We start from the raw sequence: 55,240 nt of genomic DNA on the forward strand, positions 1-55,240 counted from the left end.
CAGTCTAATTTCTATTTATGTAATCCATCATGTTTGAATTCAGTATTAAGGCCACACAAAATTTATGCTTCGTTTTACGGATTTACCGCACCATTCTTTGGTCTGAAATGATGTTTAAAAGTCAGTTTTCACCAAATACTGCCCCAAAACAACAATTCCGTACATATACCTGGTCACCAACAGCGATCAGTACAGAAAGGATCAGACTCTTTCATCATAATAGAATAAAACAACTCCGTTACCATGACTGAATACTGACATCAAGTTCAATTTAGGTAAGCACATGCCATTGGCTTCACAGGGATAGTAATAAATAAATAAATAAATAAGTGCAAATGTATATAATCTTAATCGTTTTGATAATTCCTTTGTAAAACATGCGCTAAAAACTGGCTTGTTCTTAAAAGAAGTGAACATATTTAAATAAATGTATAAGGCATAACTAGTTATCAATTTCCAAAATGTCCAACATCACGCAAACTGTTGCAAATGATGTTAATAAGATTAAGGTAGGAAAGATGTTCCAAACCTTTTCCTTGTATAATAAGAATAATATTTCGTATAAATATAAAACATCTAAGCATCTGTTATTATCACTCTAGAAAATTGGCTTAACCTTTTTTGTGCTTACTTAAAATAATTGAGTAAATATTAAGTATTGGAACATTTGTTCAATGCAGATTTCAGATCAAAACTGTGAGTCAACTGTTTCAGAGGCAATATGTTAGAAACTCTTTTTCACTCTATACTGATTTTGTTTTTATGAAAAATGCTAAAAGTAAAATAAATTCTCGCATTGGTTTAGCCTTATAACATGTTTAAATACATCATTACGAAATGGATGTCTAACATTAGATATTATCAGCTCTGTGCGTCATATGTTATATTTAATTATTACTAACTCTGTATGTAACCGCAAAACACTCATTCAACCGAAGCCTATTCCAACGCAGTGACCTCCCTTGTCGTTACAGGGTGCTTATCGATCATTACTAATTTTATGGACAAATTACCCCCGTTCAGAAGTTCCTACCCGTTGTTACCCATCTTTTCTTTTATTTAACACATGACAGTCACACTTAATCTGCTTGTTTTTTTTTTTACATTTCCACCGGATATGGTCATTTTACCGAACACAGAATGGTAACGTTCAACCAAATTTATTTTTCTAATGAGAAACGTAACTTTATGTTAATGTTTAGTATACACGTGGAGCATTCTCCCTACATTTGGTGTAAGGGTCATGAAGGACAAGAAATCAGTGTTAAATTGCGTGCAACGTGGTCATTTGACTATAAAATATATAAGAAGTTTATTTATTGGTGTCAATGTCAGTACGGTAGATGTAACACTGTAAGATAGTCGCATAAATTATTTATGACTAAGTACACGTATATAAAACACCATAACGAAACGAACCTGCATAATTATCATCTATGCGAATGACAAACACTATAAACAATGTAAATATTCGGAACATCTTTCTCAATTGTTTAGATCACGAAATCATAATTTGCATTCTTTGCTTCAAAATCTGATTATAACGGAGTTTCGTACCTTTAACCCCTTCGCTTGCGTTCTCATATTCACTGTTAAAATCAAGGTCTCTGAGAATGTTACATCCCGCACTTTTTATTCTGCATAAAAATTGAAATATTTTTTTGTCAAAATATGAATTGTGTTTAATTGATATTTCCTCTATATAATGTTTTCACAAATCAATAAAATATATAAACGAAATATAAACAAAAAGTACAAAAAAATGTAACATGAACACGAAATAAATAAAAGAAACTAAGTACGTTAAAATATTACTGTACATGTAAAATGTTCAAGTAAATAAGAAACCAAAGAGAGACAAATGGTGCATTCGGTAAATAAAAACATGCCTAACCGAGTAAGACCCTTTACGTTCGGAATCTACTGTGTCAAGCCTATCCCAGAATTGTGAGCAAGAAATTGTTATTACAAAATTTACATGCACAATTTATTTCTAATCTGTGACGTTCAGGATTCAAAGCTAAATACGCCTATGTTTCTCCTGGCTTCTGTGCTTTAGCGCCCATTTCTTGCTGTGTCGTGTCTTGAACCTTCTCGCTTTTTCTTTTGATACCAGAGCTCCCCTCCTCCCTATTTAGGTTTCCCTTATCAGGACATTTCTGCAGTTGTTCCTCTACTGTCTCGTCACTAAGAGGTTTTGAATCGGGGAGTTCATCCTGTGTGCTGCACTCCTCAATATCGCCAACGGATGTATCTTTATAGTCTTCAGGGTGGCTGAGTTTCAGGAGTTTTTGTGCAATTGTCTTAAGTCGTTCCTTGTATTCTAGTCGCTGGTAATTTCGCTCTGGAACATTTTCGAATCCGAACATCGCCCCGTAGCAGGCGCCGGCTATAACACCGGTACTGTCACTGTCACCGCCATGAAACATAGCACGACTACATAGCTCATTCCACGTGCCATTGCAACTGAGAAGAGCGTCATAGGCGATCATCGGCGCGTCGTGCCCGCTCGCTCCTCCCCAGCCACTGAAGCTGAGCGACTTGTAGAATGCATCTCGCTCTCTTATTCCGTACTTCTCTGGAAATGTTGGTTCAGATGTTCCATCCTCAATATTTCTTGTTTTTAGATACTCAACCCAACGATCTGTAAAATAGTCCCAGTGTTCTTTATTTTGTTCAACATTGACACCTGTTTTCTCTACATACTTCCAAGCATTCGGTAGAGTATCAAGGAGACCTTTTCCCCATTCTTTAATTGGCTTTGATTGAACACTATAAGCAGTGAAGAGAGCAGAAGCCAGAGCACCTAGGTATCCTGTGGGATGGTTATGTGTCATCCGACCGGACTCGACGCTCACCTCAATCAGTTTGTGTATGTCTTCAGGCCGAGGGTAGAGAAGCCCTATACACATGGCTCTCATTGCTGCACCGCATCCCCCGCCTCGAGGGTTGAAGGGAATTCTATATCCCTTACCTCTCTGTGGTATTAAACATCTTACACCGTCTCCACACGTGAACCCTGGTGCCCGTCCGGTCATGTGATCGAAACATTCGATGTACTGGGCAGCAATCTCAAGAAACAATTGATCGCCTGATTTACCTGTCACCAGCCCGTCAGCTGTGGCGAGGTGCATCACCGTATCATCGCTTACCATCCAGTTTTTGGGGTTCACCGATATATTATCAAGACCCCCGAGTTTCTCCAGTTCCTGGTGGATTTCCTCCCCGGAATGACAGAACTCCCAGTTGCCGTTTTTGTAGCCTAGAGCATCTCCTGTACCACTGAGAACCATGGACGCCACGTATCTGTAGTGGACAATATGTAACCTTGTTGAATATTTAAGAGTTTAGCAAATGAACTTGAAATAAATGTATGAGTGATATTGCATTTGGCCTTCCCTTCGTTGGCTGCCTCGTCTTCATGATTGGACAGTATTTCTTGGATATGTGTACCAATCAGTGCAAGGCTAGGCTACAATACCGTTTGTTCATGTAACGTGTACTGTATATATTTTGGTAGATGTAAGCGAGTGTTCTCACTTCCCCTTCCCTTTCCACCAATCGCCGGATAACCACAACTAACCCGTTCTATTACTCTCCATTCACTATTGGTTGGTATTTGATGCTGTTTTAAACCACAATAGTAAATGTCGAAATTCAATTAAACCGCCAAAATCAAAATGCATACCCCCTGTACCAAATGGACTATCCTACAAAGGGAAGCTACTGCAGCAATAAACATATTCTTCAGCTATATACAGTATTAAAAACGAAACAAGAATGACACTTAATTTGCCTACCTTTCTTCTATAGTAACCATCCTGTCAACCGAAATGTGTGTTTTCCCTAACATCTGTAATAGAAACAAAGTGTGTTATTTCGTGGTGTCCCTTAAAAATAATGACTATTAGGAAGTTATGATACAAATTCAAACCAATACAGTATCACGGTACAGTATAGAGTCTAAATGAACGAACTACCAAATAGAATATCCGATATGATTCCTTTTAAACGAAGAAAATTGTCACAACTGTTCTTACAGCTTTAAAACCTTGCTCAAACTGTCTAAATATAAACATGATATAATGATATTTAAGGTCAATACTGGATAAGAGGAAAGCGCATTCGATTGACGAACATGGAGTCTGCTTTGGGTAAATTCATTTGCAACTTTATTATATTTCACCACGAAAGGAATATCCTTTGACATAATTGTTATATTTAATTGCATTATTTTATATCATAATTATTGTATTATAATTTATTATAATGTATCGTGTTATAAAGTATTGTATTGTATTTGTACAAAAGTATGTGAATTGTTTTTTTAAACTGATATAACAATGGCATAATATTGGTGATATTTATAACACACATGCTCATGCTCTTTATTCTCAAACACGACATTTAATCATTCCTGTTTCCAGTCGATGTTTAGGAATATTAGGAATCACTTTTATGATAGCTCTAGTTTTTACTATTTTATATTTATATTTATGTTTATAAGAGTGGTATTTTTCTAAAGCGACCCCACCTACATGTAGGCTAGACCTTCACAAAAGCTACCGTAACACCAAGTTTAATCACTATCCATCAAGGCTAACTTAAGTTACTGGGCGGAAACCATTTTTCTATTTTTAGTAACAGTGACCTTGACCAATCAAAAGCAACCCCATGCTAGCTTTTCGCATAAGCTACAAACACACCAAGCTTCAAAACAATCCATCAATCCTAACTTATGTTATTGGGCGGAAATCGTTTTTCTTCTTTTATTATCAGTAAACTTGACCCTACCCCCTCAATAGCAACCTATGAGATTGATGAATAGCAGGTAATCATAAGCTTTGTTTAAACAATATCAATTAGCAAAAATATATTTGTAAGGATTTCCTAACATAGTTTGCCCCGAATCCATACCTTTTACTAGCTAGGATTGCCTGATATATCTACCAAGTGGCTGTCATAAGCCTATTCATTCGCTAGGAATGCCTGATATATCTACCACGTGGTTGTCATAAGCCTATTTATTCGCTAGGATTGCCTGCTATATCTACCAAGTGGCTGTCATAAGCCTAATTATTCGCTAGGACTGCCTGATTTATCTACCAAGTGGCTGTCATAAGCCTAATTATTCGCTAGGACTGCCTGATTTATCTACCATTTGGCTGTCATAAGCCTATTCATTCGCTAGAATTGCCTAGTTTATCTACCACTTGTCTGTCATGAGCCTATAATTTAGCCCAGAGTACCTGATAAATATCTTCATGCTGGAAGGCCATGTTTAGAAATTAGACATGTTCACAAACAAAATGCGCTTAAGCAATAAAGAATGAAACATAATTACAGATACTACACCACAGAAAAAATGTAAATTAGGATTTATTAGAATGACTCATGTAGAATAAACGTTCATATTGAACAAAAACGGATTAAAACGTTTAACTTTCCGCATGATTTCAGTTAATTGCATTACTTTTTCGTAAAATCGAGATGTTTTAAACTGTCTGTACATGTTTTTCAAGCCTTACCCTGCCTGGCGTTGACCGATATCCATGAAAATCGTTCACTGCATTTCTTCGCGGGCAGTGTGTACATTGAATACCGGCGTTTCGATTTCAATCAAAGAAAATCAATATGTCCGATTCTTTTTCTTCGCTGCAGCTCAAATGCATGTCAGTCATGTATGAGAACAGTAACTTAAAAATGTCTTCGTATATTTCTGCGTTGATGTTTTTTTTTACTTATTAATACAACAAATCTAAGGTATTTTCCTTTTTTTCTTTTTCATTTCCATATGTTAATAACATAACAACCTGTTAATAATCAATAAACTTAACCTAAAAAACATATACATACTATCTGTGGGTGATATTTTATGCACTATGATTTTGTTTGTGTCCGAAATTGAGCTGTCCGATGTTCGGCACCTTGCTGACGTGCGCTTTTTCCGCAATCAAACTTACATTTATATTAACTCTAACGCTCAAACATTTCAGTTTTAAATTAAAGTGACCCAAGAAGTTTTAGAAATATGATAGAACATTTTGCAATTTTGCGGGACATTTCTGACCCTCATTATACCAGTTACTTAAATATAATATATTTTTCACCTGTATATGATATGATGAAGCCTCCATTGAGACTCTTTTCTATAAACAGCTGGTTATGTCAACCTGTCTTCATAGATTCTCATGAACAGTTTCTATATATAACAGGCAAATACATGGAACAACTTAAGAATTAACTTTCTTTCTAAATTTTAGTTATTGTCATAATCCCTTTATTACATTTTATGTAAAAAAGAAAGATCAGCAAACGTGTTACGGTTTTTCTTTCACTGATATAATTTAGCTACGATTTCCTTATTTCAACTTTATACAACATTCAAATAAAAGGGCTTTTCAAACTCCTTTACATGAGTTATATACATGTAAATAAGCAAGCCTATTCAATATTTTGAGCGATCGAAAGAAAGACAATGACTTTAGAATGACTTGGCATTGAACAAGCTTCCTTTCGTACTCGAATCGAACGTTCAATCACTAGGCTAGTTCGTCTGTACAACAGTATCTGAACAACAGGTATATCACCAAGACGTGATATAATCAAAGCACTGAGAGTGCTGAATGCGGCAATGCGTGGTTATACTGATACTGCCGTCGATGATTTATTGAATAAAAAGGTAAAAAAGTATTGCCTTTAAACTAAAACCTCGAAACCCTTCGATCAAATGGCAACATGGGAATCTTAACTGACACTTAGACAAATAAACTAGACAACCGGGTCGGTATTCGTACTTCATCATTAGTTTTGTTTGGTTTATTATAAGATGCAATCCTCATGTTTTGCAATGTGCGTGGTTTGTTTGTGGTGTTTGTATTTGTGTATGTTATATAAGTATGTTTGTGTCTCTAGATCATTGTCGTTTGGGCCATTGCCTGTGCCATTTGTGAATTTTCGACTATTGGGCTTGCCCCTGTAGTTTTAATTGTATTATGGTTTAGAGATATGTATAAAAACGAATTTATCATTAGTAATTTTCGTTAGAGAAAAAAACATGTAAATATAATTCTGAACGAAATGTAAAACAATGTAACACGAAACATAACATGAAAACTAAAAGCAAAAGTCAATAACACTGTTAATGAAAATGTTCGAAAACGTACGAAACCCAACAGAGGCAAATGGTGAATTTAGATACATAGCTAACCGAGTAATATCTACAGAAAAGCAGTAGGGTAAAATTGCATAATCATTTTGAAAATCCTTTTCCGTTCTGAATCTTCTTTTTCAAACCAGTCACTCATCTGTCAGCAAAATACTGTTAATTCAAACTGTATATGTACAAACAAGTCAATCATAGAACACTTGTTAAACTAACTTTCATAGGCAAAAGTCAGAAGTAAAAAACGCTTATATGTTTCTCCTGGCATTCTCCGCCCTTACTAGCACTAGCTTCCCATGTTGTGTCTTGAACATCCTCACTTCTATAGTCCCTCCTTCGTCACTGGGTCGCCTTGAGGGTTTGCATTCCATCGCTACAATTCTTTCTTTACAGTCTCGTTATTAAGAGGGTCTGACCCGGGGATTTCGTCCTGAATGCCCTCGTTACTATCATCAGCAGGTATGTCCTTGAAGTCTTCGGAATGGCTGATTTTCAGAAGCTTTTTTGCAAGTCTCTCAAGTCGTTCCCTGTATTCTAGTTCCCTGTAATTTCCCTCTGGCACACCTTTGAATCCGAGCATCGCTCCGTACCAGGCCCCGGCAATAGCCCCGGTACTGTCACTGTCACCGCCATGGAACATAGAACGACTACAGAGGTCATTCCACGTGCCATTGTAACTAAGGAGAGCATCATAAGCGATCATCGGTGCGTCGTGCCCGCTCGCTCCTCCCCAGCCACTGAAGCTGAGCGACTTGTAGAATGCATCTCGCTCTCTTATTCCGTACTTCTCTGGAAATGTAGGTTCAGATGTTCCATCTGCAATATTTCGTGTTTGTAGGAATTCGACCCAACGATCTGTAAAATAACCCCAGCGTTCTTTATTTTGTATAACATCGACACCTGTGTCCTCAACATACTTCCAAGCAGCCGGAAGTGTATCAACCAGACCTTTCCCCCATTCCTTAATCGGCTTTGACTGAACACTATATGCAGTGAAGAGAGCAGAAGCCAGAGCACCTAGGTATCCTGTCGGATGGTTATGTGTCATCCGACCGGACTCGACGCTCACCTCGATAAGTTTGTGTATGTCTTCAGGCCGAGGGTAAAGAAGCCCTATACACATCGCCCTCATTGCTGCACCGCATCCCGCGCCTCGAGGGTTAAAGGGAATTCTATATCCCTTACCTCTCTGTGGCTTTAATTGTCTAACACCGTCTTCACACGTGTTTCCTGGTGCACGCTCTGCCATGTCATCGAAACAAGCGATGTACTGGGCAGCAATCTCAAGAAACAAGTGATTGCCTGATTTACCTGTCACCAGCCCGTCAGCTGTGGCGAGGTGCATAACCGTGTCATCGCTAACCTTCCAGTTCTTGGGGTTAACCGATATATTCTCAAGACCACCGAGTTCCTCCAAGTCCCGGTGGATTTTCTCCCCTGAGAGACAAAACTCCCAGTCGCCGTTTTTGTAGCCCAGAGCATCTCCCGTACCGCTGAGAACCATAGACGCCACGTATCTGTAGTGGACAATATGTATCCTTGTTGAATACTTAAGAAGAACTAACGTTAGACTGTATAAGGATTCTCGAAATAATTGTATGAGTGATATCGCATTTTGATTCCTTTAATGGGCCCCTTCGTGTAAATAATTCGACTTAATGTCTTGGATTCTACTAATTGTATAAAGTGTCATAAATGGTAAAAATCTTTTCGACGCATAATTAATATGTTTATTTTCATAGAAACTATAGATCTATGAAGATGGGTTTTCAACCAAATAATGTACGTCTGCGCTATTAATCGTAAACATATTTTCAAGGCATAATTGATTGTTTTATTTCATAAAAACTATATACATCTATGAAAAGGTTTGCCAACCAGGAAGTATAAGTCTGCGCTTCAGTTCCGCGTGTATTGCATATTTTTGTTAGATGTAATCCAATGTTCTCACTTCAACCAATTGCCGGATAACCACAGTTAACCATTCCGTGACTCTCTCTATTCATCATTTATTCGACCCTGCTTTCCACCACAGTAGTTAATGTCAGAATTCAAGTAAACCGCCAACATTAAAATGCATACCCCCTGTACAAAATGGACCGTCCTACAAAGGGAAACTACTGCATCAATACACAAATTCTTTAGCTATTTATAGAAAGCGAAACAAGAATGACAATTAATTGGCCTACCTTTCTTCCAGAGTAACACCCTTTACTGCCAAAATGGCGTTTCCAAATACCTGCAGTAAAAGCAGGATGTGTTTTTTCGCGTAGTACCTCATTTCAACGTCGATAAGAAAGTTATGACAAATTATGACAAAAATAAAAACAAATACGAACAGTACAAAGTCTGCATTTCAAAATAATATATTTAAAAATATTACAGAATATTACAAAAAATATCCTTTTGAACGTTTTAATCTTAAAACAAGAAAATTCTCACGACTGTAAACAGAATCAAACTCTTTTTAAAACTGAGTGAAAATAAACATGACATGGTGATGTATAATGTTTGCGGTAACTAGGTTATCTACCCTTGAATACTCGTCAAATCTAAACAGTGGCATACGTGCTCGTTAAAATGGAAAATTTATTTGCAATAATTTCTATCGTTTACATTTTATTTCGTCCAATATAAAATACACTTTGTGTATTTTTTTTAATGTCTAATGCAGTTAATATTCTTCTGTTAAATGAAGGCAGCACCTTAACAATACACATTCATCTTTCATTCTTCACTGCTTATGCGCATTTTGTTTGCCAATAGAATTAACTTCTAAATATGGCCGTCGCAAACACTAACGATATAAACTATGACACTGGCAGGCTTGACAACACTGACTATATAAACAATGACACTGACAGCCTGCTTCACAACCCTGATGATAAAAACTATGACACTGACAGTCTCGACAACACTGGCGATATAAACTATGACACTGGCAGTCTCGACAACACTTGCGATATAAACTATGACACTGACAGGCTCCACAACACCGGCGATATAAACTATGAAACTGACAGTATCGACAACACTGACGATATAAACTATGACACTGACAGTCTCGACATCACTGACGATATAAACTATGACATTGAAAGGCTCGAGTACACTGACGATATAAACTATGACACTGACAGGCTCCACAACACTCACGATACAAACTATGACACTGACAGGCTCGAGTACACTGACGATATAAACTATGACATTGACAGGCTCCACACTACTGACGATATAAACAATGACACTGACAGGCTCGAGTACACTGACGATATAAACTATGACACTGACAGGCTCGAGTACACTGACAATATAAACTATGACACTGGCAGGCTCCACAACACTGACGATATAAACTATGACATTGACAGGCTCGAGTACACTGACGATATAAACTATGACACTGACAGGCTCGAGTACACTGACAATATAAACTATGACACTGGCAGGCTCCACAACACTGACGATATAAACTATGACATTGACAGGCTCGAGTACACTGACGATATAAACTATGACACTGACATGCTCGACAACACTGGCGATATAAACTATGAAACTGACAGTCTCGACAACACTGACGATATAAACTATGACACTGGCAGTCTCGACAACACTGGCGATATAAGCTATGACATTGAAAGGCTCGAGTACACTGACGATATAAACTATGACACTGACAGGCTCGAGTACACTGGCGATATAAACTATGACATTGACAGGCTCGACAACACTGACGATATAAACTATGACACTGACAGGCTCGACAACAATGACGATATAAACTATGACACTGACAGGCTCAACAATAATGACGATATAAACTATGACACTGACAGGCTCGAGTACACTGACGATATAAACTATGACACTGACAGGCTCGACAACACTGACGATATAAACTATGACATTGAAAGGTTCGGGTACACTGACGATATAAACTATGACACTGGCAGGCTCGAGTACACTGATTATATAAACTATGACACTGACAGTCTCGACAACAATGACGATATAAACTATGACACTGACAGGCTCGACAACAATGACGATATAAACTATGACACTGAAAGGCTCGAGTACACTGACAATATAAACTATGATATTGACAGGCTCGAGTACACTGACGATATAAACTATGACACTGACAGGCTCGACAACACTGACGATATAAACTATGACACTGACAGGCTCGACAACACTGACGATATAAACTATGATACTGACAGGCTCGACAACACTGACGATATAAACTATGACACTGACAGGCTCGAGTACACTGACGATATAAACTATGACATTGACAGGCTCGACAACACTGACGATATAAACTATGACACTGACAGGCTCGACAACACTGACGATATAAACTATGATACTGACAGGCTCGACAACACTGACGATATAAACTATGACACTGGCACGCTCGACAACACTGGCGATATAAACTATGACATTGAAAGGCTCGACAACACTGACGATATAAACTATGACACTGGCAGGCTCGACAACAATGACGATATAAACTATGATACTGACAGTCTCGACAACACTGACGATATAAACTATGATACTGACAAACTCGACAACACTGACGATATAAACTATGATACTGACAGACTCGAGTACACTGGCGATATAAACTATGACACTGACAGGCTCGACAACACTGACGATATAAACTATGATACTGACAGGCTCGACAATAATGACGATATAAACTATGACACTGACAGGCTCGAGTACACTGACGATATAAACTATGATACTGACAGGCTCGACAACAATGACGATATAAACTATGACACTGACAGGCTCGAGTACACTGGCGATATAAACTATGACACTGACAGGCTCGACAACAATGCACGTACCCAGGCATACGCCAGTACGCCAATGCGTACACTTCGTCAGAAAAAAGCGAAAAAATAAAAGTTCCAAAAATGCAATAAAAAGTAAAGGCTGGGGGGGGGGGGGTATAAGAAATAATTACGTCAGAATTTTATCATTTGTTGGTTTTTATAGTGTAATACCTAAATTCCGCAAAAAAGGTGATCACGATATAGATCTCAACTTAAGTTATACACGCGTTATTTTCCCATAAACTGCCAAATCGGTGTGGATCCTGTTGACCTCCTGGTAAATGATCCGAATGATGTTTACAAGGCGGGACTTTTAAAAATGACTGAACAGACATTTAATCCGCCTTACGGTGATATTTTCGGGCAAAAACTAGACGGCAGTGAGAAGAAAGAGCTATTAACTGTAACTTGGAACAACGTTCACCAGTATAAGTTCCCTTCCAGGTCAGTACTATATAATGTTATGATATATCGTGCATGGTTTATTAAAACATCCTTATCGAAATTCTTCTCTTAGCTTATCCACAACCGTTTGTTTACTATCTCGGCTCGTTCGTAGACCATTTGCTTGTTGATCTAGACGCACGGCTGTTCAAAGGCAATGGACGGTACAAGGCACAGTATCTGCCGCCTCCAAAGGTAGTGTAATCAAGGAATAAAACGAATAGTTTGTGCTGCAATGCACCAATCATAAAACTACATTGGTAATACCATGTAGGTTTTAACCCGTTTACTGCCTTACCCCGAGCATCGTTATATATTCAAACAACTTAGATCCGAATGAGACGTCTCATTTGGATCCAAGTTGTTTGACATTTTCACAATGATATTACCAAAAGGTCGAGGGAGTGTGAGAAAACAAAATCGGAAGTTGAAAAAATATCGCGCATGTACACGACTTGCCTGCCAGTGAACGGGTTAATATCTGAATACATTAATACTGTATGTGAGCTGATTCATCACGTGCGTTTTTACCAAATAATCGTGTAGCATTTATGCAAACTTATTTACATGCGCATGCATTAAAGATATTAAAATTAAATAATTATTGATCGTTTCCACAATAATAAGAAAATCCTAATGAAACAAATGAAACCCTTTAATCTAATAAGCACCGGATCATTGGCCGCATATATTAAAATGGCATAAGTGAGAAAATACAATAAAGATTTATTTGCAGGTCGACGGTCTCACCCATGCCGTAACGATAGAAATATTCCAGGAGTTCAAGTTAGACCTGCCAGATGACGAGCCGACTTTCGAGCGAGAGTGTCAACGTTGGACAGCGAAGGGGACTGTAACTTCACCTGCTCCCTACTCAAACCAGGAAAAAGCATTGGACGTAGCTACTGAGGCATCGTATCCTAACATAGGATCTGCCTCATGGTTCTGTTGTGTATGCCAGTAGCAACGGCCACGGCTGAGCGCTCATTTTCGACAATGCGTCGAGTCAAAACGTATTTGAGGAGTACCATGACAACTGAGCGAATGTCAGGCCTGGGTTTGATGAACATTTACAGCGAACGCAATATCAACGCCGAACATTTCGTTGACATATTTGCAAGAAAAAAGGATCGTCGCCTGGCTCTTTTATTCAGAATTTAATAACCATTGTTATGCACAGTGCCATATTTAGGGAATAGATCCGCTAATGACAGGTTGACTGTATCTTATTCTTAGACGGTCATTAACAAACAGTATTGAAGATTATTAATGACAGCTGATGGCTTAATGCCAAAAGAAACTATTCTAGAACGCTCTTATAAAAGCGTTCTGCATTAATTGAACACCTTTTTCAAAGACCACACTGTCCTAGTTTTTGGTTTTGACTGGTCGCTTAAAACTGGTTTGACTGTATTTCTTCCTAATATCCTACCGATAACTATTATGTAACATGTTGTTGAAGTCTAGGTAATATATTGCATTCGCTTCTTCAGTTTAAGATTTTTTTTAACTTTTTTGCTTTTAAATTTAGTCCAATCAAAACACTCATACTTAACAATTAAGAAAAACATAATCTTAAGAAGCTACTGGAATATGAGCTTATCAGAAGAGTAAGAAATAACTGATCCGATTACGATAGTTGTATGCCTGAGTGATAAATTTCATGTAAACGCCAGAGCAAAGCACATTAACAGGTGCGTTTATTTATCATGTTTACAAATCGTCAGGTGTGCATGAATACAAGTTCGATGATATGCTGATTGTTATCATCATTTTAGTCCCATGAAAGAACAGATATTTTCCCATACATTTTAAAAGTAAAATAATTAAGTATAGATCTATTTGTGTTAAGTTACAATATTTTATTAACTTATCTAGATACTGTTAAGCATAGCATGGACACAGTTTCAGTCTCCGCATGTGGTTAAATATACCGGTGAGGTGCGCAAGCCTTTCTGGTCAACGCAATATCTCAATTATTCAGCGGATTGGATGTTAAATAGAGACGCCACCCATCACCCCAGATCTTTTTGTTTATTTAAATCAAAAACAAGTATTGATTTTTGGAAAAAATAATAAAAAAATATCGGGACTAACAATGTTAATTAAGGAAAATATTCATCTATTTGTATGCTTTTATACGTGCCAAAAGGCCCCTAGATAGCACCAAATGCGATGTTGGATTTCAAAATTTTCAGGGGGGGGGGGGGGGGCATGCTCCCGGACCCCCCTAGACTGAGCGTATCCTACATTTTGACCTAGGTACGCCCCTGTGACATTGAAGATATAAACTATGACACTGACAGGCTCGAGTACACTGACAATATAAACTATGATACTGACAGGCTCGACAACACTGACTATATAAACTTTGACACTGACAGGCTCCACAACACTGACGATATAAACTATGACATTGACAGGCTCGACAACACTGACTATATAAACTATGACACTGACAGGCTCGACAACACAGACGATATAAACTATGATACTGACAGGCTCGACAACACTGACGATACAAACTATGACACTGACAGGCTCGAGTACACTGACGATATAAACTATGATACTGACAGGCTCGACAACACTGACGATATAAACTATGACACTGGCAGGCTCGAGTACACTGACTATATAAACTATGATACTGACAGTCTCGACAACACTGACGATATAAACTATGACACTGGCAGGCTCGACAACAATGACGATATAAACTATGACACTGACAGGCTCGAGTACACTGACAATATAAACTATGATACTGACAGGCTCGACAACACTGACGATATAAACTATGACACTGACAGGCTCGACAACACTGACGATATGAACTATGACACTGACAGGCTCGACAACACTGACAATATAAACTATGACATTGACAGGCTCGACAACAATGACGATATAAACTATGACATTGACAGGCTCGACAACACTGACGATATAAACTATGATACTGACAGGCTCGACAACACTGACGATATAAACTATGACACTGACAGGCTCAACAATAATGACGATATAAACTATGTCACTGACAGATCTTAATCTTGACAATGCCGTTAGGTGATATTTGTTATCAATAATTTCAATACATGCGTATTAAAGTAATACTCTTATTTCCTCTGTGAATTGATAATCTCGAACCATGTTTGAACATACTGATTATGAAGTCAAGTTTCAAGTTACTTTTTCATTATGGCATATAATATGTATTTGATATCACAAAACAATGAAACATATATTAATTAACATGAAATAAAACAGTTAACAACCATCAAACACTTTTCCAAACAACATCAGTGAAAATAATAAGTAATAAGACACATCGGAATGGCATAGTAATTATCAACAGTTCTTGTACTTAATCGGAGTATAAAGAATGAGTCATCTGAATTTCAATAAGATAATTTTACAGAACAATGCAAACTTAAGTCACAATAATTAAGAATAGCATTTAAGGAACTTTGTAGGTAATGATTACTTTCAGCAAATAGTACCGTGTCATCTGCATACACCAATATAAAAAAATAAGGTAAACTTTAACATCATCATCACTAAGGCATTTAAAAGTGGCCTTAGACATAGTGGCCGATTCTTCAAACATTGTAGACATAAATTAGGATAAATCATTTATAGAGAACAAAATCGGAGACAAATTTTCACCTCGACGTACACCATTGTGACTACAAAAGAGTTGGCCCAAGCATTGACCTAACACATGATTTTGCCTTAGCATACAAATTACGTATAATTCTAATACATTTCCCATCAATATCATTTGCAAGAAGGTTTTGCCACAAATGTATGCGATTTACAGAATCGTGGGCCGTTTGTAGTCAACAATAGCAAAGTGTATTTTCTTTCCTCCACCTAGGTAAAAGTCAATAAGTGAGTCTGCGTATTAACACGACGAAATAGTCTGTTTCATTGATATAATTTAATCAAAGTCAAACAAAATTTAAAGTGTTTGCGCAGTTCTTTTTTACATTTCGTTTGATAGGAGCTGTCATATACATATATAAATAAAGAGTTCGTGGTATTCAAAACTTTATATCAAAACTTCAGTGCTCTCTGAACATTGAACAGGTGATGAGAAGCGACCCAGTTCAGAGTGTGCTCTCTATCTCTTTCACTCTCTCTTTGCATTAAAAGGATAATGTGTAGCGATTAAGTTCACCTAGAACAACTGCATTCAAGGTCTGCTGACAGAGAAAACACAACATATTTACAAAACTTGTAATGTAAGTTGTAACCCTCATTAAAACTATAGAAAGGCTTTTTCAATAAGCGTTTTACAGATTCATTGAATGTACCATTGTATTAAAGAAGTACACAAAACGGTCAACTGTTTTAATGTTATCATCATTCAGTGACCATACAATGTATACACTTGTTCTAACACTAACCATGTGTTCATGACAATACGCATTTTAAGTACTAGTTTTAAGTCAAACGGTATCCTGTGTCTCATATGTTGGTGGTTTTTAATATGAAATATCTTAATGATGAATATTTTAACACTTAAACAGTTAATTTGACTAAGTTTGGATTTGCTTATTTATTTACGTGTAAAATTGAAACATATTCACAGACTTGCAGAGCTGTTGTTAGATTTGTATATAATATCCATTCAAAACACTGGTATACAAATGTTGGAAATTCTGAAAAAAAAGCGACAGTGTTATTTAGTTTTAAATCAGAGTTTGCGATTGCCATTTATTTATTTTGTATTAATAGCAATACGTTACGGATATTATTTACTAGATTTAGATGTTCGGCACAAAACATCAATATTGAAGAAGAAAGATATAGAAATAAATACCAAGACGAAAGAAAATGCAAAAGTATGACACTGACAGGCTCAACAATAATGGTTGTCCGGTTAGCGCAGTGGTTAGCGCACTCGCTTCTCACCAAGGCGACCCGGGTTCGATTCCCGGCCTGGGCGCATGTGAGTTTGGTTAGTGGTCGCCAAGCCGGACAAGTGTGTTTTCTCCGGGGTCTCCGGTTTCCCCCACAACACAAGACCACATTCTCGCGCAACATCGTGCCAACGAGAGTGATTAATATAAGTTGTTATAGCTTGTTTCACAATCCTTGTAAAATTAAATAAAGTTTAAACTAAAGAAAATGCAATAAATGTCCTCGTTTTAGGGACTTATTTACAAAGTATATACCTACGTATTATACTCACTGACCTAATACGACCAAATTGAACAACTTGATGTCCTGTAATAAAGATAAAATATTGCTACTTAATTATCATTTGCTATTATAAGAAATGATTAGCTTTATCGTAATTTACTTGTTTAAACATATGCCACATAGTCTCCTTAAGATGGAATGATGTATTTCATTTTTGCTGTCATGATACCATCCAGTATGTAAACCGCGTATTGGCAATAGAACTTTGACTTCACTTGACTTAAAAACAAGACAATCAGTTGTACTACAATTGTCTCTAAATCCAAAACTAGCATCGTTAAATTTATTTTCAATCTCACACCACTTATTTTATCGATTACGCGTTTCCGAATTTCGTATGTTTAATACATTTAAACAATAGGCCTTCTGGTAAAAACTTATGTTGAGTGTATGGTCTTACCACACAATTACATTCTCTTATAAACCCTTAAACAAGTGTTCCATTTCTTGAAGAAGGCAAGTATTAACATTACATCATATTATTGAAATCCAGTCCATATCCCTTATCGCAGTCAGTTGCAGGACTTCATACTTCATCTTTTCAAACAGACAAACCAGAGCGTCTTGGCGTTCGTGACTGGCACGATTCATATTTAAGGACGTGACGTCATACTTAACCAAAGTAATGTTCATTCGGAACTCCTCGGCCATTTTCCATCGAAAACAACCTGTTAATCATTTGATCATTGAGGATATTTTGCTTCTTAATTTTGAATTAAAATTCATGTCAGTAAGACACTTACAATGAGGATGGTTACAAGACACGTTTATTGTCACACATTCAATTCGAAATTCATAAATTGCAAATACAATTTCGAGGTAACCATTGAATAAACATGAAAGTTTGTAAAGATCGGATCTTGGGTTGATCTTTCCTCGAGACGTAAGATTCTTCGTGTTGCTAAAATGTATTACCGAATTCATCTGAAATGACTGGGTATAAAAACACCAAACAATGTTAAAATCATTTTTAAACGTGTGAAATATTTTAGACTTCCTGGTAATTTAATGATACAATCCTTGGCCATAATTTAAACTTGATGGAAGTTTGGTCAAGGATTGCATCATTAAAATATAAGAAAATCTAAAATATTTCAAACTAGTAGAAGCAGAAAATAGTATTTTACGGGCTAGACATGTTTTCATATCCTTTCTATCAAATTAGTTATTTAGAAATTAATGTAATTTACTTGTTTGTTTACATCGGTTGTGGCCCGTGGTGATCCACCCCTTTGAAGTCACGTGATTCCTCACCCTGTATATGCCGATAATACAACGTATACAGTGTTCAAGCGGTACTTTAACTACGAAAGCTATTTGAACTTTGACCTGACCAAAAATGAGCGTTCCTTATTGGTCCAGCTACAAACTGGTATATATCCTCAAAGATTATAAACTGGGCGGTTTCTTGATGAGCATGTGAATATAATACTTAGTAGGTTATGCGATGCCAAAGAAGTTGAGAACGAGTGTCACATTGTTTTAAAATGCTCATCGTATACTAATACACATGTACAATAATTTCATGATTTTGACATGAGCTTTCTGAAGATCATTTCACTAATCCTTTACTGACGTTGAAAAATTAGCGAATCTAATGAATAACAAATATAGGCATTTAGCGAAGTACACTATGAAAGCTTATGCTCTAAGAAGAAGTACACTAGCATTAAAGCATGTTTCATTACGCATCGTGTCTTTAAATTTTGTATTAAGCATTTGTTTGTATGTCAATTGTTGAATACTAGTTATTATTAGTATCATTATCACCATCACCCACAATTAAAAAAAACAATAGATATTAAGAACCTCTATGCTTAAGAGAAACAGTACTGCGATTTACATGTTTACATACTTATATATGATAATTGTACTTATGCCTGAGAATATTTGTACTATGAATACCACTTATGTTAAGCACATGTCACTATAATAAACACCTTACTAACTTATTTTTCCGCACTCGATAATTTTGTGGAAAATAAACTGAAACTAATATCTAATTATATGGACTTGTTAGTTAGGCGTATTGCAGTCGATATGGCAAGTATGTTATTGTATCTCTTGTTGTACCACATTCTTCTCTACAATGTACACATTTTTTCTTTGATCAAATATGTACTGTAATGTTTAACCCCATACTATAGCTTACTAACCGCATTCCCCACAAAGCATCTATATTGTTGTTATACGTTTACACTGCAATATCCGCCATTAACCCACCACCGTAAAGCAATCGTCTCTTTAAATAAATATATATCTGCCTAAATCTGTGAAATAAAAAAAAGGTATTTGTTATAATATAGTTTTTTATTACACTGTTTGGTCTTTTAAATGATTTTGTATCCAAATGTTATGCTAGTTTTTTGGCCATTTTGATTATAATGAATATATCCCATTTGCAATTCTTTGTAAGAGAGTGTGATTACTAATTAACCAACATTTTACACAGCATGACGTTTCAGTTTATAAACATAGAATGTTTAGTTTAGTTTCAAGAAAATACAGTTAATTTTACATTATAAAATGCTCCGTAGCATCTACAGCAACCATTTTTTTTCATTTCTCATTGCCATGTTAGGTATCAAGGACTTTACTCGAAGGAATTTCCAGTTTTACATGGCAGGACGGGAAAAGTTCACCGTTAAGGTGCCTACTCTTCATAGACGGATCAATCAAGAAACTGGAAAATAGTGGTAATGGTTTTTGCATTTATGACCTGAACATATGCCCCCCGACATAAGTATTTTGAGAGGTAAATATCTCTATAACGTTAATCATATTAGTTCTTGCATAATAATATTTATCTATGTAAGCTTTCCTTAAATCAGAATACAATTTACATTCAAGAACGAAATGATATTCATCCTCCAGTAAATCACATAAATGACATTTTAACTCCGAAAAAGGTATACCAGCTGGTGTATACCATCTACCAGCCTCTACCTGTAATCTGTGTGCAGACATCCTTAATCTTGACAATGCAATTCCATACTTATCAATGTTAACATCCTTTAAATACGTTGTTATGTTGAAATCTGCAAACAGCACAAAGGTTCAAGTTCTGGTAGACTCTGTTAATTCTGAGCTCCAATTTTGTAAAAATATATCAGAAACTCTTTGCTTTCATATACTAAGTATGAAAAATACCAACATGATATTTAACAATTATGCACAACACATGTTAATCACAATACATGATTTGTTTATTGATGATCAGGCCAGCAATGTCATTATAATTTTAACATACGAAAACCATATATGCGAATGACAAATACTATTTACAAGGTAAATATTCGGAACCTCTTGTCAGCTTGTTTACAAACATGTTTAAGTTACACAAATACAAGTTCATAGTAAAAAGTTAAATTCTGAATAAAATCATACAAAATGTAACATGAACATAAAATGAAAACTAAAAATAAAAGTCAAAACGTTTAAATATCACTTAATATGAAATGGTCCGAGGAAAAACGAAAACAAACAGACAAATGGTGAGTTTAAGTACAACTGAGTAAAGCTACACTCACTGAGAATAATGTCAGACTAACAGAAACGCGTAAGAGGTTAGAATGGCATAGTGATTAATAAGATACCCTTCGCACTAAACATTCTGTTTCAAGATTATCACAAAATACTGTCAATTCAAGTATACATGTAGAAGAAATCAAGCATAGAGCAAGAACACTTTGTAAGCTGACTATCATTGTCAAAGTCAAACCACTACATATTTACTCTCTTCAAATTTATTTTTATTGAACATACGCTTATATTTCTCCTGGCTTCTGTGGGCTATCGCCTTTTTCTTTTCCTGTTGTGGTTTCATCATCCTCGCTTTTTCGTTTGGTACCAGAGTCACCCTCCTTAGTTACTTGGTCGCCTTGATGGATTGCAGGACACGGTATTATGTCACTAAAAGGTTCTAAATCGGAAAAATATTTCTCTATGCTTACCTCACTATCGCCAAGGAAAATTATTAACGTCTTCAGTATGGCTGAGTTTTAGAAGTCTCTCAAGGCGTTCCTTGTATTCTAGTTCCCTGTAATTTCCCTCTGGAACACCTCGATATCCGAACATCGCCCCGTAGCAGGCGCCGGCTATAACCCCAGTACTGTCGCTGTCACCGCCATGAAACATAGCACGACTACATAGGTCATTCCATGTACCATTGTAACTGAGGAGAGCGTCGTAGGCGATCATTGGCGCATCATGCCCGCTCGCTCTTCCAAAGCCACTGAAGCTGAGCGACTTGTAGAATGCATCTCGCTCTCTTATTCCGTACTTCTCCGGAAATGTCGGTTAAGATGTTCCATCCTCAATATTTCTTTTTTTTAGATACTCGACCCAGCGATCTGTAAAGTAGTCCCAGTGTTCTTTATTTTGTTCAACATCGACACCTGTGTCTTTTACATACTTCCAAGCTGCCGGAATTGTATCAACCAAACCTTTTCCCCATTCCTTAATTGGCTTTAAATGAACACTATAGGCGGTGAAGAGAGCAGATGCCAGAGCACCTAGGTATCCTGTAGGATGGTTATGTGTCATCCGACCGGACTCGACGCTCACCTCAACCAGTTTGTGTATGTCTTCTGGTCGATGGTAGAGAAGTCCTATACACATCGCCCTCATTACTGCACCACATCCCCTGCTTTGAAGTCGGAAGGGAATTCTATAACCCTTATCTCTCTGTGGCTTTAATAGTCTCACACCGTCTCAACACATAATTATTAATAATAATTATTATGAATACACAAGGACACTCCAGGACTGCCCTATGATACCTCATATCTCCTCGAGAACACCTCCGGAATGCCCAATGACATCCCACAACTATGAAGTGACACCGCAGAACTAACCCAAGGACACCTCAGACTACCTGAAAACATCCAATGACTATCAAAACATTATTAGGACTTCCCAAGGATACTCAGTACTCAGTCATGATACGTTGTGTTTATATATTCCAAACAAAGCCTATTGGATTAATTTGCCTCCGGAGGAAATTCGCACATGTAGTATTTTTCAGACGCGATTAGTCGCTACGATCATACAGCAAATAGGAAACATATATATTCATTAACATACCAATGGTTTGCATTTCAAAGTACATTAAACTTAATCATAATTGTATTATCTTTATTTAATAACACTTATAATTCTAATAATATTGGGTAAGAAACACGCAATTAAAATTGTTAAAAAATAAAACAAATATGGGCCTTCAAACAGTGCAAAAGTCGTTTGAAGGACCAAAACATAAAATGTTTAAACAGATCTTTGCTTATTTAGTTTTGAGGTTCAATATTTAGCAAGCATAATGCATATTCCGTTGCAGCATGTTTATCTGTAATTGAGTGTTGAGCAAATTTTACGAAAGAAGATTTATCCGAATTCCAATAAAGAAAGCATTTGCATTTTTTTTTACGAAATGTGTTTTTACAAAATGAATGTTTTTTTTTGGTGTGTCAAAATAGTCAACACTACCCAATCAACAGTGTCTTATGGCTTTGTGATAATTGCAGCAAAAAGAAACTTGTTACCAGGAAATCAATTTCATCTTCAATTTTTTATTATCTTATTAAAGATATTTCTTATTTTAAATATATCATGAAGAAACCACAATTCATTGTTTATTGATAAGGTTGTCTGAGGCATGTTGACACAGACGCATATTTATATTGTCGACAGTCATTTCGGAAAATTCAATATCCAGTAGAATCTGTTTTCGTAAACTCGGTCAACTCATTACCCCAAAGCGTGTCGCAAAGTGTGCGTATAACTGCTGAAAATGATGGTTCCTCAAATTTAAGGTGTTACAAGATGGTCGTACTTGACCATGTATAATTCGTACTTGAACCGTATTGGTCGTATGGCGATCGTATGAAACCGTATTGGTCGTATGGCGATCGTATAAAACCGTGTGTACACTCGTGTGAATCATACGGTGATCGTGTGACATTCGAGTGTTAATCCGGGTGTTGGATGAAGGACTTGGGAACGGTTTCACACGATTCCATACGATTTATATACGATATTGACACGGTTGAGCTCACTCGTGGAGTGGACTTCATGTGCGGTTGTATATACGGTCTCGTACGGTCTCACACGGTCTCTCACGGTTTTGTACGATCGCTAATACGATCATACACGGACATGGCACCCGTGCCAGTTTTTTAAAAGTTTTAAAAATCATACACGGCTTTCACGGATACACTCGAATGGTCCAAGTGTAACTCAGATAAGGCCACGGTTGGTTCGGTTGTATGTACGGTTTACACGGGTGGCCAACCGTATAAGCCGTGTGTTCTGTGTGAGACAGGCTTAAAATGGCCCAGCTTCGAACCTTAACACTTAAGAAGAGAAACTGAGCGGTATCTAGGTGAGCCCGTGGATACAAGACTTTGTAGTCTATGCTAAATTTTAATCTATATGAAAATCATAAAAATGTCTAAAGTTTACGGTACTCCGTTAGGGCCATTGCCTGTGAATGTGTTGATTTGAAACGCGATACTCGATAGTACGACGATGAAAACACGACAGTAGGATGATGACGTGACTTACGATAACGAGAAAGCAGAAATACGACAGTACGATGATGATAATGCGATAATAATGTCGCATATTCACCATCGTTATATCGTGTAATTGCGTTTTCGTTATCATTGTATCACGATGATGTTAACGCTAGATTGCGGTGATAATAACGCGATAGTACAGATCAACACAGGCGATAGCCCTTACGGAATTCCGTTTAAGTAAGCCATAGATTAGATTCAATAAAAATCTAGGCTATTAAGTTTATGATTAAGGGTAATCTATAGACAAAAATATTTGTCACAATCTAGTTTTTATTACACTGATTGATCCTTTTAATGATTATGTATCCATATGCAATTATATTATGATAGATTTTGAACATTTTGTTTATAATAAATATATCTACTTTTGCAATTCATTGTTAGAGTTTTTTCAACACATGTAATTTACCAACAGTTTTTACTGCATGTCAATTCAGTTTATAAATATATAAAAACGGACGTTTAGTTTGAAGAAAACACAGTTTATTTTTCATTTCAAAGTTCTCCGTAGCATTTGCTCTCGTTTGCTTGAGCAAACAATGTTTAATTACTCATTGCACTGGGACGTAATAAGAAATATATGTAAAATGAAAACTAAAAACTAAAGTCAAAACGCTTAAATATCACTTCGCATGAAGTTAAAACGAAAACAGACAAATGATGAGTTTTGGGTACAACAAAGTAAAGCTATAAACTCAAAGAGAACAATGGTTATTGACAGAAAAGTGTACAAGGTAAGAATTACATAGTGATTTAAAAAAAAAAACGTTTCCGTTCTAATACTACTGTTTCACGATTATCACAGAATTGAGAACAAAATACTGTTAATTCAAACTGTTAAAACAGGTAAAAAGAAGAAAGTCAATCATAGAGCAAGCTGACTAACATTGTCATAAGTTAAACCACTACACATTTACTCTTCAAATTCATTTTTTAAATTTGTGATGCTCAGGATCAAATTTTCAATACGCCTATGTTTCCCCTGGCTTCTGTGCACTAGCTCCCTTTTCTTGCCCTGTTGAGTCTTGAACATCCTTGTTTTTTGTTTTGGTATCAGAGCCTCCCTCCTCTGTAACTAGGTTTCCTGGAGGGATTTCAGGACATTACTGCAATTGTTCCTCTACTTTCTCGTCATTAAGAAGTTTTAAATCGGGGAGGTCGTTCTCTGTGCAACCTTTATCGTCGCTAACAGGAAAATCGCTATAGTCTTCTGGATGACTGAGTTTGAGAAGATATTTTGCAAGTCTCTCAAGTCGTTCCTTGTATTCTAGTTCACTGTAATTTCCCTTTGGCACACCTTTAAATCCGAACATCGCCCCGTAGCAGGCGCCGGCTATAACCCCGGTACTGTCATTGTCACCGCCATGAAACATAGCACGATTACAGAGGTCATTCCATGTACCATTGTAACTGAGGAGAGCGTCATAGGCGATCATCGGCGCGTCGTGCCCGCTCGATCCTCCCCAGCCACTGATGCTGAGCGACTTGTAGAATGCATCTCGCTCTCTTATTCCGTACTTCTCTGGAAATGTCGGTTCAGATGTTCCATCCTCAATATTTCGTGTTTTTAGATACTCGACCCAACGATCTGTAAAATAGCCCCAGTGATCTTTATTTTGTTCAACATCGACACCTGTTTCCTTTACATACTTCCAAGCATCCGGTAGAGTATCAACCAGACCTTTTCCCCATTCCTTTATTGGCTTTGATTGGACACTATAGGCAGTGAAGAGAGCAGAAGCCAGAGCACCTAGGTAACCAGTAGGATGGTTATGTGTCATCCGACCGGACTCGACACTCACCTCAATCAGTTTGTGTATGTCTTCAGGCCGAGAGTAAAGAAGCCCTATACACATCGCCCTCATTGCTGCACCACATCCCCTGCTTTGAAGTCGGAAGGGAATTCTATAACCCTTATCTCTCTGTGGCTTTAATAGTCTCACACCGTGTCCACATGTATTTCCTGGCGCCCGCCCCGCCATATCTTTAAAACATGCCTTGTAACGGGCAGCGATGTCAAGAAACAAGTGGTCGCCTGATTTACCTGTCACCAACCCTTCAGCTGTGGCGAGGTGCATCACCGTATCATCGCTTACCATCCAGTCCTTGACGTTCACTTGTATCTTCTCGAGGCCCCCGAGTTCCTCTAGTTCCCGATGGATATCCTTCCCTGAATGGCAAAACTCCCAGTCGCCGTTTTTGTAGCCCAGAGCATCTCCTGTACCACTGAGAACCATAGACGCCACGTATCTGTAGTGGACAATATGTATATGTTTATTTTGATAGTATTTTACTTAACATCTGTGAGTTTGATAGACCGAACAAGATTCATCAAGACATAACCCGTTTATAACATAAGACTGGAATGAATGTATTAATGATATCACAAAAATGAAATAATTAGAGAACTCTTCAAATATTTAAAGACCTATCTCATCAATTGCATTAAAGAGCTCATAAAAGGAATTGAAGCGCTCTGTTTAAATCAATTACGGATATGTACGGTATTTTTAGAATTGAAACTACCATCAAATGATTTGTCAAATAATGTATATCTCTCATTATTTGAGGAGCATAGAGAGCTCCTGAAAGCAATTGAACAGAGCACTAATCCAATAAATGAGGAAATCAAATGATGTGTAATTAGCAATAACTATATAATAATAGCAAGACATGATTTGGCGAACTCACCAACTAAATACGTCTTCAATTGATTTGAACATGATTTAAAGTGGTCTCCAATTATTTGAAGCGGTCTCTTATTATTAGTTTGCCTGTACCGCCTAGACTTACTCATGATTTTTACTTTATGGAATCCATAGGGAACAGAAGAAAGTATTTGTATGTTTTGCGCCTACTTATACTATTTATACATTATGTCGCCTGTGGTGGAACGTGACGCAGCTCAATATCAGTTTCCACTTATAAACCGTCATAATGAAAAATTACTACTGAAGTATCCCTGTGTACAATAATGGACTATTCCAACAGAAGGAAAAAACAACAATATTAAACAGGTAAGCAGAACGATAAATATTCACCAACCTTTCTTGTAGAGAAACCATCTTTAAACCGAAATGGTGTTTCATCCAAATACCCTGCAATATCTATTTATCTATCTATCTATAACAAACAGTACATGTACCATCTTGTCACAACGCTATCTACAGCATCAATAGTGTTTTTTTTATATATATGTATTAAGATAAACATGAACAGGTGAACTATGATATCGAAATTGGACATTCAAGGGGAGTGTGCATTTGATTGACGAACAAGGACGATTTGCGCCAACCTTAAACAATCCAGGCAACCCTTTAGATGATTATAACTTTGTTACCAGATAAAATTTCATATTTATGAAACTTCTTTCTGGGCTTCGCACATAGTTCTGAGGCAAAATGTTTATAAATGTTAAAGTGACACTCTTATTCAAAACCAATGCATACACATGTATAACAAACATCAATTTTGACAGTTAACTCTTTCACTACTTACTAAATAATGCATTTATGGAAAATTTTAATTATTGATAACAAGATTGTAACTGTGTATCTAATAGCGTAAAGCGCAAAAAATATTCAATGCTTGGTGAATGGTAAAAGATTTACTGTTGTCTACTACAGTGTCGTAAGGAAGTAATACCATGTTTTATGCTCATTTTAATCAATAAAATTCGGTACCCTTCATTAGAACCATTGTTTTTGACATTTATTTATCCTTTTTGTAATATTAAAACAATATTATTAAATGTGGTAAATCTTATTTGGGAGTAATAGTGCATCTTTAATGATAATAACCAAAGCAAACCCGTTGTTCTCTTTTAAAATCAGATCTAACTAGGGCACTTGACGGAAAGTTGTGGGTTCGGGAAAACTTTGACCACAGAGACCGTTGATGGTGCTTTTTGTAGTATCTTGACTTAGAAATAGCACGAAAACACACAAACGATGAATTGCATATTAAGTTGATTTTTTTCAAGTTGGTATAGTACATTATTTCTAATAAAAGAAAGAAATTTTTAACCAGGAAATGACATTAATCGACTGTGTTCATTTTTTACTGAAGATATTTCTTATTTGAAAAAACATTAATACCAAGAAACCACAATCCATTGTTGATTAGAAAGTCTTGGGCATTTGACACAAGCGAATAGTTATATTGTCGGCATTCTTTCCTAACAAAATGCAAATCCAAAATCTGATAAAATCCTTTTCCGTAAAACTCGGCCAACTCCATATTACCCTCAAAACGTGTCGCAAAGAATGTATTTTCAACTGCTGAAAAAGATGATTCCTCAAATTTAAGTAAAACGTGAACTTTTGAACATTTTTTAAAGCTTGGAACCTTTGCCTTTAAGAAGGGAAACTGGGCGGTATCTAAGTGAGCCTTTGGATACAATACTTTGTAGTATATACGATGTCGAAAAGTTGAGAATGAGGGTCTTTTTGTATTTGTATTACCTACCTACCTACCTACTTACTCGATATGGCAAGTATGTAATTGTGTGTCTTTTTGTACCACACTTTTCTTTTCCATGTACACCTTTCTTTCATCAAATATGTTCTAAAATATATTACCGCATAGTATAGCTTACTAACCACATTCCCCCACTAAGTATATATAATGTTGTTAAACTTTTGCACTGCTAAGCCGCCATTAACCCTCCACCGTTAATTAATTGTTCCATGTATAACTACGTATCGTGTGAACTAAAAATATATTTGAGTTGAGTTAAGGGCAACGCTTTTATAGCGAGGATAATAACAAAACAAATCTATATGAAAATCATAAATATGTCGAAATTTTACGGTATTACGTTAAGGCGATCGTTGTGAATGTGTTGATTTGAAACGCGATACTCGATAGTACGATGATGAAAACACGACAGTAGGGTGATGATAACGCGACAGTACGACAACGAGAACCGATAGTGCGACAGCATGATGATAATAATGCTATCTCGTGTTTTCACCTTCGTGCTGTCGCGTATTCACCATCGTAACATCGTGTAATTGCGTTTTCGTTATCGTTGTATCACGATGATGTTAACGCGAGAGTGCGATGATAATAACGCGATAGGACAGATCAACACTTGCGATGACCCTAACGGAATTCCTTAAAATTTGGCCTCATATTAAATCCAATAAAATTCTATGCTATTCAGTTAATGATTATGGTTAATCCATAGAAACAAATTATTGTCACAAACAAGTTTTTTCCTTACACTTTTTGATCTTTTTAATGAGTGTGTATCCATATTTTATTATAATTATAATGTTTTGGAACTTTTTGTTTATAATAAATATATCTAATTTTGCAACTCTTTGTAAGAGTCGTTTTAACTTATGTAATTCACCAACATTTTACATTGCATGTCGATTCAGTTTATGAACTTATATTAACGGACGTTTAATTTGAAGAAAACACAGTTAATTTTACATGCCAAAGTGCCGTAGCATTTACACTCGGTTGCTTGAGCAACCATTTTTTTAATTACTCATTGCATTGGGACGTAATAAGAAATACGTGTGTAGACTTCATATGTACTGTTAAATACGTGTGCATAGTTTCATGGAAACATTGTTAATGGTTTTTGTTTAATTGGACAGCCTTGGAACTTTACGACACCCCTCGTAGTTTTCAAAATTTGTTGAAATACTCGTTTGGCACAGTAGGTGGACAATGCCAGTAGCAATAACAATTTATATATCGCTTCATATGCTATTAAAGTATGAAAAACAACAACATGAAACTTACAATTCGAAATGCACAACACATGTTAATCACAACACATTTTTTGTTTATTGATGATCAGGCCAGCAATGTCATTATAAGTTTAACATACGAAAACCATATATGCGAAGGACAAATACTGTTAACAATGTAAATAAATATTCGGAACCTCTTTTCAGCTAGTTTACAAACATGTTAAAGTTACAAAAATACCATTTCATAGAAAAAGTTTAATTTTGAACAAAATGTACTAAATGTAGCATGAACATAAAATGAAAACTAAACTTTAAAGTCAAAACGCTTAAATATCACTTAACATGAAATGGTCTGAGGAAAAACGAAAACAATCCGACTAATAGTCAGTTCGGGTACAACTGGGTGAAGATTTAACCTCACTGAGAATAATGTCAGAGTATTAACAGAAAAGCGTAAGATATTAGAATGGCATAGTGATTTATAAAATACCGTTCGTACTAAACATTTTGTTTCAAGATTACCACAGAATTGTGAGCAAAATACTGTCTATTCAAGTATGCATACAGCAGTGATCAGTCTTAGAGCAAGAATACTTCGTAAGCTGACTATCACTGCCATAAGTCAAACCACTAGATATTTTCTCTTCAAATTTATTTTTAATCTGTGACGTCCAATACGCTTATATTTCTCCTGGCTTCTGTGGGCTAGCGCTTTTTTCTTTTCCTGTTGTGTTTTGATCATCCGTCAATTCTTTCTCTGTGCTATCCTGACTATCGCCAACAGGTAAATCTTTAACATCTTCCTGATGGCTGTGTTTCAGAAGATTTTTTGCAAGTTTCTCAAGGCGTTCCTTGTATTCTAGTTTACTGTAATTTCCCTTTTGCACACCTTTGAATCCGAACATCGCCCCGAAGCAGGAGCCGGCTATAACCCCGGTACTGTCGCTATCACCGCTATGGAACATAGCACGACTACAGAGCTCATTCCACGTGTCATTGCAACTGAGAAGAGCGTCATAGGCGATCATCGGTGCGTCGTGCCCGCTCGATCCTCCCCAGCCACTGAAGCTGAGCGACTTGTAGAATGCATCCCGCTCTCTAATTCCGTAATTCTCCGGAAACGTCGGTTCAGATGTTCCATCCTCAATATTTCGTGTTTTCAGATAATCAACCCAACGATCTGTAAAATAGTCCCAGTGTTCTTTATTTTGTTCAACAGCGACACCTGTTTTCTCTACATACTTCCAAGCATCCGGTAGAGTATCAACCAGACCTTTTCCCCATTCCTTAATTGGCTTTGATTGAACACTATAAGCAGTGAAGAGAGCAGAAGCCAGAGCACCTAGGTATCCTGTAGGATGGTTATGTGTCATCCGACCGGACTCGACACTCACCTCAATCAGTTTGTGTATGTCTTCATGCCGAGGGTAGAGAAGCCCTATACACATGGCTCTCATTGCTGCACCGCATCCCCCGCCTCGAGGGTTGAAGGGAATTCTATATCCCTTTTCTCTGTGTGGCTTTAATAGTCTTACACTGTCTCCACACATGGCTCCTGGCGCCCGCCCTGCCATATCTTTAAAACATCCCTTGTAAAGGGCAGCGATCTCAAGAAACAAGTTATCGCCTGATTTACCTGTCACCAGACCTTCAGCTGTGGCGAGGTGCATCACCGTATCATCGCTTACCATCCAGTTCTTGGTGTTGACTTGTATCTTCTCGAGGCCCCCGAGTTTCCCCAGCTCCCGGTGGATTTCCTCCCCTGAATGGCAGAACTCCCAGTTGCCGTTTTTGTAGCCCAGAGCATCTCCTGTACCGCTCAGAACCATAGACGCCACGTACCTGTAATATGTATATGTTTATTGTTATAGTATTTAACTAAAGATCAGTCAATATGATATGTCGAACAAGATCCAGCAAGAAATAGCCCGTTTTAAAATAAGATTTGAATCAGAATGTATTAACGATATCACAAAAATGAAATAATTAGAGAACTCTTCAGATATTTATAGACCTATCTCATCAATTGCATTAGAGAGCTCATAAAAGGTATTGAAGCTTTGTTTAAATCAATTACGGATATGTACGATTTTTTTTAATTGAAACTAGCATCAAATGATTTGTCAAATAATGTATTTCTAGAGAGCTCCTCAAAGAAATTGAAGATAGCACTAATCCAATAAATTAGGAAAGCACATGATGTGTTGCTTGCTAAAATTGTATAATGATAGCAACACATCATTTGGAGGACTCACCAATTCAACTAAATACGTCTTTAATTGACTTGAACATGATTTAAAGTGGTCTCCAATTATTTGAAGAGGTCTCTTATTATCATTTTGCCTGTACCGCCTAGTCTAACCCTTGACTTTTTACTTTTGGGAATCCATAGGGAACAGAAGCAACTATTTGTATGTTTTCCTGGCCTATATATACTATATATAAATTATGTCGCCTGTGGTGGAATACGGCGTAGCAAAATATCCGTTTCCACTATTAAATAAACCGTCTTAATGAAAATATATTCACTATTAAAGTATCCCTGTGTACAATAATGGACTATTCCAACAGAGGGAAAATACCACAAAATTAACCGGATAAGCAAAACGATAAATATTCACCAACCTTTCTTGTAGAGAAACCATCTTTAAACCGGAATGGTGTTTCATCCAAATACCTGCAATACAAACAAAGTGTGTCGTTTCGCTATTGAACGATATATCGTTATCACGTAAACAAGATATACGTTACATGTTCAGTACACTTCCGAATTAAATATTTAATTATATGGTAAAATCACATAATCCTTTCAAACGATTTAACTTTTAACCATTATTTTGTCACAACCCTACATACAGTATTAATAGCCTACATGAAAATGTGATATTTGATATCGAGTATTGACATTTATAATAGGAGTGTGCATTTGATTGACGGACACGGATTCGTCTGCTCTGTTCCACAGGCATCTGAATCATTGTTTGTCACTAAAATATTGTTTAAAACCATTTTGGTTAGGCCTAAAAAAAAATGTGTCTGTTTCCTGTAACATGCTGAAAAAAAGATGGGTCGGTAGGTAGGGATTTTTTTTTTTTTTTTTTTTTTAAATGTCAGAATGATCCAATATTCAAGTTAATTTCAGGTGAATTATTTTAATAAGAATTCAGTGTGATATATAGATTCAATCTTTCTGCCACTTATAAGCTAAAACTGCTAGCTTGACAGCCATCAAAACATAAAATACCATCATTGTAATAAATCAAGACTAAGTGATTTTTTCACATCTATATATAGGTGAAGCTTGGCAAAGAAACAGCATTGTTTATCAGTTATTTTTAGCCATGGTACATGTATTTCAGTTGTAGAATGCATCCTGTTGAAGGGCAAGCCATGGGTTCGACTCCCAGCGGTGGCAACATTATGTGCAATTTTGAGCATTGTTCACCAGGGAAGCAGTTCATCTTTAGACTTTGCAAATATAACCCAGTGAAAGAGTGAATCAAAGAACATTTAGACAATTTATTTTTGTTTTAAACAAAACTTCCAAAATGCATACATTTTCAGATAATAAAACATGATATTATTGCACATACTATTTTAAGATAGACTGTGTAATAATATCAAGTTTATTACAATTAAATGTACATGACAACTATTATAAAATAAAATGCTGTTACAACAAGAACAGGCAAGAATCTCCACAAAACATAATTTTATATAAATCAATACTTCGATTGATAAATGACTAGAATCAATGACTAAACCATTTAACTCTTAGAGGCTGTCAGAATTGTACAGATCTTTGGGACCAGTGTAGACCCGTGGTCTACGCTGTTCACTGCTTGGAGACACTTAAACCTTACCTGCTGACTCGACAGCGAACAGTGTAAAATAACAGATTGGACTGGAATATGTTTAAATAGACTAGAATCAGTATCAAAAAAGCTTAGACTGACTAATAAAAAGTAATACCATTTTCTTTTTTAAACAGTAAAACAGCAAAACTAGTACACGTACAGTACCTTAAATAGTTTCCACAACTTATTTTTTTTAACAATTTTCAGTGTTTTAAAAAGATCTGCTGTATAAGATCCACTGTTCATTCTGTAAAAATCTCGAGCACGATAATCAATGTAACTTTCAATAGAATACCTTGTTGTTTTTTCCTTTTCTGGACTTGACTGGACTACGGGGGTTAAAACATTCCCAGAGTCAAAACTTGGTAAAATATGTTCTGACTCTGACGAACATATTATTTAGTTAATGCATCTTCTTTATGTAATCCAGTGCATCCTTGTCAAATTCCAATATGCACCAGCGATTGTTTAGTTGCAACGACATCTTTCTTACTTTAACTTTCACTTTCAGGTTTATCTTTTTTTCCGGAAGTAAACAAAAACATTTAACGTTCCTATTGCCAGTATTGCAACATCGTATTTTTCATAAATGGCAAAACCATAACAGTTTTGTTATAGAACCACGGACCTATAAACCAGGTCCGTGATAGAACTAAACTATAACACTGACAACGATCTACGTAGTTCTCCTTTCACTTTCATTAAAATTGACAGGAAGTTAGCGTGCACCTGTTTTCCGTGCTTTTTAGACCATGTGGTATGAAAAATGTTTATTTTCTGTTAACTCATTAAAAACTTATAAGAATATTTTTTAATTAACTGGAGATATAATAAAAAAAATCTTAAATAAATGAACAAAATATATCCTAGCATTGTTGTTTTTCAAAACTATTGCACTTAGCGAAAAAGCGGAAGGTATCCGTTAATTTGCATAATGGGCGGAGTTAATATTACGTCATTGAGTTTGAGTGCTGCTAATTGACAAGGTTACCGATCAGATTCCAGATCGATAATCACTTGTCACTTCGGGTGTAAATTGCTCTTGCGGGTTAAACAAACATTCAGATCATGCATTGAGGCTCCTTTCAGATGATACCGACTCTCACACCGTGTCAAAACCGATGCATATTACAAATGGATGATGCGTTGATTTCGGGTCATTTACGATTCCTGTGCGTCAAAACCCGGGAGCTCGGGTCAATTGAAAGCCCTGCAGTTTAATGTCACAGCCATTAAGGTTTTTGCCATTGTTTCAACTTGCCAAACCGGAAACGTTTGTAACTATGCAACGATTCGGACACTACCAAAATATTTAAATTATCGTTGTCATCATAGGCCAGAGATCGCTAAAAATCTGACTTTTCGAATTTTGGGGCATAAAAAAATTGCGGTCGGCGGTAAAAAATTACGGTCGGTCGGGTTACAGGAAACAGACATATTTTTTTTTTAGGCCTTACATACAATGAGATAAACAACACATCTGAAGATATTTAGTGTCGTTGATATACAAAAAAGAAACAAGGTATGTAACTCAAACTTACCCGATTTCACGGTAGAGTCCAGTTTTATGTAAATTTCTCAACCAACATGTAAACACCATTTTTAAATAAGTGACATGGAAAGAAGAGTCAAAGACCTTTAAAATGGTATGCGATATGTTGGTATAACTATATTGTCTTAAGACAGACAAGCATAATTCAATGTCAAATTCTCATGTTTTTCTTTAGTCGGAAAGAGTACAGCAAATTAAAATCTTCAATTTTCCCCGTGTAAACAGTACTAAACACAGACCTATTAAAGTCATTTTATGCTTCAGTATACAGATAAATTAATTCCATTCCTTTATATCACAATAAGACTAACCACTGGACCACGGATCCGCTTGCGACCCCTTGGTTGGCAGTCAAGTGTCTAACCACTGGACAACGGATCCGCCTGCGACCCCTAGGTTGACAGTCAAGTGTCTAACCACTGGATCACGGATCCGCTTGCGACCCCTAGGTTGACAGTCAAGTGTCTAACCACTGGACCACGGATCCGCCTGAAACCCCTAGGTTGACAGTCAAGTGTCTAACCACTGGACCACGGATCCGCCTGCGACCCCTAGGTTGACAGTCAAGTGTCTAACCACTGGACCACGGATCCGCCTGCGACCCCTAGGTTGACAGTCAAATGTCTAACCACTGGACCACGGATCCGCCTGCGACCCCTAGGTTGACAGTCAAGTGTCTAACCACTGGACCACGGATCCGCCTGCGACCCCTAGGTTTACAGTCAAGTGTCTAACCACTGGACCACGGATCCGCCTGCGACCCCTAGGTTGGCAGTCAAGTGTCTAACCACTGGACCGCGGATCCGCCTGCGACCCCTAGGTTGGCAGTCAAGTGTCTAGCCGCTGGACCGCGGATCCGCCTGCGACCCCTAGGTTGACAGTCAAGTGTCTAGCCGCTGGACCGCGGATTCGCCTGCGACCCCTAGGTTGACAGTCAAGTGTCTAGCCGCTGGACCGCGGATTCGCCTGCGACCCCTACGTTGACAGTCAAGTGTCTAACCACTGGACCGCGGATTCGCCTGCGACCCCTTGGTTGACAGTCAAGTGTCTAACCACTGGACCGCGGATTCGCCTGCGACCCCTAGGTTGAGAGTCAAGTGTCTAACCACTGGACCGCGGATTCGCCTGCGACCCCTAGGTTGACAGTCTAGTGTCTAACCACTGGACCACGGATCAGCCTGCGACCCCTAGGTTGGCAGTCAAGTGTCTAACCACTGGACCACGGATCAGCCTGCGACCCCTAGGTTGGCAGTCAAGTGTCTAACCACTGGACCACGGATCAGCCTGCGACCCCTAGGTTGGCAGTCAAGTGTCTAACCACTGGACCACGGATTCGCCTGCGACCCCTTGGTTGGCAGTCAAGTGTCTAACCACTGGACCACGGATCAGCCTGCGACCCCTAGGTTGGCAGTCAAGTGTCTAACCACTGGACCACGGATTCGCCTGCGACCCCTAGGTTGGCAGTCAAGTGTCTAACCACTGGACCACGGATCCGCCTGCGACCCCTTGGTTGGCAGTCAAGTGTCTAACCACTGGACCACGGATCAGCCTGCGACCCCTAGGTTGGCAGTCAAGTGTCTAACCACTGGACCACGGATTCGCCTGCGACCCCTAGGTTGGCAGTCAAGTGTCTAACCACTGGACCACGGATCCGCCTGCGACCCCTAGGTTGGCAGTCAAGTGTCTAACCACTGGACCGCGGATCCGCCTGCGACCCCTAGGTTGGCAGTCAAGTGTCTAACCACTGGACCGCGGATTTGCCTGCGACCCCTAGGTTGGCAGTCAAGTGTCTAACAAGTGGACTACGGATCCGCCTGCGATCCCTAGGTTGGCAGTCAAGTGTCTAACCACTGGACCACGGATCCCCCTGCAACCCCTAGGTTGGCAGTCAAGTGTCTAACCACTGGACCGTGGATCCGCCTGCGACCCCTAGGTTGGCAGTCAAGTGTCTAACCACTGGACCGCGGATTCGCCTGCGACCCCTAGGTTGGCAGTCAAGTGTCTAACCACTGGACCACTGATCCGCCTGCGACCCCTAGGTTTACAGTCAAGTGTTTAACCACTAAACCATGGATCCCCCTGCGACCCCTAGGTTGGCAGTCAAGTGTCTAACTACTGGACCGCGGATTTGCCTGCGACCCCTAGGTTGGCAGTCAAGTGTCTAACCACTGGACCGCGGATTCGCTTGCAACCCCTAGGTTTACAGTCAAGTGTTTAACCATTAAACCATGGATCCCCCTGCGACCCCTAGGTTGGCAGTCAAGTGTCTAACCACTAAACCACGGATCCGCCTGCGATCCCTAGGTTGACAGTCAAGAACAGCCAAGTGTCTAACCACTAGACCACAGGTCCGCCTGCGACCCTTAGGTTGACAGTCTAGTGTCTTATGACGAATCCACCCCAACCCCTTGGTTTATAGTCTAGTCACTCTAGTGTCTGCTGCGACCCCTATGTTGAAAGTCTAGTGTCTACTGCGACCCCTAGGTTGACAGTCTAGTGTCTGCTGCGACCCCTAGGTTGACAGTCTAGTGTCTGCTGCTTCCCCTAGGTTGACAGTCTAGTGTCTCCTGCGACCCCTAGGTTGACAGTCTAGTGTCTGCTGCGACCATTGGTTGACAGTCAATTACATTTGTACTTACTTAACGTTGGCATTGAAAGTGTGTGTTATCTTAAAATTGAGATTAATAAACTACCCAGGTTTCTGACTTTGTGTAATAATCCATACAATTTTATTCATTTTACAGTTTCACAGAGATAAAATATACTGGCAATGGCAGGAACAACAATTACTACCTAACATAGCTATAAACAATGGGTACAATCAATAAAACAACAACGAAAACAACATGGAGGTTTATACTAAAACATACATAATCAGTAAAACAATTATGAAAGAATGTACTATAATACCCACTTAAAAACCATTTCAAAAATAATCATCATTTTATTTACATTATATAACAATAAAAGTTGTTTAATATTAAAATTAGTATACTTCTTATTACTAATTACTTCTTTCATAGATCTAATTTAAAGCAAAAATACAAACTATTCAGTGTGAATTTAATTATTAAACTTAAAGGCAAACCCTTTTAAATAAATTATGTAAAATTTGTGAATGATGGCAAACTTTCCACAACCTATGGAAATTCCTTACATTAGATGACTACACAAAATTGTCTAAAACAATCAACATTGAATTTCCCTGAAGCTTTTGAAACATAAGTTAGATGTATGAATGTCACTGTTAAGTTTTACACTAAAATATAAATGGATAGCTATTTTAAAACCCTAAATGACTTACAAACTTTTGACAGAATAATCACATAACAGTTCATAAACAACATAAATAATTATCAATGTCTAGTTTGACCAGGGGTTGTAAAGTTGAAATCAGGATTGAGACCTGATAGTATTGATGGAAAAACCTTGTTTTCTCCACACTTTCTTTTGACACTTGCAAACAAACAAAAATTTGGAAACAATTTCAAAAGAATCTTAGCCCATTAACCTTGTTTTGGGCATGAATTTCTCTGGCTCAAACTGACACCCGGCTATTTTTCACGATTGACAGTTGTCAGGTGTTATAACCCCTGTTTTAATATTCATGACTAATAATCATCTTTGGGTTCTTCTTTTATATATGGTCCTGGTTGGTTGACAGTGTAACCATAGTTAGATGCATCCTTGCTGCTTTCCGGCTCTGAGGTTCGGTGCTGACTAGACCCGCTGGCTTCAGGGTAACAAAAGTTAGATGTCTCCTTGTTACCTTCCGGTCCTGAGGTTCGGTGCTGACTAGACCTACTGGCTTCAGATAGAGGCTCAGTTTTAATTAGTGAGGTAGTGGCTGACTTTCCTGGTAAAGAAGGCTCAATTACAGCATTCGTTAGAGTACCATTTGCCTGATTTGCCAGAGGTGCATTCAGATAATCGGATAGTGTAAGCTTATTGAGGCTTCCTCTTTCAGCTAGATGTGGAGATTTTGTCACTGGTATTGATGACGGTATCATCCCATTTTGGGCAGGAGAGGCCAGAGTTGAGGTCAGTATTGAGAATAACTTTGAATGTTTTGACTGAAGAGGTGATTTGGGAAGTTCTGTCGATATGACAGGCCTTTTGACAAGAGGAGCTCTTCTTTTTATTATGACATGACTTTGTTTTGGTGTAGGTGAGTTTTGTGTATATCCAAGATGTTGCGCAATAATGCTCTGCAAGCGAGCACTAGAGGAGTAGCTTCTAGTTGGGGATGTGGGCTTGGAGGAGTAGCTTCTCACTGTGGATGAGGGTCGGTCATACTCACACTGTGTGCCCTTTGTGTGCAAACTGTTATCATTATTTGCCTGCGATAGGGCATTGTCCGCTTGAAAGCGAGGCGGCGGATATGACTGGGATTGGTCTTCTGATGCTGATACTGAAGCAGTCTCTATCACTTGAGGCGAGAAGTCAGGTGTTGTTTCCACCTTATGTTCTTTGGCAGTTTCTGAAATAGCACCAATTGTCTCAGACTTTAAATTGGAGGTTTTTGTGGTCATGCCAATATCTTCACGACTTTTACACTCAAGAGTTTTGCAATTCTGAACACTTTTTCTGACCTTGTTGTCATGATCATTGAAACTGTCATCAGGCTCCTGTTTTATAGCAGTATGCGACTGTGGTGCGCTGGTCACAGACTGCAAATTTGACATGTTATTCACAATATCTGTTGTTTTCTTCTGAGTATCGGAATACATCTCTAATACACTGACACTGATCTCTGAGGCTATTGCCTTAAATTTCGCTTCCACAAAACTTGGATCATAATTGTTCATTAGAAGTCCTAAATGCTTTGAAAGTATCTCCTCCGCAAGGCATTCAATTTTTTCAGCATCAACTTTCTGGCCAATTTCCACAGAGTTATCAGAAGTATCCGTAGCTTGCTTTTCATTGACAACCTCCTGTGTCTTATTAGCAACTTCAGTCACATTGCTCTCTTCATCATTCCGAGAGTTGTCATCATGTTGTGTGTCCATCTCTATTGAATTTTCGTTATCAACATCATTATTCAAATCATCTATAACATAATTGTAGTTAATATCATCTACCTCTTCCAGTACAACATTTGCATTCCCAACATTGTCAGACAAACTAAAGGGTTCCTCAGTAATATTTGCTAATGCATTTTCAATACACTTCTTAATACTCCCATTGGGCACATTATTTGCTTCTTCCTTCCTTTTAGCATCTTCCAGTCTTTTAGCCTTAATTCTCTCCCTTCTCCTCTGCCTCCGTCTTTCTAACTTTGCATTTTTTGCTGCCCTTTCACTTTCATTTTCGTTACTTTCATTAACATTAACCTCAACATCATTTGGAAGTACGTGATCCAGTTTGTATTCAGCACTTTCATACATGGCTGTTTCTTTATCCTTGATCAGCTTAGCTAACCCCTCTGAATCAGACTGCATGCCTCGCCAGTCTATGTCTACAAAGAGGTACGTCTCATTCATGTAACTTTCTTTGTCAGAGCAGTTCCTTGGTACGAATCCCACTTTAATCAAGGTATCATAGTTAATGTTTTCCGGGATCAGGAAGCCTTTAGCATCTGTCACTCCAATTTGCTGTTTGTGGACATTCCGTAGATGGTGATTTAAACTCTGTTTCACTGCAGTTCTGTAGGCACAGAATGCACACCTGAAATAATGTAACAGACACACCTGAAACATTGAAACGGAAAGGACACCTGAAATAGTGAAACAGGCACACCTGAAATAGTGTAACAGGCACACCTGAAACATTGTAAAGGAAAGGACACCTGAAATAGTGTAACAGGCACACCTGAAATAGTATAACAGGCACACCTGAAATAGTATAACAGACACACCTGAAATAGTATAACAGAACGCACACCTGAAATAGTATAACAGGCACATCTGGAATAAGATAACAGGCACACCTGAAATTGTTTAACAGAACGCGCACATGGAATAGTACAACAGGCACACCTGAAATAGTATAACAGCTACACCTAAAATAGTATAACAGGCACACCTGAAATAGTATAACAGCTACACCTAAAATAGTATAACAGGCACACCTGAAATAGTATGACAGCTACACCTAAAATAGTATAACAGCTACACCTAAAATAGTATAACAGCTACACCTAAAATAGTATAACAGGCACACCTGAAATAGTATGACAGCTACACCTAAAATAGTATAACAGCTACACCTAAAATAGTATAACAGCTACACCTAAAATAGTATAATAGGCACACCTAAACTAGTATAACAGCTACACCTAAAATAGTATAACAGCTACACCTAAAATAGTATAACAGCTACACCTAAAATAGTATAACAGGCACACCTAAAATAGTATAACAGCTACACCTAAAATAGTATAACAGGCACACCTGAAATAGTATAACAGCTACACCTAAAATAGTATAACAGGCACACCTGAAATAGTATAACAGCTACACCTAAAATAGTATAACAGGCACACCTGAAATAGTATAACAGCTACACCTAAAATAGTATAACAGCTACACCTAAAATAGTATAACAGGCACACCTAAAATAGTATAACAGCTACACCTAAAATAGTATAACAGGCACACCTGAAATAGTATGACAGCTACACCTAAAATAGTATAACAGCTACACCTAAAATAGTATAACAGCTACACCTAAAATAGTATAACAGGCACACCTAAAATAGTATAACAGCTACACCTAAAATAGTATAACAGGCACACCTAAAATAGTATAACAGGCACACCTGGAATAGTATAACAGCTACACCTAAACTAGTATAACAGCTACACCTAAAATAGTATAACAGGCACACCTGAAATAGTATAACAGCTACACCTAAAATAGTGTAACAGGAGACACACCTGAAATAGTATAACAGCTACACCTAAAATAGTGTAACAGGAGACACACCTGAAATAGTATAACAGCTACACCTAAAATAGTATAACAGGCACACCTGAAATAGTATAACAGCTACACCTAAAATAGTATAACAGGCACACCTGAAATAGTATAACAGCTACACCTAAAATAGTACAACCGGCACACCTGGAATAGTACAACAGGCACGCCTGAAACATTGTAATGGAAAACACACCTGAAATTGTACAACAGGCACGCCTGAAACATTGTAATGGAAAACACACCTGAAATAGTGTAACAGAAGGCCCTCTGAAATAGTGTTACAGAAGGCACACCTAAAATAGTGAAACAGAACGCACACCTAGAATAGTTTAACAGAATGCACATCTGGAATAGTGTAACAGAATGCACACCTGGAATAGTGTAACAGAACGCACACCTGAAATAGTGTAACTGAACGCACACCTGAAATAGTGTAACAGAATGCACACCTGGAATAGTGTAACAGAAGGCACACCTGAAATAGTGTAACAGGAGACACACCTGAAATAGTATAACAGGCACACCTGAAACATTGTAACAGAAGGCACACCTGAAATAGTGTAACAGAGCGCACACCTGAAATAGTATAACAGGCACACCTGAAACATTGTAACAGAAGGCACACCTGAAATAGTGTAACAGAGCGCACACCTGAAATAGTATAACAGGCACACCTGAAACATTGTAACAGAAGGCACACCTGAAATAGTGTAACAGAAGGCACATCTGAAATAGTGTAACAGAACGCACACCTGGAATAGTGTAACACAACGCACACCTGGAATAGTACAACAGGCATGCCTGAAACATTGTAATGGAATACACACCTGAAATAGTGTAACAGATAGCACACCTGAAATAGTGTAACAGAACACACACCTGGAATAGTGTCACAGAAGGCACACCTGAAATAGTGTAACAGAAGGCACACCTGGAATAGTGTAACAGAAGACACATCTGAAATAGCGTAACAGGAGACACACCTGAAATAGTGTTACAGAGACACACCTGAAAGAGTGTAACAGGAACACCTGAAATAGTGTAACAGGCACACCTGAAATAGTGTAACAGGAACACCTGAAATAGTGTAACAGGAACACCAGAAATAGTATAACAGGAACACCTGAAATAGTGTAACAGGATACACACCTGAAATAGTGTAACAGGAGACACACCAGAATAGTGTAACAGATACACCTGAAATAGCATAACAGGCACACCTGAAATAGTGTAACAGGAACACCTGAAATAGTGTAACAGGAACACCCGAAATAGTATAACAGGAACACCTGAAATAGTATAACAGGCACACCTGAAATAGTGAAACAGGAACACCTGAAATAGTGTAACAGGAACACCAGAAATAGTATAACAGGAACACCTGAAATAGTGTAACAGGATACACACCTGAAATAGTGTAACAGGAGACACACCTGGAATAGTGTAACAGATACACCTGAAATAGCATAACAGGCACACCTGAAATAGTGTAACAGGAACACCTGAAATAGTATAACAGGAACACCTGAAATAGTGTAACAGGAGACACACCCGAAATAGTATAACAGGAACACCTGAAATAGTATAACAGGAACACCTGAAATAGTGTAACAGGAGACACACCTGAAATAGTGTAACAGGAGACACACCTGAAATAGTGTAACAGATACACCTGAAATAGTGTATCAGGAACACCTGGAATAGCGTAACAGACACACCTGAAATAGTGTAACAGGAACACCTGAAATAGTGTAACAGGAACACCTGGAATAGTGTTACAGGCACAGCTGAAATAGTGTAACAGGAACACCTGAAATAGTGTTACAGGCACACCTGAAATAGTGTTACAGGCACACCTGAAATAGTGTAACAGGAACACCTGAAATAGTGTTACAGGCACACCTGAAATAGGGTAACAGGAACACCTGAAATAGTGTAACAGGAACACCTGAAATAGTGTAACAGGAACACCTGAAATAGTGTTACAGGAACACCTGAAATAGTGCTACAGGCACACCTGAAATAGTGTAACAGAACGCACACCTGAACTAGTGTAACAGAACGCACACCTGAAATAGTGTAACAGAATGCACACCTGAAATAGTGCAACCCTGAAATAGTGTAACAGAACGCACACCTGAACTAGCGTTACAGAAGGCACACCTGGAATTGTGTTACAGACACACCTGAAATAGTGTAACAGAATGTACACCTGAAATAGTGTAACAGAATGTACACCTGAAATAGTGTTACAACAATACAGATTGCAGCCATAAATTTAAGACATGTAAAATAATCCTTCTATCCACTGGCCAACTATTGATTATATATGGTAGAATCTATATTTAAAGGCAAGTACACAAGACCATATCGTAAAAGATTCAAACCTGCTTTTAATATAATGATAATTAACCCAATCAATACACTTATGCGTAAAAATTATTTGACAGGCATCAATAAGAATTCATAGTTTCCATTGTGGATAGATCTACTATACCCTTAAAGGTAAAAAATACTGTAATAAATTTATTGATATATCAATGACATGACAGATGGACACCAAACTTACGGGAAAGGTTTCTCCCCAGTGTGTACCCGAAGGTGTTCGATGAGGCACCTGTTGATGTAGAACGACTTGGGGCAGAAAGGACACTGGAAATCTTTCTCTTTCTTGTGACGCTTTACGTGGATCTGCAGCGTCGCCTGCTGAACAAACGCCCTGGGAGAGAGGTAATTTCAGTTTCAGCTTGTACAACAAAACAAAAAACATTAGGTCATATGCTGTGCCATACTACTTTCTTCTTATTTGCAAATCTAATTTACAATCCTTTAAACAATGTACATCAAAAAAGAAAATATCAGAAAAAGTACAATTGCGTTAAAAAATATATGCTTGTTTGCTATTTTAGTTCATCAAGGGCATTAATTCAACAATAAATCAATCAAGAGTTATGGATAAGTGACACACATGTCACTGTTAGCATTTGTACAACATTTTATGTGTAATTCTTAAATGGTTATTGATGTATGGTCAAGAATAAAGGTTTTGCATAGCTTTCTTCAGTCTTTGGCATTGCTACACAAGTGCGTATTGTCAGTGGTAGCATGAGAACAAATGTTATAATGACAATTACAAATGGTCAAGAGGCATATTGACATGAAATGAATGGGAGCCTGACTCCACTTGGTCAATTATCTAAGGTTGTTTGTCAGAGATGGTCAAAGTAATTTAATGAATACTGTGTTTTTTCAGCCCTTTAAGCGGATGAAGTTTGGCCCATTCTTCACCTGGAAGTCTTTATTTTTTCCCTACCTAGGTAAAAAAAATCACCTTTGATTTTTTTTCTCTTTCTGTTTCTTTTTGGAGGAGCATTGACCTTGAACATTTTGGCAAATGTAGCAATATAGTGCCATTCAGAAATATGTTGTTTGGTTTTTTTTAATAAAAGGTTTGAAAACGAGTTCCACATTTTATATATCATGTTATTGTGACAAAATCATTTACAAACCTTAAAACCATTAATAAAATTAGACATTTTAAACAGGTTTTAAAACACACTTTTACCAAACTAAAATAATAAGATAAATACTAAGATAAATAAATGATACACATGACATATACATACTGGTCACAGAATTCACATTTGAAGGGTCTCTCCCCGGTATGCAGCCTACGGTGTGACTTGAGTGCCCCAAGCTGGCTGAAAGACGACGGGCAGAACTCACAGCGGTATGGTCGCGTTGTCAGGTGGTTACGGGAGTGGATCTTCAGCGAGTATGCTCGGTTAAAACATTTCCCGCACTCCTTACATTCAAAGCTCTTCTCTGTCGAGTGAATGACCATGTGCTCACTTAAATTATTCTTACGGTTGAAACATTTCCCACAAGTTGGGCACTCAAATGGTTTGTCTTCACTATGTACCACAAAATGCTTGACAAGGTTAGTTTTGGTGGAGAATATTTTATTACAATATTCACATTGGAACCTCATTTTGGCCCCTTTTTCGTGAAACTCCTGCCTGTGTTTCTTCAGGGCTGCTGACATCTTGAAACCCTTGTTGCATAGGTCACAGACAAACCTCCGCAAATCACTGTGAACGTATGTGATGTGATCCTTCCAGGAACTGACCTGAAATAAAACGTTGGAAATACTATATGATTAGCCCTTGCCAAAGTGTGTCATTCCCATGACTGGCCCTTTAACCACTTAGAAAGTAACAGACATAGTGTTCAATCAGATCTGGTATTTTTTCAACAAATTTAAGACAAAAATGCTAGACATACCCGCAAGGGCATTTTTATTGCAGATTGACGCATAAAGCTGTAGTCTTTTTCCAAGTCAGATTGGGGCTTACATTTCATATAATAAATAAATCATGGCATACACGTACCTTGTGTCAGAGACAAAATTAGAAAATGTTACAAGGTATATTCTATTACATATATGCAAGTTGTTAGAGTACAAAAAGATGTGTATATATTTTCTATAAACATATTCCAGTTCTACTCACAGATGTGAACGGTTTCTTGCACTGTTCACACTGGTACGGGTACTTGCCCTCGTGTATGGCCTTCATGTGGCGCCGCACCTGATATGGGAACTGGAAACCCTTGTCACACTTGCTACACGAGTACCTGTAAACAAACGTTGGGGTTGACGATAACGCTCATAAACGCTCATAATGTATACATAATAATACTTAATGACACCAATTTAGTTTTACTTCATACTGTTTTTGTTAGCTTGAATGTGAGGAATCTGAAAGTTACAAGGTGACCACATAATATAAACTATGAATCAATTTTTCCCCGCAAAATCTGGTTCTGGTGTTATTTTGAACCTAATGTTTGGAATATCTCCTTGGTGACAGGCAGACACCCATACCTTACTGACACTTATAAAGTTATAAGGCTTATAAATAACATATTTGAAAAAGAAAAGAGGAAATTAAATGGCTAATCTGTAACCTTAATACCTTAATAACTTAACAGTTAATAAAATTTCAGAAGAAACTCAAGATACATCTAAAAATATAACTTATCATTCCCTTCGATATTGACAACATTTCTTCCATGTCGATAATATCAGAATCAATATATATAACAGACATACTTGAGCAGGGCTGGGTCTGGTCCCTGCCTCACACGGTACGGGGTATCCTTGTTGAGCACAACTATCTTATCCCGGCCTGGCTTTTTCTGTTCGCCATCACCATTCAGATCATCTGACATCTGCAGTGATAAAATAGCTTCAATAAATAAATAATTACTGGTCACATGTATTTCATGTTATATTAACAAACTGTTTCATAAAAGAAGTGATTGGTCATTAATTAGTTTTATACTCTTTGAAATCAAACTGATAACTTGTACTGATTCTATTTGAAACAAGTTATTGATCGGAAACCATTTGGTATTCCGACCGACCGACAGACAGACAGACAGACAGACCGACCGACATGTGCAAAACAATATACCCCACTTTTTTCAAAAGGGGGCATAAAAATTACACATAGCATACACAATGTATAATTCACTTGAGAGGCTTAAGTATATTAGTTAAAACTATCGCACTATTGACCTTTATGTAAACTTGAAACCATATAATGGGAATTAAAAGTTACAACTCAATGCCAGTTCATACCTGAAACAATCGTCCACCAAAGCCATCCTCTGTAGCACTTCCTAGTTCCTCCTCAGAGACCTGTTCAAATGTCAATCCATGGTCGTAACCGTCCACGGTGTTATCACTATTATCATCCATCATACTCTCTTCTCCATTCGCTGGATTTTTTTCAAGCGCTTCTGGAAATGCTTCCCCACACGAGTTGGCTTTTTCATCATGAAGATGGTCATCAGACCCTGAATTCTCTTCAAGTTCAACTGGTTCATCTTTGAGACATACAGCAGACGCAAATGGGGAAGCCATCCTTACAACTGTAAGTTCCTTCATGATGAAAATAAATAAATCAGCAGCGTCTTTATTTTTAAACAGTCTGATATCAGTATAATACGGGCAAAAACGAGTCATAAATTATCAAAATTGGAAAAAATATAGAATACAATCCTAGACAGTCTCCATTTTTTTCTAACAAGACATGCATAATTACAGAACTTATTAATATCATTAAGCATACACCACTAAAGTGTTTTCGAGATGTTATATATCTGATTTCAAAGCTAACAAAAGTATTTTAGTACACTTTGGTCTGTTTAATAAAGACTTGACTCATGAACTCTAGGAGTGGGTATTCCAGGGTCTGGGCTATAGTGAACCAAAGTTACTTTAAAGAGGAACAAGATATGGCATTCAAATACCAGAAAAGATTTCAGCTTTCAGCGGACTTCTTTGACTAAAATAACAACTTATTAAATTAAATTACATGGTCAAATATCTAATTATGATTGTTCAAATTTATATAAAATCTGTCGAACACATACAACTACTTGCGTTTTTCTTTCGGCAAGAATTTTGTTTAGGTGTTAAGACTACTTTTTCAATTAACATTCTTTTACAGTGATAGGTGTAATATCAAAATAACATGATACATATCATACCTCCTCTAAGTAATACTTTCAAAGGATTTTTCCTATCATGCTAGATTAATTATAAGGTTGTTTTTTACAAACTACACATCGATGTACAAAGCTGTTATTCCCTTTAATATTTTGCTACTTCAATGTATATGATTACCCTTTAAGTTATACTTTTGAAACAACTAACCATTTTACAGTGGTATATCAACTAGTTGAACCGTGCACGTGTGGACTGGCCGTACAGCCGGGAAAACTTGTTGGTGTTATCACTGTTCTTGATGCTCTAATCCTATTTTCCTATTTATATGCATGCTCCACTATGTGTTCATTTTAACATATATACTTTTAATTCCAGGTCACAAGCTCATTGTTATTTTATTTGATATGTTATGTAAACATGTCTGTTATTCAAGTCGGAAAATAGCTCATTGAGCTAATGTTTCTTGTTAACACATACCCGACTTTAAATAAAGATTCTTGTATCTTGTAACAAAAAACAAGCCATAGTTAATGTTTCAATAATCATAATTTATTTCGGCAGTTAACTTACACATGTATAACAAATATAAACTTTGAGTGATAGACTTAATAGTTGTGAATGTGTGAAAACTATTAATTACTAATAACAATATTGTAATCGTGTAATTGAAGCTGAAAACATACAAATATTATATGACTAATGGTTCCTAAAAGATTTAAAGTGATTAACTATTGCCCCATAATATAGAAATACTGTGTTTGTTGCAGCTTTCTTTCAAATCAAACACGGTATCCTTCATACGGACCATTGTTTTCGATATTAAGTCATCTCTTCGGTAAATTTGTATTTGTTGTGGTACATCTGGGAGTAAGCGTGCGTCTTTAAAGCTGTATTCCATGAAAAGCTACCTAAGAGTGAAATATTTGCTTTTGATATTCATCAGGTTTACAAACGAAATTGCTATATATTACACTGAAACAAACAGTGTCTTCAGTAGTGTCTTTATATGTAGTTTAAATAAATATACATGTATACTGATAAATGATGACGACTTAAACACCATTCCCCCAAACATCAGGAAAGTTCAGAAAAAGGCTCGGTCATTCCGACTGATAGACTCTGATATTTGGTCGGTACGAAAGAAAATTTGCCAGTCCGACAATTTTTGTTTGAAAACTTGCTTTTTCAAACCCTCTGTTGCTAATTTTACATTTACAAGAAATAAAAACATATTTAGATATTAATCAGTTAAACTTGAACACAAATAACGTAATCTTGATTTTTTTTCTGCTTTCATCTGCTTTGTCCTTTCTTTTTTTGCCAGGTTTTGCCCCTGAATAAAATTGTAAGGCAGCCATTTTTTGATATGTGGTACACATTCCGACATCTACACTTCCGGAAAAGGACATCAGATTCGTAAAACAAATGGTTATTTGACAATATCTTTGGTAAAAACCTGATTTTATGTTAAACAAAAAAATCATCCTTACTTTTGAGCGGTGTTTAATATTTGATAAAGATTAAATCTTCTTTATTTTTTTAACATCTGGCCGTGAAAATTTTCGGTCAGACGAACCGACCCCATCACAAATTTAGTCGCACCGAGTCAAAATTTACCGGTCAGGACCACAATGATTTGGTGGGAATGAGCTGAATTTTGATCTTTACAAAATTTAGTGACATTTAACCTAAAATAACCTAAAATATATATTTTTTTCTTCAGATTCATCAAAGGGGTCACTCCTTCCAAGGATCTAGCATAAAATAACTATGAATTACTGCACTTTAACACCCCTTTGATGAATCTGAAGAAAAAAAATTAAAAAATAGGTTAAAAGTCACTAAATTTTGTAAAGGTCAAAATTCAGCTTATTCCCACCTAGTCCAAATAATTGTACGTTGACGGATTTTTTTTAGATTTTTGATATGGCAAATCCTTCACATACAAATTGCTTAGTATCAAAAGCGGGTAGTTGTTCCGATCAGGATTCCGGGTTAAAGCATATAGCGTCTATAAAATATCATAAAAACAAGAAATATTACCAGATAATGTTATTTTATATTAGTTACATACACAAAAAATAAATATCCAACTTATAATTATGAGTTTGACGGCTTTTCTTCATTTCATTCTGTCAAAACATAACGATATATACATGAAGGGCACCTGCAAGGCTTCAGGGCACAGTTTTAAATCGCCCGGAACATTTAGGCCATGGCCGAGTTGTTACGATTGTTTAACGAGGTCTATCTCGAAGCTTTGTCGGAGGAGGCCGAGTTATTACGATTGTATCGAGTTGTTCCCCTTCGCATAATTGTTGTCTGTGTCAGTCAACTTTCGTTTTATTGGAAAGGTAAACAGTTTGTTTTAATGCATTACATGTTTGTTCAGTGCAAAATAACATTTCACTTACATGGTAAAATATTAATATAACTCTTTATGATCAATTTCAACCATAAAATACTTCACTTAAAACAATTTTTATATTTTTAAAACACCCCCGTTTTTTGCACATTCCCGTTTAGACGTTAGGGATTGGAAGAATCCTGTATAACACGTCTATGATTTTAGACCAATTCCCACCAAATCACTGTGGTCAGGACGGTTGGACCGATGTTTTAGCGATGTCTTTTCCCCTATAATATTTTAAATAAAGCCAGGGTTCCCCCTGGGTTCTAAAAAGTTGTCGCCACTTTTTCGCGGGGGGGGGGGGGGGTTAAGGGGGCCGCGAAAGGCCCCCTTACGGCTCCAGGGCAGCGCCCTTGTGGGGGCCAAGGGGGCGAAGCTCCCTGAATCTGATGGGGTTTAAGCATTTAAAGAGCCTTAAATTGCATTTAATAAGCACATTGTCGTGCAAAAATATAGCATTTTGTTGTAAATGAAGCACAAGTTAATCTATTGACAAAATACTGTATATATGGACTAGTATATAAATAAAAAAATATGAAAATATTGCAAAAAATGTGACATAGACATCAATATGTTGATTTCAGTCTAATGCCTGCATACAATAGTGTCATAGCATTAAAGACTGCAATTAAGAATTTATGAGACAATTCCAAAATAAATGGAAACTCAAAGAAATATACATTGTCAAACTAGTGCCATAACTTTCCTAATAGAAATTCGTCTACCTACTCTTTACCCCAGCCAACTTATTAGAAGCCTTATCAAATGGGGTTTAATTCTAAGTATTTGTAAGCATACCCAATGATTTCTGTTAATCTTTTTGAACCCTTAGAATGCTGCATTTATAGCAATTATAAATTGCGACAAAACTGAAAGCAAATCTATTTTTAGCGCGTAAACGTCATTACAAAATTTGCATATCACATGACTTTCCGACAACATAAAATTCCATGATTTGCATTTATAAAACTAACACGATAATTACATAACAACAAAGCTGTTGAGCTAAATATTAACCTTGTTTGCTAATAAGAGACATAAACAGTTAAAGGATGTCATTGTTTATCCGTGAAAGCAATAAAATTCTGCAATAATTAGCGAGGTGTTGACTGGGCGTGATGCTTGCCCTAATTATCGGATTAATTTTTGTTGTCGCACCAGCAGATGCGCATGATTTATGACAGTCATAGAATTGATTATCATGCAGGCCGCATGGGCACCACTTACGTCATTAAAAGAAAATATTTTAGAAAAAAAATCGTTGTCGCCATAAATTCGCCAAATTTGAAAAGTTGTCGCCACTTTTGCGAATTTGTCGCAAATGGCGACAATGGCGATCGCCAGCGGGAACCCTGAAAGCCTAATAAAAAAGCCTACCTACACTACCATTACTTTTAAAAGGATGTTATCCAAACCAAATCTTATTTAGTGGCCTGGGTTGACTGACTGGAATTTGACAGACCCAATGAGATCATTACGTCCAACCACTTGGGTTTCCACAAAATTCACTGTTACTGTGTAAGACAATAGCTTTTTGCAGTTAAAATTAATTTCCTTGTTGTGTCATCCGCACTGTATGGACAAACATTAGATAGGTGAATTATTTTATCATCACATTGACCTAGTGACCTAATTTCAGCAGTGAGCTTGACAGGAATAGTGCGAGAAATAACATTGTAAGTAAAACTGAAAATGAGAAACAGTTAACATGAATCAAAAAATAAGCCAGCTATAATTATAAATGTTAAAATGTTTTTGAATCATCTGATTTACTCACTAATTATGGCACCAACATTCATGGAATTTGATCGACGCTTGGACAAAAATTAATCGAAAATGGCAAGATTTTACAAAGGGAAGCTACTCATTTTACATAGATCGTTATGACCGGTATGACTAAAATACGAAAATCGCTATTTTCGCGAAAATAAAGTTAATCTGCGGAAAGGGGTTTTGATTACGAAAGGTTTCTTCAAAATTGACATTTTGTTTAAAACTACATGATTTATGTTTCATATAATCACGGACATGGTTTATATGTCCGTGCTATTATTATTTTACTTACACTAAAGTATCAGGGTAAAATTGTTGTAATGTTTAAAAAGATCACTGCTTTGATGGAGTTTCTTCATGGCGTGCAAGCGGTTTTTTATAACATGTATCTTCCTTGACATATGCATTTTTATTAAACAATTAAGTACATTTTCTTTTACTTCTTTCTTTGAGATTCTGCCACCACATACCCACTTATTTTTCATGAAAGCTGTCATGTTAATCTGGAAGGAAAGTCATCACATTAACGTTTTACAAGTGGAAACTCATCTTTATGAAAGCCAGACAATTGTCTTAACCCTAACCTGCTTTATGCTGCCCTACAAGCTAGGATTTTTTTACGATACCAGCTATTCAACTGGAACTATTTTACTTAAACAGTTAGTTCAAACTAAACACTGATTTTGTTTTCCGCTTTTGACAATATTTCCCAGGCCTCATCGCTTAATCTACTGCTATACCGTTTTATTTTTAGAACGTTTTGTAGAAACGGTTGTATGAACTTCATTCATCACAATGGTAACACGCCTACAAAAACTCATTAGATGTTGTTTTATCAGTCAATTAAGGACACAACACAAACTAATAAATTATTTCAGTTATGAAACTTGTAAATACGTTTGTATTTTCACTGGTAACATATTTAACAACTTATTTCTTATCCGAATGCAATAAACAAATGTGTACAATTTGTAAGGTATGGTGAAAGCACCAGTCTTGCAATATCAATAACAATTAATCCAGATTTATGAGCCTTTCTACAGATGTCGAATAATTGTCACTGGTAACGTTCAACATCTGAAAATATAAAAAAAGTTTGCGAGTTTGTGCCATTCACGGTAAACGTTTTGCAATACGACAGGCTATATGACAATACCATGAAGAGACTCATGAAATAAATTGCATCATCCATCTTCAACCGAATCGGAGCAGTGCAACACAATCTGATGAATTTTAACCTCATTAATTATTCTTTCGTTTAACCTGTAAACTTATTACAATGTAAAAGTCATAATTATATAGCAATGAGCATACATTTGTATCAGACAATACAATTATACCAATGTATATAGTAAATATAGATTTACTAACTATTCAAATTAAATTACTTGTAAGTCGTTGAAAAGTTGAAGCAACAGTCTTATTGCAAATACATACACTTCTTTTTTTGAACATATATTTGATTATTTTTTTAGCGTTTCCAGTTTTCTTTCTTGGTAACAGTGAGTCTTTTTAAAAGAATCCAGTGTTTTTGTTTTTGTTGTTGTTTTTGGCTATTTTGGTGCCGAAATACAGCCCATTCACCTCATGAAAAAGTATATATATATATTCCTTATTCCCTTGTAAAAAGAAATCCTCTAAAAGTTTATTTGTAGGAGCATTGATCTCTCAAACATTTAGCATGTTAGTGCCCTTCATGCATGTGTCGATAGGTTTGTCGAATAAAAGGTTTGACAACAAGTTGAACATTATATGAATAATGTAAGTGCTTTTCCCCTTTTTGTCAAAACGACGCTTTTTCCCCTACCAAAGGGCCCCGCCACCTTGCATTCCCTTAAAGATGGAATAATAACACCGGACTATTTAACTCTGTAAAGGTCAGACCTCGAAGAAAAAGAAAATTGGTGTAAAATGTGAACTTATTATTTGAAAATATACGACGTCATTCAAAGTTCGAATTAGAGCTCAGTTGTTTTATATTATAGCAGAAATATCCGACATTATTATCTAGGTTTCAAGTGTGAAAAACTCTTTCTAGACTAGTACCTGTATACCGTTGTAGTACTAGTTATAGTTGCCAAATTAGAACCAAAATTAGATTGAAATGTTTCAAACATAAAATTTACTCCGCGTTGGCGGTTTATTGTATATTGTTCATAATTTCTATTAAAATTTCTGTTGTGTTTTTTTCTTGTAAAATATACTGGTTTGGTACATGCACCGCGCAAAAACA

General features: G+C 37.1%; 4 protein-coding genes and 1 pseudogene across 4 annotated transcripts in view; all 5 read right to left on the reverse strand.

The window, feature by feature from the left end:
* The window catches only part of LOC128208390 (uncharacterized), a 7,221-nt gene extending 2,940 nt beyond the window's left edge, over positions 1 to 4,281 (reverse strand). Inside the window, exons 1-3 of the mRNA XM_052911949.1 lie at positions 4,041 to 4,281; positions 3,801 to 3,853; positions 2,034 to 3,306 (exon numbers count right to left, since the gene is read on the reverse strand). Of these exons, the coding sequence (XP_052767909.1) occupies positions 2,034 to 3,306; positions 3,801 to 3,853; positions 4,041 to 4,079 (1,365 nt within the window). The 5' untranslated portion in view covers positions 4,080 to 4,281. The remainder of the gene's footprint in view (positions 1 to 2,033; positions 3,307 to 3,800; positions 3,854 to 4,040) is intronic.
* A 1,483-nt stretch (positions 4,282 to 5,764) lies between these two features.
* LOC128207633 (ADP-ribosylhydrolase ARH1-like) lies at positions 5,765 to 9,673 on the reverse strand. Its single transcript, XM_052910669.1, has 3 exons — positions 9,608 to 9,673; positions 9,355 to 9,404; positions 5,765 to 8,682 (listed from the first exon to the last, which is right to left on the reverse strand). The coding sequence occupies exons 1-3, from the start codon at positions 9,659 to 9,661 to the stop codon at positions 7,539 to 7,541; spliced, it is 1,248 nt and encodes a 415-aa protein (XP_052766629.1). The 5' UTR covers positions 9,662 to 9,673; the 3' UTR covers positions 5,765 to 7,538.
* An 11,972-nt stretch (positions 9,674 to 21,645) lies between these two features.
* LOC128208391 (ADP-ribosylhydrolase ARH1-like) lies at positions 21,646 to 22,511 on the reverse strand (annotated as a pseudogene).
* A 2,083-nt stretch (positions 22,512 to 24,594) lies between these two features.
* LOC128208392 (uncharacterized) lies at positions 24,595 to 32,888 on the reverse strand. The gene is made up of 4 exons (XM_052911950.1): positions 32,603 to 32,888; positions 30,661 to 31,819; positions 27,312 to 27,373; positions 24,595 to 26,516 (listed from the first exon to the last, which is right to left on the reverse strand). Exons 1-4 carry the CDS (start codon positions 32,644 to 32,646, stop codon positions 25,370 to 25,372), a joined length of 2,412 nt encoding a protein of 803 aa, XP_052767910.1. The 5' UTR covers positions 32,647 to 32,888; the 3' UTR covers positions 24,595 to 25,369.
* A 5,198-nt stretch (positions 32,889 to 38,086) lies between these two features.
* On the reverse strand, positions 38,087 to 53,085 carry LOC128209886 (uncharacterized). Its single transcript, XM_052914144.1, has 7 exons — positions 53,012 to 53,085; positions 47,952 to 48,254; positions 47,421 to 47,539; positions 46,819 to 46,942; positions 45,934 to 46,436; positions 44,877 to 45,026; positions 38,087 to 41,053 (listed from the first exon to the last, which is right to left on the reverse strand). The coding sequence occupies exons 2-7, from the start codon at positions 48,234 to 48,236 to the stop codon at positions 38,998 to 39,000; spliced, it is 3,237 nt and encodes a 1,078-aa protein (XP_052770104.1). The 5' UTR covers positions 48,237 to 48,254; positions 53,012 to 53,085; the 3' UTR covers positions 38,087 to 38,997.
* Between the last annotated feature and the right edge of the window lie 2,155 nt (positions 53,086 to 55,240).

The sequence above is a fragment of the Mya arenaria genome, chromosome 11 (genome assembly GCF_026914265.1).
Source record: "Mya arenaria isolate MELC-2E11 chromosome 11, ASM2691426v1".
NCBI classification, from domain to species: Eukaryota; Metazoa; Mollusca; class Bivalvia; order Myida; family Myidae; genus Mya; species Mya arenaria.

Excerpts from the sequence above, each read along its gene's own strand:
- LOC128207633 (XM_052910669.1), bottom strand. The coding sequence starts at position 9,661 with ATGTCATGTTTATTTTCACTCAGTTTTAAAAAGAGTTTGATTCTGTTT. Across the intron at positions 9,405-9,607 it reads GTTTGATTCTGTTTACAGTC|GTATTTGGAAACGCCATTTT; the intron begins GTGAGAATTTTC and ends CTTTTACTGCAG. Across the intron at positions 8,683-9,354 it reads GGTGTTACTCTGGAAGAAAG|ATACGTGGCGTCTATGGTTC; the intron begins GTAGGCCAATTA and ends TGTCCACTACAG.
- LOC128208392 (XM_052911950.1), bottom strand. The coding sequence starts at position 32,646 with ATGAAACACCATTCCGGTTTAAAGATGGTTTCTCTACAAGAAAG. Across the intron at positions 31,820-32,602 it reads ATGGTTTCTCTACAAGAAAG|GTACGTGGCGTCTATGGTTC; the intron begins GTTGGTGAATAT and ends TACATATTACAG. Across the intron at positions 27,374-30,660 it reads CACAGAAGCCAGGAGAAATA|ATATTGCAGGGTATTTGGAT; the intron begins TAAGCGTATTGG and ends ATAGATAAATAG.
- LOC128209886 (XM_052914144.1), bottom strand. The coding sequence starts at position 48,236 with ATGGCTTCCCCATTTGCGTCTGCTGTATGTCTCAAAGATGAACCAGTT. Across the intron at positions 46,437-46,818 it reads GCAAGAAACCGTTCACATCT|GTCAGTTCCTGGAAGGATCA; the intron begins GTGAGTAGAACT and ends GTTTTATTTCAG. Across the intron at positions 41,054-44,876 it reads ACTGGGGAGAAACCTTTCCC|GTGTGCATTCTGTGCCTACA; the intron begins GTAAGTTTGGTG and ends ACATTATTTCAG.